Raw genomic sequence first — 72089 nt, forward strand, 5'->3', positions numbered from 1 at the left:
TATAAGTTCTGGAGCAAGAAAACAAGAATTTAAATATTTATGTCAAAATTATGGTTTAAAATATAAACATTTTATATTATATGTTAAACATAGATGGAATTCTACCTATGCTATGTTAGAGAGTTGTATTTCTCACAAACAAATTCTTACTGATTTTTATAATGCAAAAATGCCTACTGATACTATATTTGAGGAAGAATGGGAAATGACAATTTCTATAAGAGATTTTTTAAAACATTTTTATGATGCAACTAATGAATTATCGGGTATTTATTATCCAACTAATTGTAATTTAGCTTATCAATTAATGATGATTAGTGATTGTTTTGCAAAATATAGAAAGAACCCACAATTTAAAAGTATTGTTGAAATAATGGAAAATAAATTTAAAAAAATATTGGGAGAACATTTCTCATCTTTATTGCTTAGCTACAATATTAGATCCTAGGATTAGGAAAGATGGTTTAGATATTTTACTTGAAACATATTGTGGAAATATGAATATTGAAATTGATAATTAAAAAGAAATTAATAGTTTATTATTTAAAATGTATAGTTTATATGAATCTGAATTAACAATGAATAATAAAAATTCTACAACTTGTACAGCTGCATCTTCCACTTCTGAACTTGAGTCTAGTAGTGGAAGAGAAAAGTCATTTTTATTTAATAAGTAAGAGCCATAAATCCATTACCTCGAGAATAAGTTCATTTACTAAAATCAAATTTTATTTACAAGCATTTTTTTCCTACTTTAGGTGATTCTTCCTTCACCTCGGAGGGAACAAATAATTTTGATATTCTAACATGGTGGAGTGATCATGCAAAAAGTTATCTAGTTCTCTCCGCCATGGCACATGATCTACTAACCCCTCCAATGTGTATAGTTCCATTGGAGTTTTGTTTTAGTGCATGTATTACGGTGTTAGACGACAATAGAAATTATATAAATGATGAAAGTCTAGAGATGTGCATCTGCTTTAAAGATTGACTGGATGCTGAAGATAGATTACAAGACAAATGAGGGCATGACACTACACTTGATGTTTCACTTGAAACAGATGATCAAAGTTAAGAACAATAGAAGAAATTGATGAAGTCAATATTTTTTGCATATTCAATAGTTGTATAACATTTTTTCAAATTATTGTAAATTTTGTTTTAATTTTATTTAATTTATTTGATATTTAAGTGAATTTAATTTATTTAATTCTATTTTTTCAATTCTTGTATCATTCAAATTTAAGTGAAATAAAATTCCTATTTTTGTTTCAATTTGTTATTCAGTTTGAGCTTTTGTCTCTTTGACTTCTTATTTGGTTAAGTATTTTTTTCATTTCTTAGATTTTTTATTTTTTCAAATAATTCCCAAAGGAAAGTTAAAAATTTTAATTTTACTTGACAAAAAATAAAAAAAAATCAACAATGTCAAAAAAAAAATAAAAAAAGTCTGGCTCGACCTATGGCCCAGCACGACACGACCTACAACCCGCACAACCCCATACGGGCTTGGACCGTGGGCCATGCTGGGCTGACCCCCCAAATTATCCCTTGGGAGGGCAACATGACCCAAGATGGCCTGCGGGCCAACACGGTATGGCCCGTTTTATACCTCTAAGTTTTAAGCCCAATAAAACCTAACATTTTTTTCCAACTAGTTAATTATATAAAGAATACCATAATGGGTCTGCCATAGCTTTTTTTGGATAAAATACAAAAACCTCCCCTAAAATTTTTTACAATCATAAAAATCTCCCCTATAGTTTTATTATAACAAATGCCTCCCCTGAATTTTTGAGAAATTCAACAGAAACCTTCCTTCCATCACTGACCGAGATGGAAAAAAGTTAGAATGATACATCAATTTTTTTTCCAAATATCGATTTTACCCTTTTATGAATTATTTTTACATACAAATCGGTGTCTTCTTATTAGGATCCTCTGCAACTCCTCCAAGTAGCCGACGTCCATAAACAGCTCTCTCTCGATGGAAACACAAAAGCCTCTCCGTATGGAGGTTTTTGTATTTTACCCTTTTTCTTTTTACAAGAGGACCATTCAATTTATCTGGTCTCGATAAGTTACAATAATAATAATAATTGGAAGGCATGTTACCTTCAGTTTCAAATGAGACTACCCGATCATATTTGCTAAAATCTAAGCAATAAATTGAACATTAACTAAGCAGCAACCACAGTTTCAAGCAACAACTCCAGGTCGCTCAACCTGCAAAAACAGGACCCATAAACATGAATGTCAAATTAACGACAAAATTCCAGTATCAACCATGATGACATGGAATCTTTTTTTTTTTTTTTTGATAATTATGATGACATGGAATCATTACCTACCTCACATTACTTAAATCAGGATAAATTGCAATTGCATCCTTGAAATCCTACATTAGTCAAATATCAACTCATCTCAATACGATTCTCAGGTTCAATATTATGAGAAAAATTCAATTATCATTTATCCTTCTTTTATTTAAAACTACTGGTGAATGCAACAGATTTACCTGGTTAGCTGTGGACGATGTGTAAGTTATTAAACATGACATTCCTGCTTTTGTTGCGGCCTAAAAAAAGTAACAAACTTCCACTTAGCCTCGGTTCTCAACCAGGGGTTTCAACGTGCAATGACAAAAGCCAGAACTTATGACAATGACTCAAAAACTGGTACTGAATTGATGAAATTACTGTCAAGCCTAATTAAAATTTACTCAGTCGAGTTGCCCATCCAAGCAACTCTTAACAGTAGTGTATCATCAATCCTTCCAAAGTTTTAATCAGCAACGTTTCAAATGATCATTATGAAGTATGAGATCTACCTGAAGTCCAATGATGCTATCCTCCACCACCAAACAATTTTTTCCTAACACACCTAGCCTCTGCATGGTATAATATTTTACAGGTCTATCACTACAAGTAACCAAGTAAATAGCAAAAGATCATCTGTATGAGAACAAAAGATGGATGATAAATTGAAGATACATTACCTTAGAAGCTGTTAAATAAATTGATGGATCAGGCTTCTTTTCCTTCACGTCATCACCTGCAAATATAGAAAAATGTTGCTTGTTTATCCTTGTAACAGCTCGGAATATACCTCGCCGAACTGGCCAACCTTGTAACAGCTCGGAATATACCTCGCCAAACTGGCCAACCTTGTAACAGTTCGGGATACACCTCGCCGAACTGACCTGCCCTATAGATACCTCCGAACTCAAGACTTCGCCTCGCTCACCACTCCGCATCACCTTCTGGGCACCAAAACCGAACAAGTCGTACCATGCCTGACACTGAGGAAGTCCGTGCCCGAGGGCGCCGCACCTGACTGACTTGGGATCTGACGCTTGGCGGCCGCGCTCTAAACGGACACCTGCCACTGCCACTGACACCGCCATCTCCAGTTAGAGAGACGGTTAGGCAGTGACGGTTCTGTCCCAGCAGAAAGGACGACAACCGAATTGACAAGAGCAAGGGTAATCATACCCGAGCTGACAAGGGCCTCAGAGCGAGTGCGCGAAGTAATTATAAGAGCCCCCTGCCCCCAACAAACGAGGTATGCGAACTTTGCGCTATCTGGTGTTATCTTGCTTTTGAAGGATTCTAACTTGAGCTTCGGAGCCGCTACCCCGGGTTCCCCCCCGGAGCTTCCTCATCTCCTCCGTCTCAGGTTCCCTGCTACCCAGTTCAGAAGCAAGGTCGTTGACAGCTAAGACCGGCCGGATTGCGCTTCATCACAAACAGTGACAGCTATTTACAGTTGTCCATAGACCCAAAGTTGCTTGACCCATGGAGACTCAGGATAACCCTAAACCTTTCTAGTTTTCTTCTTCTGAAAGACAACTTCATATTTTAGGCCCTGTAAAACAGTCAATAAGGTTATTGATGAAATTAATCCCAAATCATTCTTTGACTATGTAATAATTACAGATAAGTTTTTGGTTGAGGTAATCTGTTAAAGGATCATGTATTATTCCTTGTTAAGACCAAAAACGGAAATCATGTACTATGTGGCAACACATGACAGGAGGATATAAATGATCCACAGACCTCTTGCCTGTATCCCTTGAAAGCCTGCTAATTGGTAGGTTGTGTTTTGGTCATTGTTTTTGTTGAATTTGCAACAGCGAGTAAATCGATGGAAAATGAAGTCAAACTACTCCGGAGGGACTTTGTAGCATGGTCTTTGGAACAGTCAAAGACCTATCCAACAATGAGGTTCTTTTTAACAATAAGGATCAAACTTCTCATGTTCTGGTTCAACATTACATGCTAAATTTTTTTCTTCCTGTTCATCTATTATTTGGTTAGATTCACTTGAGCATAAGCAGGTTTCTTCATACACTCATAAGCTCCGTTCATTTGAATAGGTTCATCACTTTTCTTAAGGGTGAAGCTCATTCTTTTCGCATATTTTGGTGTCAGTGAATAGGTTTTCCAGTTAAATATCCAATGAGTCCAAGGTCACACAAAACCAACGCAAGCTGTGCAAGTTAGAACTGTTTTATTCACAAGGTAGCAGTTAACGATTGGATTTGGCTTGTAGAAACTTGTGTTCATGAAGATCTCGTTCTCCTTATCCCTCTCTTTTGTGATGGATACCATTTTTTCTTGTTGAAATTGAAACAACCCTTTCATCCTGAGTACTCTCTTTTTTCATAACTCTTGAATGCTGAAATCTAAGTTTTCCCCAGATTTAAGCACCAAACCTTCCTCAAGTGAATCAATAGGTGCATTATCAGCTTACCATGTAGTTTTTATTTCAACACAGCAAATACACTTGGTTACCAGTAGACTCACTTTCACTTAAATCAATGACTAATAGTTTGCACAACTATTTAGTGAAACCTTCCACCCTTTGATCATTCTTCTACCATTAACTGATGAGAGTTTTAGCAGACACTTTGAGAGTATTCCAATGATAAGAACTTGTTGTCAAGCTTTGCCTTCATCTTTTCCCAAGTTCAGCTTTTTTTTCAAGGCATCATCTTTCTCTAGTTCTTTGAATTTTTGCCACAATAAAAGATGCTCCCAATAAAACATAGGTTTTTTTCAAGGCATCCTTTCACAAGTATAGATTGAAAGAATGCTTCCAACATATCACTTTAATAATAACAATCCATTAAATCAAGCTTCCGTCAAGATCTGAGACTAAAACTAAGCTTCAACCTGTAAATTTTATTGCATCTGCTAACAAATTTATATAGAAGTTCACTCTTTAGTGCTGTCATGCTGTTGGAATTTAAATCAGAATCATGTCAGTTAGTGTCATTTGAAAACCTAACCCTGTTTGAGAAGAGGAATGGATGCTGAAAACATTCTTTTCATAGTTTCTTCTATTGCAAAAGATCTAGAATAAATTCTCTTGTTTTCACCTTTGCTTCTTTTATCTGGCAAGCATCTTGTTCACAAAACAAGAGAACTTATTCTAGATTGTTAGAGTGAGCCGAATAGGGGTAGTTTAGTAATCTCATGTCAGTTAAGTACTTTGCTTATGTGGCTGTTTTTATTAGAGTACTCTGCCCCACACTTAAGTGAGGGCAGTTTAGTCTTTGTAAGTGTAATTAGAACCTAATAAACATTAGGGGGTCGACTGAATGGGAGACTAATCAGTTTCAACTAAACCCTCCTGTTCTCTCTTTCTCTTGTCTTCTTCCTCATCTTCTTCTTCCTTCTTCACTGGTTCGGGTTACTGTAGCTGCTCCAAAACATAGATGAAGGTAAATAAAGGACAACAAGGGAAACCCATGTTACCACCAATTGATGCAGGAGAAAGGCTTTTGAAATGAATATAAGAACTAGACTGGGTTCTGACTTCCAATAAGATTCTAAAGTACAGAAAGGTTTATATGAAATGAAGGGTCAGAAAGATTTATTGTACTGTTACAGAGCAACACATTTATTGTGCTGATCTTGTGACAACTAGAGGGGTGGACATAGTACAAGAGGGGGAGGTCATGCTCCCCGAGGAGGCCGTGGCAGTTCCATGATTAGTCGGGGTGGTCGTGACTCAGGGGGAGGTCGTGGTTGAGGGAAGAATAACTCTACAAGGAAATGTACTCATTGTGGTAGAGAGGGACACACAGTGAATTTCTGTTATGATCTACATGGCCCTCCCTCTAAATGGGCTAATCATGCTGTAGTAGGTGAGGTTGATATCAGTGACGCTAAACTGGCAGACCGAACTCCTCCCACATCTACATCTACCTCTGGGAGGGAGATGGTGAGCGTACCGCGTGATGAGTATGAATGGTTCCTTCAAACTACTTCACAGCATACCACTGCCACACTTGCCCAATCAGGTATTGCTTGCATGTCATCTAAAACCTCTCCCTGGATTATTGACTCTGGAGCCTCAGATCATATGATCGGGACTCCAGGTGTGTTCTCTTCTCTTTCTGAAACATCCACATCACAAACTGTTACACTTGCCAATGGGTCCTCATCCCCCATATGTGGTGTTGGTAATGTTGACATGGCTTTTGTGCCCTTATCATCTATTTTATATGTCCCTAAGTTTCCATTCAATCTTATGTTTGTTAGTAAAATAACCAAAGCTCTTAACTGTTCTGTTACCTTCTTTCCTTCCACTTGTGTTTTTCAAGATCTCAAGACGAGGAAGAAGATTGGTGGGGGGCATGAAGCTGGTGGATTGTATTATCTTGACGATGGTGGATCTTCAATTGCTCTTCAGACTTCACTTACTCCTCTACAATGGCATTGCCAACTGGGACATCCATCTCTCAAGGCTCTCAAGATTTTGGTCCCGTCATTGAGTCATTTGTCAGTTTTGCAATGCGAGTCATGTCAGTTTGGGAAACATCGCCGTGTGTCCTTCAGTCCAAGAGTTGAGAGTCATATGTTGAGTCATTTTTCTTTGGTTCATTCAGATGTTTGGGGTCCAATCAAAATAGTCTTATAATGGGTACAAGTATTTTGTCTCTTTTATTGATGATTGTTCAAGAATGACATGGATTTACTTAATAAAAGAAAGAAGTGAATTGTTTTCCATTTTTTTAAAATTCCATGCTAAAATAAGCACACAATTTGGTGTTCCAATCAAAATTCTCCGTTCAGATAATGGTCGTGAATACTTTCTTACTTCATTTCAACAATATTTAGAACAACATGGCATTATTCATCAGACATCATGTGCATTCACCCCTCAACAAAATGGGGTAGCTGAACGGAAGAACCGTCAGCTTCTTGAAACTGCTCGGTCTATTCTTCACCACATGAATGTTCCTAAACGGTTTTGGAGTGATGTTGTACTCACTGCATGTTTTTTCATTAATCGGATGCCCTCCTTCATCCTTCATGGTCGGTCCCCCTTCTCCATATTGTTTCCCACTTTATCTCCATTCCCATTAATTCCTCGTGTCTTTGGTTGTGTGTGCTTTGTCCACAATTTGAGCCCTGGAATAGACAAGCTAGATGCACGCTCAATTAAATGTGTCTTCATTGGCTACTCACGGACTCAAAAATGGTACAAGTGTTATAACCCCATTACCCGAAAGTGCTATGTCTGCCCTGATGTCACATTTTTTGAGTATGTCCCCTTCTTCTCAAGTCCTGAAGCGCCTTCGTCTCCACCTGTCCTTCCTCTTCCTCTTCCTGCCAGTGATCCAGTTCCAGATGTTGTTGTTGGAGTAGACTCATCACTTCATCACGTGCAGATCACCACCGAACGTCCACCAATCCGGCAAGTGTATACACGTCGAACGACAGCGGCCCCTCCTCCAGCTTCTACCTCATTTGCGGATCCTCTCATGACTCCTATTGTTGAACCTTCAAACCTTGACCTACCCATTGCCTTACAGAAAGGTAAATGCAGTTCTACCCTCCATCCCATTTCCAATTTTGTTTCATTATCTCATCTTTCTACCTCACATTGCCAGTTTGTTTCCCTTTTATCCTCTATTTCCATACCTAACAATGTTCAAGAAGCTCTCAGTTCACCTGATTGGCAATGGACATTGGAGGAGGAACTTTCTACTCTTCAACATACTCAAACGTGGGAACTTACTACTCTCCCACCTGGTAAGCATGTTGTGGGTTGTAAATGGGTGTATACTGTGAAATACTTGCCAAATGGTAGTATGGAGCGTCTGAAGGCCAGACTTGTTGCTAAAGGTTATTCACAGTTGTATGGAGTGGACTACATGGAGACATTCTCTCTGGTGGCTAAGATTGGTTCTATTCGTGTACTAATTTCCCTGGCAGTTATGTATGATTGGCCTTTGTTTCAGCTTGATATAAAGAATGCCTTTCTCCATGGTGATCTTGTGGAGGAGGTATATATGGAGCAACCACCTGGGTTTGTTGCTCAAGGGGAGGATGGTAAGGTATGCAGATTGAAGAAGGCAATTTATGGGTTGAAACAATCGCCGCGTGCTTGGTTTGGGAAGTTCAGTGAAGTGGTGAAGAGTTTTGGAATGAAGCAATGCCAGGTAGATCACTCAGTGTTCAGCTATGACTCAGAAGCTGGAAAGATTTTATTAGTGGTCCATGTGGATGATATTGTCATTACTGGCAGCGATAAATTGGAGATTGACAAATTAAAGGTATTTCTGCAAAATCATTTCCAAACAAAAGATCTTGGAACATTGAAGTATTTCTTGGGAATAGAGGTTGTCAGGTCAAAACAAGGTATAAATCTGTGCCAAAGAAAATATGTTCTTGATCTATTGGAAGAAACAGGACTGTTAGGTGCAAAACCGGCTGAGACCCCTATGGAACCAAATGTTAAGTTGAGCAGTGATACAGGAGAAGTATTTGAAGATCCTGGAAGGTATAGACGACTAGTGGGGAAGCTGAACTATCCGACTATCACGAGACCCGACATATCCTTTGCAGTCGGTGTGGTGAGCCAATTCATGCAGGACCCCCGTATACCTCACTGGGATGCAATTCTTAGAATTGTGAGGTATCTGAAAGGAGCTCCAGGCTGTGGACTATTGTATAAACCAGGAGGAAAACTTGAAGTAGTGGGGTATATAGATGCAGACTGGGCAGTCTCAGTGAATGATAGAGAATCTACTACGGGCTATTGCACATTTCTTGGAGGAAATCTTGTGACATGGAAGAGTAAAAAGCAGACGGTTGTGGCCAGAAGTAGTGTTGAAGCTAAGTATAGGGCCATGGCACATACTACCTATGAGTTAGTGTGGTTGAGGAATCTTCTACAAGAAATTGGGTTTCACATGGATAAACCTATGAGACTGTATTGTGACAACCAAGCTGCACTCCATATCTCATACAATCCTGTATTTCATGAGAGAACAAAGCACATAGAGGTTGATTGCCACTTTGTGAGGGAGAAAGTCCTTGCTGGAGAGATAAAACACAGAACATGTGGGCTCAAATGATCAATGGGCAGATTTGTTTACAAAAGCTCTAAACTCAAGGAAAGTGAGTTGGGATTATATGACATATATTCTCCAGCTTGAGGGGGAGTGTTAGAGTGAGCCGAATAGGGGTAGTTTAGTAATCTCATGTCAGTTAAGTACTTTGCTTATGTGGCTGTTTTTATTAGAGTACTCTGCCCCACACTTAAGTGAGGGCAGTTTAGTCTTTGTAAGTGTAATTAGAACCTAATAAACATTAGGGGGTCGATTGAATGGGAGACTAATCAGTTTCGACTAAACCCTCTTGTTCTCTCTTTCTCTTGTCTTCTTCCTCATCTTCTTCTTCCTTCTTCACTGGTTCGGGTTACTGTAGCTGTTCCAAAACATAGATGAAGGTAAATAACGGACAACAAGGGAAACCCACGTTACCACCAATTGATGCAGGAGAAAGGCTTTTGAAATGAATATAAGAACTGGACTGGATTCTGACTTCTGATAAGATTCTAAAGTACAGAAAGGTTTATGTGAAATGAAGGGTCAGAAAGATTTATTGTACTGTTACAGAGCAACACATTTTGGTTGACAACCAAGTAACAAAATCACCCCCAAAGAAAAGGCGCAGTTGCATCCAAGTCTCTAAGATGAAGGGCTCTGAAAACATCAACCAAGGAAAGGTGAAATTGCTTGACTTATCTAAATAAGAAATGCCCAACATAACCAAACCTTGTGCTTGATATATTTTTTTTTTTTCAGAAATCACTCAAAACAAAATCTTAGAAACTCCAAATGAAACAAAAATGACAAAATAGCAAAAAAACAAATTTTCCTAAACAAGGTTACATGTAAATGACTTTAATTCAACATAGGGACTCTACTATTCCAATTATCACAATACACAACAATAACCTCATTGATTTCCAGCATAAAGCCACATGAAATAGCATATAACTCCATTTAATTTTTCACAGAATTTTATTTCTCAATGCTATGATCTAACATGGTATGGTTGCTGGTCATTGAGAGAGAAATAAAACAGATATGAATTAATTAAAAAATCTAAATTTTCTATTTTTTTAGCAACTAGAAATAGTTTCATTTGTGCTCTCAGATGCAATGAAATACAACAAAGAAGTTATTTCAATTCGCACAGCAACCTAGTCTCAAAAATAAAAAGACTTGCCCTGGGGAACAGCATAGACCATGGGAGCTCCAACATGAAAAAGAAACATGCACAAACACTAGTTTCAAGGGCCCACTAACAGGAGAAATTAACTCCCAATTTGTCCACCTAGTTCTGTTGATCCAACATGGAATTGAAAACTGATAAATTGACAGGTATAAAAGAGCATGAGATAGCTATTATAATGACAAAGCTTGCTTAACTAACTTCTATATATCTCAATTGAGGAAAGCCTCATCTACCTAAACCAAGTCAAAGATCAAAGATCACTTCCAGGAAATAAACAGGTCGCTAATCAGTAAATGAGCAAATGCCATCAAAATTCAAACATGTTAAAAATATGTTATTTTTGCAATCATATGACAAAATTCATCAAAATGCACCCCCCCTCCCTATCATGAAAGCTGGGTTCCTTCCAACCATGTTATCAAAAGAAAAACATACATTGTGCTGCCTCAAAATCTTAGGCAATATGCTAGATTGTCAAATGGCATGAATTGGAATAAGCATTCTCTGATGGAGAAAACACTAGTACAAATATATAGGTTTAATAAACCATTTCCAATTCATGAATTCTATACTTTTTCCTAGACATAAAGTCACCAAGTAAGAGTAATATTAATTTACTAAGAAGCACCTATATTAGCAAGGCATTCATTACAGAATAAATTTACAAAACAATTTCCACATAAAAGCATTAGTCTCATTTTTTTGGCATACTTTTTCATCATATCTTGTTCAAAATCAGAGATCAAGAATCTCAACTTATTTAAGAAGCAGAATTCCTATAAAGAGTAGCCACAACGATGGCCAAAGATCAATCACATAATCTTAATTTTCCCTTTTTGTTTTAGAAAATGCTTCCATCATATCAGGCTCAAGTTTATATATTAAGATTAAAGAATCCCAACATATTGATAAAGCAGTGTAAGTATCAAAAGCATCCAGAATGATAGTCAAGTCTAGTATCAATTAATAAAAAAGAAAATGAGGCAAGAATAAACTGTGGTTCCCCTTTTTCTTTGACATAGTGTTTCCATCATCTTAGGATCATGCTTAGTGATAAAGGGTCCAAAATTACTTGGTTAACAATGTTCCCATCAACAGTAGCAACAACATTTTCCAAGCTATCAGATTTTAAATGTATAGTAGAAACTTTCACCTGCAAGAAAGCAATCGAGACCTTGAAAACGCTCCTACAACAAGCACACAATTATAAATAATAAATCCTACAAGTCAAAGTTGTACACAAGTAAAACCATATGATAGACTCATAAATGTTAAAGTATCATACTGTTAGAGTAAAAGGACTCACAATTCCAATAAGGTTTTCAAGACAGAGAATAACTGAACCTTTGGTTGCTGCAGAGCAAACAGCTAGTTTAATTCCCTACACAAGAGGGAAAATTAATTATTTAAAATTGTTGGGTAAGCTATTGTAAACTTCTTGTTTTAGGGGAAGTTGATCAAATCAGTACAATATGATGGGAAAGAGCCAATGAAACATATAATCTGTACACAGAGAAGACTGCATTTGTAAGGAATGCATGAAAAATCAAAATGTATTAGTAGGACTTAAGTAGCAGATTGATATATAAGAGAGAAATACAGAAAATAAAAGGGGTTAATGTTCCAAGGTGGAGTTATTGTAATTTAAGTTATCTAATTAATCTTACAGCAGCCTTGGCTTCATCCATCAGTCTTATGACTCCGGGTCTGGGTTTTACCTGCACATAAAAGTATCAACTGCATTCTTTACAATGACCAGTAAATTTACAGACACACTAACTGATCAACATAGAATAGAATAGGTAATTTTATCCTTACAGATCCAGATCTGATTATTTCCTTGTACCTTTCAGTTTTCCAGTCCTATGAAAGTGTAAAACATTGTCAGAATGCAAATAGAGTGTATACATTTCTATGACTGAATACATACATAAGGATATAGATATGTATGGGAATAAGCCACATGCTTATTATGCAGAACAGAGAAACTGGAAAAGCAAATTAAGAAGTAACTAAGAAACTAAAACACATACGACTGCTTATTAAGAAGCCACATGCTTATTATCCAGACTGAATATGATAAGTTTATTTCGTCATCAAAGAGAACTAATTTAGCAATGTTGTTATTGAAAAAAAAAAAAAAAAAACTATGGGTTGATAAGCTTGCATTCTGAAATGTTGCTTTCCTTCAAACAGATATAATATGCAATGTTAGTCTCCTGGGGTTCCAATTGCAAATAATGTTAACAGGTGACTTCATAAGATACAACTATTAAGTCTTACTAATAACAAGGAGATTTCAATAAGAACAAAAACGAATAACTCAAATTGATCAACAGGATATCAGCAGACATACCTGAAAGGTGTCAATTAGCTTCTCTCTGGCATTATCGTCTTCCGGAGGGGTTTCAGAGATTGATGAAGATGGCCATCCATTCTCCTTAAAATACCTGATAATCAACAAGACATCAATCAACAAAAACGGCACAAAAGAAATTAAAAACTTTGAAGGCCAAAACTACATTCAAGAAAAAAAAAAAAAAAAAGAAAGAAAGAAAGAAAAACGAATGAAAGAATAACAAACCATCTCATTTTAGGTTTTCCCCCACCAATCCGATTTTGGAGTTCGTCGTAAAATGCAGAGTCCCAGTAAAGAGGCTGTGGAGAGGAAGATGGACAACGAACATCGAAATGAGCAAAAGCATCGTTATAGGCTTGTCTATGCAAATGCTCGGACTCGAGGATCACGCCGTCACAGTCGAAGATGAGAGCTTGAAGGGCGGACGAAGCCGATATGGAGAGCGGTTTCTTCAAAGATCTTCTGCTGTGAAACGTAGAAGAGCGAAGCCTACGAGGAAGCAAGATAGAACTGGGGAATATTAAGATGGAGGTAGAGGTGGATGGAGTGAAATCGGCGAGGAAAGGGGATGTGAAACGGCGAGAACTGGAGGAACCGGGAGGGAGGAGTTGAGACAGCATCGAAGACGATGACGACGCCATCTCTCTAAGCTGTATTGGATTCACTGAACTCTCGCGAGACAGACACCGAGGGAGTGTGAGCTCCGAAGTTAGGATGAAAATCTGGCGGGTAGCTCGTGTGGCTAGCAATGTTTGGCAGTAATAACGGAAAAATACGGACAGATCTAATGTAGATTTCTGATTTTGACTGTAGAGTTATAAACATTCAAAGCGTCAAAAAAAACCTCACACTATACACCAATGTCCGAAAACCTCCCCTCCACACACCAATGCCCACCTTGGCATCAATTCCAAACTGACATCCATCTCAACTGTATTTTGAGCTTAGAAATTCAGACCGTGGGCTGAACCGTCTCCCTAATTTTAATGGCTATTCTATGGATTATAAACCTACCGTTATTAACCGTTAAAGCCGTTAAAAACAAGCGCGGAAAGACATATTTGTGCCCGTCTTAGGAGGGGGCTTGAGCTTTCAGGCAGCGGCTACTTGCTTTCTACATGGAAAGCCTATAAATTATGTTTGGTGAAAGCCCCGCAAAGCCAGCATACGCCCTAATTCGGGCTTCTGATGTTTCGAGCTGGGCCCCCACATAAAATTGTTAGAAGTTGTATTTATTTGGTAAAACTTTGAAAAGCCCAAATCATTTCCAATCTATCAAAAAAAAGCCCAATGGTTTGATGGCCCATTGAGCGAATAAAATATGGAGCTATTTCAAATTTCAACCTCTGGGTAGTCTATAGGCCTGATCATGGGCCGGGCTGGGCTTAGCATCAATGTTACAGGCCTCAGCCTAGGCCTTAGCCCGGCACTCAGGCCTAATTTTCAAGCCCAGGCCCGGGGCCTATTGGGCTAGGCCGGGGTTCTGGGCCTAATGGAATTGGAATTGAGACTTTTTTTCACTAATCTCAGATTCTCGAATGTGGTTATAATCTATTTTCTCTTTTTATTCAAGATAAATAAAAAAAAAAAAAAAGAATTTATGAACTGAATAGAATAAAGAGGAAACAACTGGATTGGGTGATAACTGATATGAAATCAATCAATCACCCAACACACAAGAAAGACATTCAAATTGATTGATATGAAATCAATCAATCACCCAAACTAACACCGTGATTTTCTAATTTTATCCCTATTAATAATACAAAAAGCCAAACTAAAATATACCCCATTATTTAAAAAAATTTTTAAATAGAATGATCAATGGCTCTTCGTTGAACAGCCAAATTAACATATACCCCATTATATCTATTAACCATTATTAAATATTTAAATAAAAAAATTAAAAATGAAAATGATCAATTCTAGAACACCCTGATTTTTATTTATATATCTATCCTATTAATAATACAACTTTGAATGGATTGACAGCCAATCTAACAAATTCACAGGTTTTTATTTTACCCTTATATACAAGAGAAATAATTACCCAAATTCTGAATATGTGAACATCCAAGTTCTCTACGTGATGGTTATCCTATTAAAATAGTCACGATGTTGATTAAATTTTTATCAACCCTGATTTTTATTTCCAATCAATGGCTCTTCATTGAACAGCCAAACTAACATGATGTTGTATAATTGGGGCTTGACCTAGAACTTGCACAAGGTTGAGACCGAATTATTAGGAATGAGCCTACATTGAACTTAAAACTGGACCAGCCTTCTCGACTTGCATCCCTAAGATGGAAAGAGAGAATGAGACATCAGACTTGACAAGTCCACACAAGACCAATATCTTCAAGAAATGACACCTCTGTCCTTGGTTAAATCAGATATGACGGAAATGACACGTCTGTCCGTGGTTAAAGCAGACGTCGTAGCTGACTAGACTCCAACATGACGTTCCAATTTTCGAATATCCTGTTCCTGTCGTTCCCACCGGAAAAAGTATTTCTATCATTCAGGACTAGTGTTTGGGTGTGACTCCAATCCGGCCCAATGTAAGGCTGGATCTATCTCTTTTTATATTTAAAATGCCTGATTTTAACAAGAAAAATGAGATGAGTCCTTTTAAAACAAGGAACGCCAAATGCAGTCTAGGTGGATTTTGTTTTCCACCGGAAAAAGTATTGTGGATTGGATTTTTTACAGACCGGCCGGAGGGTCTACGTATGTTATGGACCGACTAATGCGAGTTCCTGGCCACGCTGCATATATCTGATTCTCATGTCTTACAACTAAGAACTGGATCAACATGTCAAAGGATCCTGATAATTCCTGACCAAATAGGATTGAGCCACGGTGGTCCAACTGACCCAGCGGTTGAAGGAAAAGTCCGGGCCTCAGCGAGCTGGTTTAAGATGCATGTATTCAGATTTCAGTCGTTATGAGTTGTGACAATATAGTATATGTTTGGCTGCTGTATATGTCTGAGTTGGAAGCGTTGTAGGACGTTTCCTGAGACAATAACCACCACTTCTGTTTGTCTTGTTACAAGTGTTTTATGTCTGTTTTCAGTATTGGTATCCATTATAAAAAGTTTATATCATGTCCTCGTTGGCAGTAGTGAATTCTAAATTGAAAAAATGTTGAATTCGGCATTTCCTTAGGTCATGCCTTCTTGATTTTCAAGGTGTGGTTTGGAGTACCATTTTTTATGGAAAAATGGTTTCAAACATGTTACCATTTTTTAAAGCACTGATTTTTCCAACGTGGCGCTGATGTGTCACCGTTTTCTAGAACAACAACATTGATGGCAAAACACCATTTATGTCATGCGTGCCGTGGCTCATGATCCTGATCGGGATGCATGAGTGCCACCACATACATACATATATCTACCTATGTACTTTTTCATCCTCCACTCTGCTAGTTGCTACTTCCCTCTCACATAGGGGGTGTTCTTTTTCTGGATTTTGTGAGGGGGAAAGTTGGTATTGATTAAGAATCCTATTTTTTATTTTTGTAGATTTATGTGAAGACTAGGGAAAGTTTATTTTCCTGAGTATTACTTACCCACGTCTCCTAAGTGGGTAAATAACTTTCCGACCTAAGGGGAAATAGTCAACACTTGAATATGATAAAAATACCTCTTTTAATAATGAATTTTTATGACTGAAATAATCATTGAGTTATTGCCTTAATATGGATAAATGTATAACTTAATAAAAAGCAAACAGGGGCCAGAGTATTCACAACTCACAATCCTTTATAAACTATTGATTTTGAGATGGAAATAGCCTAACTATTTTGTAACAGAATCAAGTGAATCTCTAAGCATGCAAATGTTAAAGAATACTGGCCATTTCAAGTTCTCACTCTCCCTTCACATCAGATCATCATAGGATGTATATACTCTATAGCGTGTGGAGAGAGAGAAAGAGGGGAAGGGTGGCAGGGTGCTATCGTCAATCGCAAAACAAGTAAAAGCAGAGGAAGAAAACCCATCTTAATTAAGCAGCCATAATTAAATGAGACACAGTACGCCTGTTACAGCTTCTATACAGTATAAGAAGATACAGTAAATTCCCATCGAATTAATGTGCCGTGCCACTAAAAATAAATTCCTAAGGGAGGCAGGGGCCCTGTTCAACAAGTTAATAGTAAAGCAAAAGTAAGACACAACTGTCAACAATGATAAAAGAAACCCATTTTGAGGAACATTACATGACCATCACAAATTACAAGTTTATGCATGTCTCCTCTGCAAGTCTAAGATGAAACCCATCTCCATTTTCAGGCTCAGGCTCAATATGACCCTCGAATCCACTCTTCTAAGGGTTGAATAGTCGATTGCCGCATTGGCACTTCCAACATAACGGCTTGTAATTGGCGAACTTTCTGCCTCCCGCCGATGGCGACGACTCCAAGTAGTCCATAGGATTCGTTCTCCCAAAACTGGGTTGGTATCGGTTGCGTTCCGGGAGAGTTGGCACCTGAACCGCTATGCAAGGGTGGCACTCGTTGCACTTGTAATGGCAAGTTGGAGGGGTCGAACCCAGCCTCGTTTTCTCTTCCGTTATCAAACCCTACACAGTAAGTACACACAAGCAAGAAGCAACTCCATTAAATAAATATATCACTTATGATGGAAGGTTAGAAGCTGGAATTAATTCAGGAAGATGAGAACCGACCCACACCCAGAATAACAAATCAGAAGATACTCAAGTCGGTTCTATACTCTTACTTTTACCTCAAGAGAGACAGAAGGGGGCCGCTGGGGATCTACACAAGAAGCTGGAGAATTGAGAAGATAGAGAACTGTAAGGATTACTGTAGTTCTGTAGAGGAGGTTTGATGAGTTCACAGTAAAACTCATGGTCATGGAACCATCTCATCTCATCTCACCCTTGAAAATTAACCAAAGATCATTAACAGACAGCAGGAACCAAAATTAACCAAAGATCATAACAGAGAGCAGGAACCAAAGAACAATATTTTTTTTGTTGGTTATTTGAGAGAGAGAGAGAGAGAGAGAGAGAGAGAGAGAGAGAGAGAGAGAGAGAGATTTGGTGGAAGCTACATTTTATTGTGATGAATTGCGAAAGGCTGAGAAGGGTAGCATAAATTGATCATAAGTCTGAGCTGATGAGAAGAGAACCAGTGAAAAGAACAGGGCATGCAGAGGAAAACAAATGAGCAGAATCCACCTTAGATAATAGATAGCGGCAAAGAGCAGAACACGGGCTTGTCATTTTTAATATTTCTTCTCTTTCCCTCTTGAGGCAGGCTCAGGCTGGTTATCAGAAGCTGTATGGAAAACGAGAGGCTTATGGGAGGCTTTATACATAGCAAAAGTAAATGGATAACTAAAATTTAAACAAAAAAAACAAGGGAGAAGTAGTTGAAAATTGAAATCTCATTTAATATTAAAAAAATTTACCAAAAAATAATTATATTAAAAATTACTTTCCCCCCGAGTTGAAAAAGGCTACAGATTTATTTTCCTTAGCCTTTAGATCAAAACAAATTGAATAGGGATAAAAAAGCAGTCCATTTCCCTATAAATTAAAGTCGATTTGAAGGAAAATAATAATAATAATAATAATAGAATAAGGGGCGATGACGCTATGATGGATTGAATGAAGCAGAAAAGGTGAAGGAGTGAAGGAGTGAAGGAGATGGAGAGCAAAGAGAGGATGAGGAGGAAAGGAAGCAAAGCAAGACTATAGCTTTTTAGTGTATTGAATAGTACAAAAGGCTGTCTTGTATGAACAAATAAATCATGTAAATGGATACAGGTGGTGATACGGTCATCCACGGGTGGACCAACATTTTCAGCTTATTGCCACCCTACCCTACTCGCTAAAGTGTAACCTATTCACCCCTACAGGAGAGCTGCTGGAGCCTGGAGCTGGGGCGGTGAATGGTGATGGGTGGTCTAAATGGGAGGGAACAGAAACCAGAGTTGACTGATTCACGTGTTGTGTTGTCATTAACAACAACAGGACCAGGCTTTTCACCTCCAAGCTTCAAGCTTGAGCCACCCTGCTGGTATTTACGTTTTTAATTGCAATTTTTCTTTTTCCCTACGTTTCTTATTTGCAGCATTCAGTGTTGCATGTCGTAATTAGTGAGTCAACCAAACAGCACAGATGACAGAAAAAAAAAAAATGTTGCAGAGACCGCCCTGATCAGAATTCAGATACAAGAGAAGAGACAAACAGAGATAGCAGTGCCAGTGAGCTGCGTAGGTTAACGCCTTAAGAACAGAACATCAGTAGAAGTTTTTGTTGAGTTACTTGTTTCTTCTTATTCTTCTTCCACTATTCTGAATTCCTCAGATGAAAGCGATCCAGAGTGAGGTTGCTTTGACCGTTGATCGAAGAGGACACAATGAAAAATAAACTGCTATTTAACTCCGAAGTTGGCATATTTTGGCTGCTAACTCAAAAACTCTTCCTACAACCCTACCCACATGCCACGTACTACTCCATCCGCACATCTGAAAGTTTCCGAGAGATGTCCCAAATGTGTGGCTGTAGGGCCACGTGGGTAGGAGGTCGAGTTTGGTTGTGTACGTACCATTATCATTTTTACTTTGCAATGTTAACACTTCAAGTTTTTTTGGTGAAAAATACTTTGAGTTTATTTATACAATTTTTTTCTACCGTTGCTGCTCCTTGAGGAATTTGATCCTTTCCTCTATAAATGTCAACTCTCATCTTTATATTTTTTTAGTGGAAGTGGATATTTTATGTGATTTGATAAGACAATTTCTCTAAAACATTGTATTGATAAATCCAAATTGTTAAGTAGAAACGGAAATTGTACCAAGTACAATTAAGTTAAAATGCATTATATTCTTCTATTTTATATATACAGTATATTGGAAGTATGTTGGAAGTGCTTTGTTGGGAGTAGATTCGGATTTATATTTATAAATGTAAATCGATATAAAACTTTGTTGTCGATAACTCTATACCTAATTCACTTTTTCAGCTGTTTGTTTCAGATGTAAAGTTTACAATCAATGTAAACCACTTTTTATTTGACTTTTTCATCTTAAATGAATGTAAATGATACATCAGTATTATCAATATACATTTACGTGGTTTCTTATTTTAAAATTTTCCAATGGTCCAGAAAATTTTAAACCTATGAACTTTTACATAAATTTTTTTTTATTGATTAACTTTACACAATAGATTTTTTCATCAAATTCAAACACAACCTTAAGGTCAAACCCTTGCATGTGACTATCATGTATGTTCCACACATGACCTAGATCGGTTGGATGATGATTTATGGTTATCACTTTGAAAATCCAAATCATTGATTTAATTTCGTAATCATTAGGATATTAATTCATTGCTATGGGAAATCACTTCAACAGCCTTGATCTTTGTGTTAAGTTGATGCGTTATTTGCACGGTCTATATAATTAATTGACATCTTGCTATCATTTGGTTGGTTGAGATTAATTAATCAATCCTACATCCGTTGATTTGATTTCTTATTTGGAAGGGTTAATCTAGTTGAAATCTAAGTAAATAACTTGAACGGATGAAATCAATTGACAAATCATAAAAGACTACTTTGATGGTCTAGATCTTTGGTTTATTTTATACATAACTTTATTTGATATAGATTTTTTACAAATTTTGGTACTTGAATGGCCAAGATTAGTTAATTTTGGTAAATTGAATAGATAGTCAAGATTGACATTTTTCTGATTGGACATCACTTTGGCGGTCTGCTTTTTTTTTTTTTTTTTTGGGTGGGGTGAGGTGGGGCAGTCGAATTATTCACAATTTTAGTACATCACATAAATGGTTGAGATTAGTTCATTGACCAAAAGAGACTACTTTAATTGTAGGTATTCTTGACTAGAAATTTCTCTTTTAGTCATAATATATGGGTATAAAATGGAAAAAGAAAAAGAAAAAGGATCAAAATGGTTTTCTAAAAGAGACGAAGGCATTTTTAGATTTTAGGAATGTACAACAATGCACTTAATATTCACAATGTTAAATTCCTTTTAATGAAACTAATAAATGTATACGTGCTTTGTACGTGGCAATTTTACATGGTAATAATTATAATAATAATATAAAAATTTCTATAAATTTGATGTTTTTTATTTTTTTATATTGTTTTTTGTTTTTATTATTAATTAGATGCAAGGTGCAAAATTCAAATCTGATTATATAAACACCTCATCCAAATATATGATAATCAAATTGAATTGTGAAGCTTGAAGTACTACTTTTCACCTCATCCAACTTTTGATTCATTTATAAAAAAAATGTAAGATTTAAATAGAGAGAATTGAATAAAGTGAAAAGTAGTAGCTCAATTTACAACTAAAACCGTACAACTAAACAAGGACTAAATTCAAAAATGGGTATTTTAGTCACTGTTTTAAAAATCGGACCAAACCGGAATGTTGAACCATTTGTCCCAAGAATCGATCAGGCCATTGGTTCTATTTTGGCCCTAAATCACTATTTTACAAAAAAAAAAGAAAAACATTAAAATGGTTAAAGAACTGTTGACCCAGACTGTTTAACCGTTAAAATGTTCAACCCAATTAATAGTCAAAAATAGTTATGGTTTTAGTTTTTACATTTTTTTATTTTGAGTTTTCTCATTTCTGTGATTCTTTTTAAGTTATAATAGCAAAAAAAAAAATTGTAACTCCAATGAAAAAATCGAAAAATTGATGCAAGAGATGAGAGATTAAACACCAATCTCATATTAAAATATGAGATACACCAATGAAGCAAATAATCTAGGATTTGAGAGGGATTTAGAGAGATGTAAAAAAAGGCCAAATGGTGTTGTAGCAGCAATGATGATGAACATGGAGATAGCAATCGCTGGTTATGCAACAACGATTAGTGAACATGGTGACAACCACCTCCTGCAATGCGATCCACTCAAACTGGATAGTCAAGCCACTGACCCTAAAACTAGAGGCTGAAGTGGTTTCATTTCTATGTTAAATCTAGATTTTAGTCAAAAGAAAGCTCTACAATCTTATTCTTATTTTTAATTGTAGTGTAAATACAAAATTATTTTTTTTGTGTGTAAAAATAATTATGATATGCCACTCCTACTTTTTGTATAATATGATAAATACATGACATTATACATGTGCTTGAATGTTTTTTTTTTTCATTTTTGTATTTTTATATTTTATTAATTTTTATTATTTATTTATGACATTAAAGATTAACACATTTAACCCAAAAGTTGAACTATTTATTATTAATTTTTATATTTCATTTTTTATTAGTTCTAAATTATGTATTTCATTTTCATTATCAATAAAAATAATCATTATTTATTATACTTATTTTTTAATTTGATTAATAAAAATACCATAAATGTGTCTAATTTTTTCTACATTTTTTTTTGTAAATTTCTATATTTATATCCATTTTAAATTTTTTATTACCTAAGTATGACTTCATAGGTTGATCAATTTGATTCAAATGGTTGAATTGTTTAGCCACCACTTGGATAAAGAATGGTTTTGTTTTTTAGTCACTTTTAAAATATAGGGTTTATATTGTTAAAAATATTGTCATAGATCTAATTAATAGCATTTATTAGTGAAAATTAACTTAAACATATACGATTTAATAAGAGAAAATGGGATTTAATACCTTAAGTATAAGATTTAATGAAATGGTATTAAATAAGGTGGAAAGTAATAATTGAAGTTACATTTTCAACCCTTACAATTAGAGATGAATTAAATATAAAAATATGACCATTATAATAGCCATTAAAACTGACATTAAAATTATAATAAAATAATTTTTATGCTATTCTTCAAACAAAAAATAAAAGATAATTTTAGTCTAAAAAATCACAATGCATCCATACTTGTATATATAATATAAATATAAATGATAATAAAAACATCATGATAGAAAAGTACAAGAGGGTTAGTGCAGCGAAACAATACAGGAGGCTAAGTGTCACACAGCCTGAGGGAAAAGGGGCTTTATTCATCCAAGAGAGCACATATTCACTCCTACCGTGGTCAGACGATTATGCATTGTTTGATAATCTAAAAATCCCCTACCTTTTCAAATGAATAGAGAAATTACAAAGATATTTAAAAATAGATTGAAATTGACAACAAGACTTCCTATATTCACTTCTCTTTCAGGTGAACCCATAGAAAATTTAGGTTATTATCATAAATCCAGTTCACTAAGTTGCATATGAACCCTACTCAATAAAAAGAAAAGAATATTAATGATCAAATATCTATTTAATTGAATCCTATCTGTTTCAGCCCTAGGGCCCAGAATTTTACTGTTCCTATCTGACCAGTGACCACCATCAGGAGACCAGCCGTCCTGCTGAAACCCTTTTCCCTGCCAGAAAATTACAAACGAAAACTGTGACTCATATTGGGCCTCTTTATTTACAACAAAAGCACTAGAAAAAGGTTGATGGATTGTTTTGTTGTTATTGTCACGATACGACAGAATATCAGCTGGATCGCTTAACAAATGGATTAATGTTGATCGATTCTCAGGATTTTCGCCATTTGGACTAGATTTGAGATTCCCTGATAAAAATCATCCAACGGTTCAGAATTCAGAAAGGTGTGAAAGGGCATTTGCACGAGTCCGGATCTCCTGTCCACAAGAAGTCTGCCCATGTTTATCGCAGCTACATCTCATCATGAGATGTTCTCAATTCACCGGGTAATGTATTATGGGTTGGCGTGGGCAGAATTCTAATGGGCAAAGGATCGGAGTCCATTTGCACAGGTAGTCGGTTCTCATGTGGGACCACTACTGCCACTGACATACACGTGGCCCAATTAACTAGCGCGTAGATTATTTGCTAATCTTGACTCAGAAGATATTTATGTCGTACCTTACAACTTTACAAGTGGAAAGGTAAACAAGTTGGACATTGCGCTATACCATCTTGCAATCTCTTTCTGTATGTGTAAAATATCCAACTTTTGGGCTCGAATAGGCCCATGCACAAAACCCTTACTAGCTGAAAGCCTCTGAAACTGAGCTCAATTCAGGCTACCAATTCAAAAAGGATCACATTGACATCCATATATAAACTATAATTTCTATAAAGATGTCAAAAGGACCAGGTTGATCCAATGAAGGGTCTTGGGCTCGGATACATTACTATTTACTGCATTGTACAAACGATTAAACGTGGGCTTAGCTCTTTCTGTGCTACCTATTGGAGGGCCCATATAAGGCCTTGTCACAGGACACAGGCTGCATCCTCTTTCCGGACCACCGGTAAGCATTTACAACTGTTTCTAGAAAACACAACTTGGCCTAACCCAGCCATAAACATCCTCAACAATTGTTATCATGAACAGGACTTTCTAAGGTAGTGTTAGGTTTGGTGTTTATCTCGTGGCCAGGACCATTACGGTATAGTCTACGGGATGAACCTGTTCAGCTGGTTGTAGATGGGCCCAGTCCACGCTATATCATGGACTGGTCCTGTCGACACTGCAATTTAGCGGCAACGGAAAAATATCGTGATTAGGGCCCGTCTATAATCTATTCTTTGATCCCCTACTTCACACTCTCTTTGAAACCCTATTCTGCTTCACATTTTACCGTTGGAGATCTCCATCACCCGCTGAAGCTCTCCACTGCTGCAACTCTCCTCCACCGGTCGACCACATTTTATCAACTGCTTAAATATTATTTTTAATATTTTTGTCAATAAAATATTAATTATTTTACTTAATTTTTTAATATTTTTATCAATAAAATAATATTTAAAATTTTAATTATTTTACTATTATTTTTATAAAAATTAATATTAATTCATTGATGCCTTTTTCAATATATTTATCATATAAAATACAAAAATTAGATATTTATGATTAACCGCATAGATCATTCATAAAATGTATATGAGACACATGGAATCAAAAAGTATGGTGTGGATTGGTCCACACCCAATCCACACCACGCCTATAAAATGCCCGTGGACACAGTTTGTCCACAGTCCAAAATATCTGTGAATTGTGATGTGGTGTGGATTGATCCCTGCTACAAGGTGTGGTATGGACCAGTCCACACCCACCAATTTCTCATCTACACTAACACCCCCTAAATCAGCATAAACAAGTTCCTACATCAATGATGTTTAACAGAAAGTCTTGTTCTAAAGCCAATTTCTCTGTTTTGGGCCTTCAACTCCACTATAAGGAAGAAGATTAGCGGCATATTTCTGACACACAAGGCCATACCCCCCATACGTTTAAATTTAAGTAAGCATTAGTACCCAAAAAAAAAATCATTTGGGTCATTATTTATTTTATATTACATAAGGAGTAAAAACTTATTACCACTGAACAAGCCCTTCAGTGGAGTTCCGACCTCTAAATTCTTCATTTCAGTCATCAGTAATGATAATTTACCAAGCTTATGGTTCACAAATGATTCACCAAACTAACAAGAAGTTGGCTATTTCGCCCCATTAATTGGGTTTGGTCCACAAAATTGTTGTCCGATCAAGACCTGAGCTTCTTCAACTAACCTCTTTATCACTTCACCTGCTGGTAAAATCTCCTTGATGAGGCCCACACCTTGACCAGCATACATGACCATTCGTTCAATATCACCAATTGTTGTTACATTTGGAACAGTACCTGCAAGCAACCGGATCTCTTTTCCCTGAAGATAGAGACAAAACTCAGTCAAAAGCAGGAAACAAAGTGATCTTGTATACTTATTTTCTTCTTCCCCTTCTTATATTACTTGGATTTTACAAAGAATAACACTCAAACTTGGACTTTACAAAGAATTGTCATCATCCACGCCTTATCCCAACTATATGGGGGCTTGACTTTTGAAAGAATCTCACTCAAAAATTGCCTATATGCTATAGGCCAAGGACATTTTGATCCTGTGTCCTGCACAAAATCTTCCTGCTACACAAAATCTGCCTAATTCAACACCATGGTTTTTTTCTTTATTTGGACATATGATGGAAATTATTCTTATAAACATAAACTTATCATTCAGTAAGTATAACAGATTGTCATAGTTGATTGATATTATGGATTTTGAATTTATACTTCTGAATGTTAATAATGTATTTTTTGGGGGGTGATATCTTAATTTTGGCAAAGAATACAGATTTTATCAATATGGACCTTCTTACTTGATGAAAAAAAAAAAGAGTTTGACAAAGTCCAAACAAAATGTAGTTCATTAAGTTATAGACATGATTTAATATGAAAAACTAAACTATATGGCTATACCATTGTCGTCGACAATGCTCTACAAAAATTTTAATATTCATATAACACTGTAGACCAAGTAACATGGAGTTTGTAGTCTGTTCCAGGTCATGGTATGTAAAACAAAGCCATTGCCGCACCAAATGGGAAAGGAAAAGGTGATTATTGCATTAAAATTAAACTTCAATTGGATAAAAAGCGACAAGGATTTTCATTTCCATGAGTTATGACATTATTTGGTGATCCAAGTGGGTTAGTGGTTAGTTGTAATTCCTAAAAGACATAGCAGTGGATAGTTATCAACTTATGTCTGTTACAAACACAATGCTTTCAACTTTGTAATTGTATTGGCAGTAAATTAGTAATAAGCAAGAAAAAAATTGTTACAAGTTCAAAAGAGAGGAAGATTCTTACCATGTCATGTATTGTTGAATGACCAATAACTGGCTGGCTGACCTCATTCTCATCCTCAAGGAGGGGCCTCAAATTACTAAAGAAAGGTGTTTTCAGGACACGATGAGGCGCACCAGGCCATCTTGCACGGCCAAATACATTTGTATACTCAGTTTTGTCTAGTTCAACTAACATGCGTTTGTATGTTGGGTGAGCATAGCTTTCCTCTGTTGCCAGAAACCTGTATTTAAAGAGAAGTAGATATTTTTGGAGTGGCCATTTGAAGAGCAGATCAAGATTACATAATATGTTCTAAAGAACAGCCTACCAAAACCATCATATAATGGGTCCCAACTAGGACTCCTAGGGCATAACTGGACTAGATTGAGTACTACAATCATCCTTCCTATTCATCATTTCTCTCCAGAATGATCGCCATATTATAATGTTGCATATAATAAACATGCTATTCCTTACATTACCACTATTTAGGTTTCTTCTAAATAAAATGTAATCTCACTAACCTAGTTCCAAGGCAAACACCCTGAGCACCAAGGGCCAAAGCAGCAACATAACCCCGTCCATCCACAATACCTCCAGCAGCAATGACAGGTACACCTTGACTAGCTGCAATGTCAACTACTCTTGGCAATAGTGTTATTAATCCATCCTGAATAATGAGTAAAATAAACCCAAGGAATATAACAATCTCAGTAACTCAAACTAGAAGATAGAAGAAAACAAAAGGAAAATCTAGTGAAGGTATTAACATGCTGCAGGAGAGATGATCAAGGACAAAAGTAATTTCTTCATCAACAAATGATGTTATTGATGATCAGGAACTGTTGATGGGAAGTCTTTGGAAGACACTGATGAGGATATCTGATAATTGGCCTCATCACTGACCCCATAAGTTCTACAACAAATTCAATGGGACTAAACTCAAAGAAACTGCATTTCCTTGGTTAACTTCAATTAAAACAGCCGAGTATATTATAGTTTGATAACAAAGAAAAAGTAAATAGGAACAAAGCCTCAAAAACTTCATGCTGATTGCTGAGGACCACAAGGCTAATAGGCTATGACAGATATCATCAAAGAAGCGCACTGTCCATTAATAAGATTAATTCACTAGATAGTTTATGCTTGATTCTTTTATTCCTTTAGGTATTACTTGACCCACAACCAGAAAGCCTCGAAGGTTTTCCATATTGACACTGCAGAAGTGAGGAAACAGCCTTGCCTACTCAAGAGCTTAAATCATTTTTTTCTGATTTCAGAGTGAATACATTCAATTTATGATTAGGTATTACTTGACCCACAACCAGAAAGCCTCCAAGGTTTTCCATATTGACACTGCAGAAGTGAGGAAGCAGCCTTGCCTACTCAAGAGCTTAAATCATTTTTTTCTGATTTCAGAGTGAATACATTCAATTTATGATTCACAGATTTTACACAACTAATGGTAAAAGAAACAGATATAGAGACAAAAGTCACAATGACCCTTATAAAACCTGGTGGAGTGCTGATATACTTTAAAGTTCTTCCCTGCCTGGGTAAGCATAGGCATGGACTAAAGCTAAAGAAAAATAAGCTTTATGATGTCAATTCAGTTAGGCTCAGTTTGGAAGGAGTACAAATACAAATATGTATTGTGCGAATACATACAAAATAATACAAAATACAAGGTTTTGCACTCTACATATTTGTATTTGTACTCCTTCCAACTAAGCCTTAAGAAAACTTTCTTATGATTGTTTATTTGAATATGATCAGCAAGTGTCCTCAACCCAGAAGGATATGGTATAAACTTAAATGCATATGAAGTGGTACCTGACCAATGACATGTCCCCCTGCTTCATGTCCTTGGACAATAATTGCATCGACACCGGCACTAAGAGTTTTTTCAGCTTCTTCAAGGCTACCAACCTTTAATGCTAAGAGGAGCATAATTCAGATAGTGTATAAAATTATAGATCGATTAGTCTATAAGAAAAAATCTTATTAGTTTTCTCAAATTGCATCAGCCAGTAGAAACTGTAGAGCATCAACCACCCACTTGGTGAATAACCTTAACCCCAGCATGATGAGCTTCGAGTACAAGTTGCCTTGGAAATTCGCCCCAGTAAACCTGTAATACTGCAACCTTTTCATCTAGTATGGCCTTTATATTTTCCTCATGTGGAAATGCTAGAACAACACCAACCCCGAATGGTTTGTTCGTTAAGGACCTTGTCTTCCTTATAAGTTCCCTCAGGTAATCTGGTGACTCCTGGCACGAATAAATGAGAATATCAATATTCGTATGCTGAAATTGAATAGGAGTAGAAGTAAGCCAGATATATTCATCTCACAGTAGTTCTGGGTGTTAAGAAAAGTTCTGGGTGTAAACTGCATCTTAATGCTAAACAATGTTCAGAGGTATATTTTAAGACAGTAGAATAACCAGAGCTCTTTTTTTTTTCACATATGGCTCAACAATTCAATGTCGGGGCAATAGTATCTTCCCGTAGAGGAAAACCGGTTTCTTGATTGGAGCTGTAAATGATTAAATGGTGAATATTGAGAACTTGACGTCCCCCCGTCTTTGGGGGATGGGGGATGGAAAGGGCCGCTGGACGATTGATAAGATTGAACTCAAAGAATCATCTAAAAGCAACTACGCACTACCAATTTTACCTTTTATTGAGGAGAGCCAAAAAGAAGATGTGTTTACAAAACTGAGATGGTTAATTCACCTAAAGACGGAAACGATACAAAAAGATAGAGATTTTATAGGCTGTGTATCCATGTTTGAATCATCCGAGATCCTTAAAGAATTAAAAGTTCAATTTAACTCTATTTTCAAAGTGAATACAAATAGAAGAAAGAGTGAAGACAAACGAACCCAATCGGGAGCTCTGAGTAATCCGATCCCACCCGCATTAGCAACGGCAGCTACAAGCTCCGGACCTGAAATATCTGGCCCCAACGGGGCCTGAACAATTCCGTGTTCAAACCCCAGTATCCCTCTCCAACCCATCTCTCTCTGGATAGAACAAAGAGAAGCTTTATGCCTTTATCTTCAACGAAGGAAGTTCTTCTATCCTCAAAACTTGAAGGTATTAATGCAGACAGGGTTGCCTTTATCTTCAGTGTTGCATGTCGTAATTAGTGAGTCAACCAAACAGCACAGATGACAGAAAAAAAAAAAAAATGTTGCAGAGACCGCCCTGATCAGAATTCAGATACAAGAGAAGAGACAAACAGAGATAGCAGTGCCAGTGAGCTGCGTAGGTTAACGCCTTAAGAACAGAACATCAGTAGAAGTTTTTGTTGAGTTACTTGTTTCTTCTTATTCTTCTTCCACTATTCTGAATTCCTCAGATGAAAGCGATCCAGAGTGAGGTTGCTTTGACCGTTGATCGAAGAGGACACAATGAAAAATAAACTGCTATTTAACTCCGAAGTTGGCATATTTTGGCTGCTAACTCAAAAACTCTTCCTACAACCCTACCCACATGCCACGTACTACTCCATCCGCACATCTGAAAGTTTCCGAGAGATGTCCCAAATGTGTGGCTGTAGGGCCACGTGGGTAGGAGGTCGAGTTTGGTTGTGTACGTACCATTATCATTTTTACTTTGCAATGTTAACACTTCAAGTTTTTTTGGTGAAAAATACTTTGAGTTTATTTATACAATTTTTTTCTACCGTTGCTGGTCCTTGAGGAATTTGATCCTTTCCTCTATAAATGTCAACTCTCATCTTTATATTTTTTTAGTGGAAGTGGATATTTTATGTGATTTGATAAGACAATTTCTCTAAAACATTGTATTGATAAATCCAAATTGTTAAGTAGAAACGGAAATTGTACCAAGTACAATTAAGTTAAAATGCATTATATTCTTCTATTTTATATATACAGTATATTGGAAGCATGTTGGAAGTGCTTTGTTGGGAGTAGATTCGGATTTATATTTATAAATGTAAATCGATATAAAACTTTATTGTCGATAACTCTATACCTAATTCACTTTTTCAGCTGTTTGTTTCAGATGTAAAGTTTACAATCAATGTAAACCACTTTTTATTTGACTTTTTCATCTTAAATGAATGTAAATGATACATCAGTATTATCAATATACATTTACGTGGTTTCTAATTTTAAAATTTTCCAATGGTCCAGAAAATTTTAAACCTATGAACTTTTACATAAATTTTTTTTTATTGATTAACTTTTACACAATAGATTTTTTCATCAAATTCAAACACAACCTTAAGGTCAAACCCTTGCATGTGACTATCATGTATGTTCCACACATGACCTAGATCGGTTGGATGATGATTTATGGTTATCACTTTGAAAATCCAAATCATTGATTTAATTTCGTAATCATTAGGATATTAATTCATTGCTATGGGAAATCACTTCAACAGCCTTGATCTTTGTGTTAATTTGATGCGTTATTTGCACAGCCTATATAATTAATTGACATCTTGCTATCATTTGGTTGGTTGAGATTAATTAATCAATCCTACATCCGTTGATTTGATTTCTTATTTGGAAGGGTTAATCTAGTTGAAATCTAAGTAAATAACTTGAACGGATGAAATCAATTGACAAATCATAAAAGACTACTTTGATGGTCTAGATCTTTGGTTTATTTTATACATAACTTTATTTGATATAGATTTTTTAAAAATTTTGGTACTTGAATGGCCAAGATTAGTTAATTTTGGTAAATTGAATAGATAGTCAAGATTGACATTTTTCTGATTGGACATCACTTTGGCGGTCTGCTTTTTTTTTTTTTTTTTTTTGGGTGGGGTGAGGTGGGGCAGTCGAATTATTCACAATTTTAGTACATCACATAAATGGTTGAGATTAGTTCATTGACCAAAAGAGACTACTTTAATTGTAGGTATTCTTGACTAGAAATTTCTCTTTTAGTCATAATATATGGGTATAAAATGGAAAAAGAAAAAGGATCAAAATGGTTTTCTAAAAGAGACGAAGGCATTTTTAGATTTTAGGAATGTACAACAATGCACTTAATATTCACAATGTTAAATTCCTTTTAATGAAACTAATAAATGTATACGTGCTTTGTACGTGGCAATTTTACATGGTAATAATTATAATAATAATATAAAAATTTCTATAAATTTGATGTTTTTTATTTTTTTATATTGTTTTTTGTTTTTATTATTAATTAGATGCAAGGTGCAAAATTCAAATCTGATTATATAAACACCTCATCCAAATATATGATAATCAAATTGAATTGTGAAGCTTGAAGTACTACTTTTCACCTCATCCAACTTTTGATTCATTTATAAAAAAAAATGTAAGATTTAAATAGAGAGAATTGAATAAAGTGAAAAGTAGTAGCTCAATTTACAACTAAAACCGTACAACTAAACAAGGACTAAATTCAAAAATGGGTATTTTAGTCACTGTTTTAAAAATCGGACCAAACCGGAATGTTGAACCATTTGTCCCAAGAATCGATCAGGCCATTGGTTCTATTTTGGCCCTAAATCACTATTTTACAAAAAAAAAAGAAAAACATTAAAATGGTTAAAGAACTGTTGACCCAGACTGTTTAACCGTTAAAATGTTCAACCCAATTAATAGTCAAAAATAGTTATGGTTTTAGTTTTTACATTTTTTTATTTTGAGTTTTCTCATTTCTGTGATTCTTTTTAAGTTATGTTCGATGACATGAGTAACCTTTGATTAATAATCGAATTCGATGAAGACGAGTGTCATTGGCATGTTTCTCGTACTTCTTGAAGTGTTGATGTAAATTTCCTTAGTTTTGGTGCTTTGAGAGATTTAATGTAAATTTTTTCACTCCAGGTTTTGCGCTTGATCGACTGTGAATGATGCTTCTCTAAGAAGGGCCCTTTTATGGTGGCTTGATCTTCTTATGAGAGGTTGAATCCAAGTGTGTAATAAAGAATGAAGAAACTTTCCCTTTCTTTCTCTCTTAATCTTGCAATTGCTGGAGGTTGTAAGAGCTTGTGGTTGCTTGCAATTTTCAATGTTGGTGTGAGAGTTTCTTGCAATACGATTCTCCCAAAGGAAGCTCTTTCTTCCTAGGCAAGGCTATTTATAACCAAGGATTAAGACTCTCACCTTAGCCCACTTAACTAACCAATCCCATGTAAGTGTGGTGTTGGGTTAGGATTAACTCCCATGCATGCACCATTATGTAAGATTTAGTGGTCTTGCCAAGAGGACCACCCTATTACAATAAGAGATGGGTCAGATTAGACTTAATACACTTGGATCCTTAGCCCACAAAGACATATTTATGTGGACTTAGGCCCATGGGGGCCCATATTTATTTATCTTAAATATTCACATGTCTATAGGGTAAAATACAAAAACCTCCCCTGAAGTTTTTGATATCATAAAAACCTTCCATATAGTTTCACGTTAATAAAAACATCTCCTAAACTTTTAAAGAATTCGACAAAAACCTCCCTTTTGTAACTAATCGAGACAAAAAAAAAACTATTAAAATTACAAGAGTGCTCCTGATTAATCAAGAAATCCTTCCCCCAATCTCCCCTCACTAGTTTTTGTCCTTGTTTCTTCTTTCTCCATCTCTCTCCTCTGTCCCCATTGTCCCTCCTCTCTTCCATCAAGCCAAAGCAATCAAAAGGCACCGTCATCTCCATCAATCCAGAGCAACCAAAAGGCACTGTCATCTTCTTCACAACGACAACGAACAAAGTTTTGGAAACTAGCAATGTCGGAGTCCTCAAAGCTCTCTCTTTCTCTTTGCTCTTCTCTTCCCTCTCCTTTTTTTTGTATATTTCTCTCTCCCTCTCTTTATCTTTTTCCCCATCTTTTGCTTCTCCTTCTTCTTTGTGTTTTCCCTTCCTTTCACTACAAGAAAAACGGTCAAATCCGGCGGTTGAAGGACCGCCGCCTTTGACACTTAGACTGCGATCATGAGTCTGTCCCCTCAACCACTGCTAGCTTAGGTCAAGACCACCGACTTAGACAGAAAAGACTGCCGCCTTTAAGGATCGGTCTGACACGGTTCAACCATACCTAAGCCAACATTATGTCACAACCATCGACTTAGAGTTAATAAAGGTGGCCGTCAGGACCGCCTCCTTAGCCCACTTTGGACTACCGCCTTAGGTCTGTCAATATGTTTATTCTGTTTTTAGGTGGCAATCAGAACCACCGCCTTAGACCTCTCTCGACCGCCACCTTAGAGCTCTTTTATGTCTGTGGCAGATGCATGACCGCTGACTTTGATTTTTTTATATTTTTTTATTAATATCAATTTGATTTCAACAATTTTTGCACCTATTTAATACAAATCTCATCATAAATAATGCATAAAAAATCAAAATAAATAAAAAAAGCATTTAATTAAATTAATAATTATTATAATATCCAAAAGCAAATTGCTTAAATACAATATCCAATTAACATAAAAATAGTACAAAAAACAATATAAATGCAATTTAAAAGATGTATTTCCATTCGAATCACAAATTAATACATGTTACGTTCCGAAAGAAAAAAAATTAATACATAAAAAACATCATGGCATTATGCTTGTGTGGGCTCAAGAACAATAGTCAATGGAACACAAGAAACCAGAATGCCAAACGTCAGTGATAAAGCCTCTTGCATGCTTCCCAATTTCATGCATGCCTAGATTTCTGGAATTGAACCACTCCTTAAAGAATCAAGAACTCTTCCATGTTGCTGCATCCACATATGATATGATGATTAGACTAAGGAATGAAACTCTCTTTATGAGGCTCAGGTCATGGCCATCATTCTACAAGCACATATGATATGATGATTAGACTTTGAAGCAGAGAGAGAGAGAGAGAGAGAGAGAGAGAGAGAGAGATGCCAAAAGAACAATTTGGTTATTTTTTACAGTTATCTATAGGTATCATAGTCAAGAACAGCTTTACTAAGGAATGAAACTCTCTTTATGAGCATTTCTTAAGCTTATGATCCAGTTAATCATCATCTCTCAAATACAAGTTCCAACATATTAAATATCAGATCAAGCTCATGACCTTGTAAGACAGGAATTACTTTGTTGTCTATCAGATCTAAGCCCACAAGAATTGGGCCCTAAAATGGTGATCACCAATATTGATGGAACTTGGTTCTTGAACATATGCCCAACAAATCCAATCTGGACTATCTCTATAGAGATGGTTAACCTTCCTTATGTTTTGAGTAAAAAGACATGTTCCTGCTATGGACTTTGATGTGGAAATACATGGCTAGTGATTAAATTATACATAGTGTTTTACATGTTTTTGATACCAAAAGCAGAAAGGAATATACATATTAATTCCTTCCGCACACTTTATTTGTAGTGAACTAGTGATACCAAAAGCCTCTTCCATCTGGCTAAACTAAGATCTTCTTTGAGCATTTCTCAAAAGTAGAAAAAAATTAATATTTTAATCTCTACTATCACCATACCAGTGGAAAGCTGTAAATGATAGGGTGTAGGGATTATGTGAACTGGAAAAATGCATTCCAGTGCCAAGTATTATGTGAACTGGTAAAGCAGACCCTGCACAATGCATTGTATTCACTTGGCAATCTGTATTTACATGCTCTAAGGCTGCATTTGGCATTCCTGCATAAGGCCCGTTATTATTGAGAAGCCAGTTGGAAATCTGGATTTGGTTCTCGCACTCTCCATTATACTCCAACCTTTACAATTGTACATTGAGAAGATCCTTCCATTGATAAAAATATACAAGTACAGAGATGTTTTCTAATGCACGATTATGAAGTGTTGTGAAAATAGTGTAAATATAAATATCTATAGTACAGATATTATAAATACAAATATAAACTTGTATTTGAAAAGAGTACAAATACAAATATGTACAGTTCAAAGCGTTACATTTTGTATTTTTAAACCTATATTTTGCACCATACATATTTGCATTTGTACCCTGTCCAAACTAAGCCTAATAGATGCACATGCAATGGGCAGTCCTAATCTTTGATCATATATCACAAGGATTCCTAAACATGCAAAATATGGGACCTGTAAGCCAAAATTATAAATTATAGAGGGATATATAATCTATAATCTCTCTATATAAAAGAGGGAGTTGCACTCTTCTTTTTTGTCCTATGGTGTATGTTGTTTGAAGATGACATAGCTTTGGTTAATAAGACTAAAGATTGATTAGATTCAGTTCAGGATATATGCTTTAAAGTGTAAGGTTTAGAATAGTATTAAGTTAAGTAAACAGAAAATCTAGAAAGTAATTCTAATAGTGTTATCAATGTGGTTCATGATGACTAGTCATTTTGGCCTCACTAATTAAGTTCTTGAGTAAGCCTACTTAAACTAAAATATCATTCAGGTTGAAAGGATAAATAATTTTACAGGATGTTTCTATAACTCAAGAATCTGGTGATGGCAATAGATATCCCGATCTAAAACTAAAAACAATTTAGATTTTCCTTTTCCTCCAAATGTTAATGTGTTTATTGAACCATAATCAAATAACATGTTTAATTTGATGCATCTTTTCCTTCTAAACATGTATCCTCAACAAATTAAAGTACTTACGAAGTCATACATTTGACATTTGTTGATATAGATATAATTGTGATTCTCTCAAGTAGAAATGTAGAATAATATAATGGCAATGCATTCTTGAAGAAACCTTCAGGATGGAAGAGGGATGGCCTATGCAGTAATACTTACCGCTGTTCCTTTAACTTGGAAGGAAACATGTCCCTTAGAAATGTCTGATATCACCTTGGATAGTCCAAAATCTGCAACCTTTGCAACTAAGTTTTCATCCAATAGAATATTACTCGACTTAACATCTCTGTGAATTATGGGGGGATTAGCATGTTCATGAAGATATGATAATCCTCAGGCTGAGTGTAGATCAATTTGGAGTCTCCTCTTGCAATCTAGGTGAATTCCCAATCTCCCTGCAGTTGATGATTGCAGAATAATTTCTTATTATGTATTAAGATATACAAAATAGGAGAACGTTTATGGAACAGCAAAACATACCAGATAAACTCTCCCAAAGCGTCCCATTAGGAATGAATTCATAGACCAACATCTGCTCTCTTTGCTCTAAACAAAAACCTACCAGGTTCACCAGATTTTTGTGATGAACCCATAAAAGCAACTCAATTTCATTTCTAAATTCATGCCCACCCTGCATTGAATCTTGTGTTGCTCTTTTAATTGCTACCACTTGCCCACTAGAGAGAATTCCTTTATAAACCTGGAAAGGGAACAAAGTTCACTATGTTGCCATGCATTGCTAGACATCAAGAGCTTTATGAGTTATAACAAATGGATTAGTACCTTGCCATAGCCTCCAGATCCGATTCCATTGCTTTCTGAGAAATTGCTGGTGCATGCTCTGGGTTCATCATAAGAAAACAATCAAGCTCCTTTTAATTTTGGTGCACCACCATTATCACTATTCATTTGAAACGACGATGCTGCAATATGGTGGATAATAGTTCAGATAAGCAATTTATATTGGAAATTGCAACTTTTCAAATTTCAACATATTATCATATGCACTTGTAAATTTGGTATAGAAAACATTATATTCATAATTGCATGGAGCACATTACCAAATGGTTTACTCGATTTAGTAGCTTTGTCTGCACATTTCTTTTGCCAAATGGCATAGATTCTCACACCCATCATGAGTAAGAAGACCAAAGAAGCACAAGAAATTGCTATTCCAGCAATGGCACCTTAGCTTAGTGAAGTTCCTTGACTTTCACCTGAAACAATTGTTTTGTTCATTTTTTATCAAATTCATTATTTCAAGGGGTTGACTCAAATTTTGTTTCTAAGCAAGAATAGAATAAGTTACCTGGGAAAGGATAAACAAATGAATTAAATAAGTATGGCCCAAATATTTCTGAAGGTTTATAAACTTGGTTGCTCAAATAAAACCCAATCCTTTGAACCTATGTCCTATTAAAATACTTTCCATTTGATGGGAAGAGTTCCAATTGCATCTGTAGATAGTCATCCTTGTCAAAGAAGATGTTTTGGAGGGAAACTGAACCAAGCACAAGGCTAAGGTTTACCCAAAGGCTCATTTCTAGTGAATGAAACATAGCGGCATTGGATAGTTCTCGGAGGGTAGGTGCTTTGAAAATTAACATCCCTGTGTATGGATAGGCACAACCACAACTCTGAGGGTTCACACTTTGTTGTGGGGGACATGACTTGGAGCCACAGTAAGTCAGGTCAGTGGAATAAGCCTATCCTATTCCTTGAGGCTGGCAGTAGTTATCACCCGTGGTAATTGTACATACTGGATTTCCAACAAGTCTGAAACCCATGGTAAATGAAAATGAAAATTAGTAGTCACAATAGATGAAGGTTCATATGGAGGATGTTGCAAAAGAAAAGACTAGTTGAGCATGCATGATCTCACATTAGGGTGTTCGAGTATCCAGAGCGATTTACTGATTGAATGTTGTTGTTTTACAGATCAACGAATTGCAGTTGTTGGCCAATGTTGTTTCCCAATGATTAACTCTGCTAAAACATTGAGAAAAGGAACTAGGAGGAATCATTATCAAGTATTTACCTAAAGAGCTTGACTGACCATTGCTGGGGCAGAAGACCTCGCAAGTAGTGGGCATCTCTCTCTTTCTCAGTGAAGACAAGTCCTTTATTATGGTGTGGATCCCTCAACAAAGTATACCCACTAGACAAGAGAAAAAAAGTTTAGATAATTAAAATGCATTAACATTATAAATAAACACTTTATTATGAAACTATAGCTTTGACATGCAATAAATTAGAAGTTGGAGGTGTGAACATTTTGTTCCCTTTAGTGGCTTCTGTTACACAAAAGAAGTAGATAATCTTTTAACACATTAAAATTCTACATAGGTTTGTTTTGAATAATCTGTCCATCCAGCAGCCTTGCAAAGCAAGAAAATGGCTTTAGAAATCATACTCTTTCTGTCAGATGTTGTTCAAATGCTGTGCAAGTTTGGAAGAAAATTCATAGGACCTCCAATTATGGGCTTCACTTGTAACTCACATACTGATATTACTTAAACTAAATCAAGAACCACTCACTCATTTCTCACATCTTCTCATCAAGGACTCTAAGGTTATACTGCAACAATTTTTTATAATAATAAATACACATGTTGGTGGTCCTGTTTAACATGTCCAACCCATTGATAACCAAAAAAAGAAGGAAGGGAAGCAAACAGAAACTTAACATTCTTGGACCGCTGAAACAATTTAGAAAGGTGAAACTCCAGAAAGGGTTTAAAAGGAAGAAAAGAACCAGTGCTCTTCTAGATGAAAATGGAAAAATATTTGATTTGACGAAATCCATAACCTTTTCCGAATTCCATGGAAGCTTTGATGGTGTCATCATAATAAGCCCAAATCTTGTGAGACCAGAGAAAGAAAACCAGAAGTTCTAAGGTTAAAGTTATACATTTCTCTTATGCAGACGAATGTTTAAATTGGGTTTTCTTTTCAGCATTAATTCAAACTAGCTCATAAGAGACTTACCAAAATATCCGTTAGTATACGATAATCATTAATCTCACCAATAGATGGGTCAACCTCAATAACAAGACCCACTGAAAAACCTGCAAATATAGATAACCACACTTGCCACAAGAGCCTAAAATAAAGAAAGAAAAATCAAGTAACCATGTTTCAGATAAGCTGTATCCAAAATAGGTTCAACAGACACATTGGATGTTCAGAATTATTTAGCAGAAAGAAGACTAGTTTCAAGGTTGTTGTCAAGAAACTCTAAGCAGTGCATTCTCTCAGTAGTCTACTACTTTTTCCTCTGTAATGTGGCCCAACTTTCTTATCAACCTGTAACCCAATTCTTGGGTTCTAGATGGTGGATTTTAGAAAAAAGCACCAGAATCTCAATAATCTAGATTTAAAGAATTCTAGGATCTAGAAGTCTAAAATCCAACCAGATTTTTTTTGCTTGGTAGTTTTCAATGGTTGTATGCATTCCAACCAAATTTTGGAATTGTAAATATTCTAATTACTTGTGATCTTATCGACTTTAAGAAAACCATTCAATACTTCCCCCAACTTTATTGACCATGTCAAGGGTAGTTTTAGATAATCTCCCATCAACTTGTAAGTAGATCTGGATATCTACACACTAAAATTTCAGTCTATTGGTTGTCATAAATGCACAACTGCACATATTTATTCTGACGAAGGCAAAACAATTCCAGCTCTGTTCCTCAGAAATACAAGAGGAAACAAAAGTGTGATGATGTGGTAGATTGGTGATGATGCTCAATAATACAAAGTGGATAGAAAATTTTGTATTAGCTTGGATAGAGAAATTACAAATACCATATAAATAAAGAATACCTCAAAAAGAGCCTTTAATTTTGTATCCTCAACATGGCTATTTATATTTCTCAGAAGAATGTCCTGGATGGGTGTTCACCATAAGGGTGTTCCCTTGTAACAGAGCCAAAAGAAATTTGGTGTAAAATAACATTGGATTGATCCGCAATTGAACAAATTAAGTTAATGTTTAACAAACATAAAATTCATTACAACTCTATGTAAGAAATATTCTTAATTGTACCTAAAACCCGGGATGTATACAGACTGAAGAACCTGTAGAGTAAGCTTAGATAGTTCATTTTGGAGTCGGAATATCTTTTGCCCTTCTTCATACTATAGAGGTTGTAAGAAATATCCTTTTGCCCTTCTACGCATTTCAGCATGTGTTCTTTGGAAGCTAAGTAGCACTCTTTCTCTGCCATGTATGAAGAATCTTTAGAACTCTTTATTGATCAAAAAGATCACCAAAACTCTTTTTCTATAGGTGCCAATTGCTACTATAGATGCTTCCAAAAGTTCACATTAGGCTTTTACAAGATTGTTTACAGGTTGCTCCCACTGAACAGTAAAATAAGATCACTTAACATCAAAGGCAGTTCTTAAATGTCACATGCCAAAGATATTACTTTTTTTTTTTGAAGAGTAAAGTGAAAATTCATTAATTGAAATAAAGAAATACAATCCGAGAGGTGACAAGATGGCACCTCACCATACAAAACACAACAACTCTAAACCAAAAAACAAAAACTGATCCAAAGCTACTACCTAATACTTTGTGTGCTTATTTTATATATAATAAAGAGTCATAGTTGAAATTTAAAGCATCACCAACATTTGATGTTAGATACCTCATTAAAGATATAGCATCCTTTTGACCAATGCTAGAAAGCTGCCTCGGAATGGTATTTATAACCTTGACAGGAGAAAACTAGGGTCTGGTCAGGGTATGGTAATATTCTTTAAATTTGACTTTATCTCGAGGTAACCAAGGTCATCAACTACAAATCCAATTGATTTCCAATCCTTCAGCAACCAGGCATGTGGTCAGTGCTAGTACTCTCTAGGCCTTCAAAACTGTGATGTTTTGAAAGAAAAAAAATTCAATTGAGCATATCCTGATGTCCATAAGGAATGTGAAGCACCAAAAAATGCCCTAACAAGAATATGGTAAGTTACTGAATAATCCAGCCCTATCCCAGACAATCAAGATCAGTTCCGAAACTAAAAGATTTAAACTAAAAACAAAAATTTCTAGAATGAACACTTTTTGACGAAGAAATTATTGTCTGTTGATGATTGTAATGGATGCTTAAAAGATGAGAAAGAAACTAGCGATAGAATAAGGGAAAATAGTAGTAAACCCACCTTGAGAATGGCAGAGGAGGAAGACGGTCGGCCGGTTCTCACTTCTCACTGTTCACTGTTGCCGAAATTTCTCCTCTCTTGCTCGAACGAACAGAGGTCGCCCAAAGAATGGCCCATAAATTTCTCCCTTCTCAAGCATGGATCTTTCTCCTTCTCAAACTTCAGTATAAATAATTTTTTTGTGAATGAATCTTTCCCCGTCTCAAATGACAGAAGTCTGTTATCTTTCTTTCTCGTGAAGAAGATTGTCTTCTTTGAAAAATTTCTGCAAGGTTCTTCTGAAAAGAGAACCCTCCTATCTTGTCGAACAGGAAAGACTTCGCGCGGGAGAGAATTTTTTTTGCTCTCCCACATTAGACTGATTTGATGTAAAATCTGTCGGTTCAATAAACGATTAGACCGGTTCATTGCAAAATTTGTCGAGTCTATTAATATAAACCGCTGCGGCAGCATTGAAAGACCGTCAAGTCAGATATCCTTATAGCGGCAGTCATAAAGACCGCCGGCTCTAAACCATCGGCTTTGACCGTTTTTCTTGTAGTGTTTGCAAGCATTCTTCTTCCCATTAGCTATTCCAATCCTCATCAGCTCTCATCAGCTCTACCAAGGAAAAGATTGCCTTTGGCATCTCTCTAATTAGTTTCCTGTAATCCTGAACCGAAGATAAAAAAATGTAGCAGCTGCTAGAATGTTTTATAATTCCTCCTCTTAGAACGTCCAAAATCATTCCCAATCTATTGTTCTTAACAATTAACATTAAAAAAAAAAAAATGTAGCAGCTGTTAGCATATTTTGAAATTCCTCCCCTTAGAACGTCCAAAATCAATCCCAATCCATTATTCTTGACAATTAACATTTTTCTCTAGGAATGTTTTGAAAGGTTCAACAGAGCTGCCATGACATTCTCTTGCATTGATAGATCAGTGGTGGATAGAAGCTTTAATAAATTGAGGATTGTGCTGCACCTGCCAAGCAAGACCTGTTGAATATGATTGATTTTACAACTGGATCTTGTAAGCGACCTTCTTCCTCTCTTTGCAAGCCATCGGCTAAAAACTTGGCAAGCATTTTCATGACTTCTATACCTGTCAGACTGCGGACAAAACTCGTTCTGGTAATGCCACGACTCCTACCACCTGTTTCAGTTACTGGTATTCGGTTGTCGGAACAAAACGATTAATTAAAGGCACTTTCGTAATTTAATAGTTTTTTTTATTAGTGACATAATGGCGGTTTTTGTCGAATTCTTTAAAAATAAATAAAATTATAGGAGAGATTTTTATGATTGTCAGAAACTTTCGGAAAGGTTTTTATATTTTAAATTAGGACAAGCTCAAGAGCGTTTTATTTTGAAGAATAAATATAATATTCTCATTAGTACACAATCAAAGAGAAATATGAACTATTGATGCTCAAACTGTCAAACACAAAGATGAAATACGATTAATCATTTTGCTTACATATGTACAACAGATTGCACTTGGAGAGGACACGCGTCCTACCCCTTGCTAGTAAAAATCACACGATGGTCCAACATGAAGAAGTAGAAGGGTCGAATATCGCCGGTAACAGATACTTCCTCCCGTTGACACCCTGCGCATTGTAGCTAGCACCCGTGCTCGGGTCCAGCAATAAGTCTCCGGCGTAACCCGGATAAGCGCCCTTACCGTATACTCCCGGACAAGCCGAGGCCGCTTCCATGGGCGCATCGCCGGAACCTTGGTAATATCCATTCCCGAAAGGATTAGTTACAGTTCCGGCCAAAAGACTGGCTACATTTATGACCATCCCATCCAAGCCCACGTCCTCATTGGGCGCACCCAACGGTGGGGTTTGTGGTCCGTAGATGGGCTGGTGGAATGGCCACGCGCATTGACCCGGGCACTGAATCTCGGAGTTGCCAACCCAGATGTAGGCCGACTTCTTCTTCGAGTCCGAGCCATGAAAACCGCAGCTGCTCATACAGAACCCCTCCACCGCAACGTCCTTCGCCGTCAGAACGATTACGAGACTTCCGAGTTTGGGATCGACTTTCTGGACCAACTCGGAAATCTGGGATCTTTTCAAGGTTTTTCCCATAGAGTACTTCTCATCGATGATTTGGTCAGATAAAATGATCCGAGTCCCCTTCTTCCCGGCATTCTTCATGTAGGTGTCGATGGTTTTCCACCACTGAGAAACCGAAGGTGTTTCTGTAGACGAGGAAGCCTTTTGTTGTTGTGGGGTAAGAGAGACCAAAAAGTCTGCAACAATGGATTTCTGAGATGGGGTGAATTTACCGTACCATAGAATAGAGACAGGGAGTTCTCCTTCGAGTAAAGCTCCATTATGATGTGTCAGAAGCATAGGTGGTGGCTGGTAAAGACCTGTGAGCTTTCTAGCTCCAGAGCACAGATTGGTGAAATTGGGATGAATTAGTATGATAAGAAAAAAGGTTGTTTTAAAGGATTCAGAGAAACCCATTTCCAGCAAAGAAAGAAAAAGGGTTTGACAATCAAACGGAACGAGAGAGAGAGAGGCGTTTGGTCTTTGTTGCTGAGAATCAGATGGGATGGGTTGTGAGCTTGTGGGGTGAGAGCATGCGAGTATAAATAGGTGAGTGAACTAGCTAGGCAAATTGGATTCCTTTTGGTAGCTGACTTTGATCTTACTTCCTCTGTAGATGTAGCTTCGCTAATTGAAGAAATAATAAAAGAAAAAGAGAAAGAAGGGGGTCACGAGGATTCAGAGAGATGACAAGTGAGGGAGGAATCTGAGTAGCCGACCCTGTTTTTTAATTGTTTTTTGTGCAGAGATTTTGGATTTTGGTTGGAGAGGCTGGTTTCGCAGCCGCTGATTTGCATGGAAAGGGACGGAAGTGGGATTGGGCTACATGTGCTTGTGGGAGAGGCAGCCTCCTGTGCACTTTCGTTGGTATCATCTTTTATCATTACCATTGTATAAATAAGCTTAGTAACCCAGAGTAGATGTCATTGGGCTTATTTCGTTCAATTTTTTATCTTTGCGGATCTTTCTTTAAAGCTTAAATCTAAGATTATCTACTTTCTTTAAGCCTATAATTGTAATTATTTTAATTATTTCTCATTACGAGGGAGATAGAAGGCCGGCCCGGCCCATGGGTGATGGGTCCAGGGTCCACCTAAGTTGGATCAATATCCCACATGCTTTGCTGAGTGCTACGAACTATAGTAGACGAAAACTGACACACGCACAAGTGTCTCAAACGAAATGTGGATAAGTGTGTGGTAAGTCTACGGTCTACCGTACCGAAGTGGAGCTTTTGGCAGCAGAAAAGTGAGGTCTGTAAGGTCTTGTGAGTTGTGACTCGTGTACCTTGTGCGTGAATCGTGATTTTTTGTTTTTTAATAAAAAAAGAATGAAAATTATATTAGTGAATAGTGAGGAAACAGGAGATACAATCATACAAAGTCCTTATTTGGGCCTAGCTCAAAGGATCCAGCCCGGCCAAGCCTGAAAAAAGACACCATCGTCCATCAAGGCATCAACATGTAAGCTTCTTTGCGGCGTGGTGTCTAAATCAAACTCGCTTTCAAGGAAGAGACAAGACTCAAGAGAGTTCAGAGTTCAGTTAATCAGTTGGCACCCAAATGCCCATGGGCCTGTTTTGAAGTCAAAGAAAGAGCATGTGCACAGTGCACTTGGTCATGACCCGACCCTTGGTTAATCAATTGGTAGGGTATCCGTAAAGGCGTAAAATGTAAGCAAGCGTAGAGTGGGCCTATACGTTAAGGCCCAAACTTCATAGACTAAAAGCAAAGGTCTAAGAAGAACTAAGAACATCGCAGCTTTGGCTCTTGCATGTACACAGAAAAGTCCAATGAATGATACATTATAGAAATGGCCTGACTGTAGGAATCCAAATTAACCACCCTTTTCTATGTATTATTGTTGTAGTAACTGTATATACTGTGCAATCCGGGCATTCGTACCTGGTAGCTGACTGTCTCCTATCTGGCGACGGACGATACCTGAGAAGAAGACGATTCCCAAGAGATTTGTCCGGTGGGAATACTCCGGTGCTTAAGTTAGAACACTGGAGAAAGCAGTAAAGAGTGCAAAGAAGGCTAAGAGTGCAGGTCGCACTAGATCACTGAATATTCAAGATTAACTCGAGATAAAGTTCAAATATGTTCAAGATGTTCAAGATATATATTTTCCCCTTCGACCATGGGGCTCTTAAATATGGGCATTCTTGTCAAATCGGGCGTAACCACCACTGGACCTCTCTCGCAGTCATTATCTGTCATGGCTGCGCAGGTGACCGTTGCAGAGTTTACCCAATCGGATGAATGACACATCCCGGAAGGACAGACACGCCACCATCTATCGAGAGACGTGGGTGCAGTCTTGTCGGGCTGTCAGGGACTGTGCCGTCAGTAAGGAGACGTGGTGCAGTTTGACAGGTACGGTCCTGTTAGATAGAAGCTTCCTGAAAACGTTGTGTCACTTAGTAGTGAGTTGCCTTGCAGTGAACTAACCTTGTAGCGAGCTGTCCTATTGCGAGCTACCTTGTAGCAGGCTATTCTGTAGCGAGCTCTTAGGGGTACTTTGAGGTGATTCCTCTTGAGGTGGTCATTGAGGCAGTTTTTCTACCTAAGCATTGGAGCGAGATGGTTATCCTATCTCGCGAACTGGGATAGACTTGTCTTGGAGTATTCCCTTTCAGCACATCAGGGGTCCTTGAGCTCACGCTATAGCGAGCTATCCTACGGGTTCATTACTTAGTCGCGGTGAGGCTGTTGTGTTGAGCTGTTACTTGTGCTGAGTCATGTCCACGTGTCACCGTCCCAAGGGGTCGGGTCAAATCACTATCCATCAATTGCCAGCAAATGCAAAGAAAGCATTATGGGGAAAATCACAATATATAATAAATTAAACTTGTTTTCGATTCTGGAGATTCTAATTCAAAACGACTCCGTTGCCAATACTCGGTGAGTGCATCACGTCTGGAGATCGGCTTCAGTACGTGCAAGCTTCGTTTGAACACAGTTCAAATAGCCTTTATAGCCTTGCATTCTTGCATTCTATACAGATTGTTTTTATGGAGCTTGCACTAATTGAATCTGGTTTTACACATCTCATGTTTGTTGGATATCCAAATCTCCATGGCAAGCAACTAGGAAATTTGTAATCCAACAATAATCCAGTGGCGTTATTCAGGTGTACACATAGGGGTGCCCACGGTTCGAGTTTTTCATAAATTATTTGAGCTCGGTTCATGAAAAGTTTGATTTGGCTCGGTTTAAATCAAGATTCAAGTCGAGCTTGAGCCTAATATATAGGCTCGTTTGCTAATCAAGCCAAGCTCAAATCAAATAAAGCTCAGTTCATGAGGCTCACAAGTCTAGTATAACAAATATATATATATAACATATGCATATATATAATAATATTTTTATTTTTATGTATAATAGTAAACAATTTTTATAATTATTACTTTTTAAGTAAAATAAAAAATATATATTTTTATATGTATAGCCGAGCCAAGCTCGGACTTATAAACTTTGAACCAAGCCAATCTTGAGCTCGAGCCTAACGCAGTTTCAATGAGTTGAGCTCGAATAGTCAAGTATTTGGTTTGGCTTGGCTCGAATCCACCCTAGGTACACATATGTACATTGGACTGCAATTTAGTTAGGTTATAGTCACATGATTTGATCTCATGTTTCTACTATAACGAGTTAGAGATCTCACCAATTGAACCATGTATTGGCAATTTGGCATCATTTGTGCTATATACATGCGGCCAAAGTCTCATCTATTGGTAGTACTATGGCATCAAGGATGAACTCAAAAGCCCACTGCCACCTGAAAAAATCGTTGTGTATTAACACAATAAGGCTATATTCGTTTGATAGAACATAAAAGAGAAACAAAAAAAGTAGAGGGGGGAAATTCTCAACAAATTTTGTGAAGAAAAATGCTAGTATGTAGATTAATCATCATGTGATAAGTGATAAGGGAATGAAATGTTGTCACACAACCCTCCCTTTATATTGGCTTATTTTCCACTTTATAACATGGGGTCCCACTAAGGTGTCGTTTAATAACATTGAAATCTGGAATCTGAAAAGTGTAAAAGCTATTATTTAGCTGAAGTTTGAAAAGAGGTATATATGCTTTTTTGTTTATTAAAAGCTCTAAACAAGTAAGGTTGTTTGAGATAGTTCAATCTTTCAACATCTTTGATGAGGGCAGATTTGGACCTCCAATGGAATTATGACACCTGGCACCTCATGGCAGCTCTCCAAGGAGCTCACCAAGGAGCTCACTAAGGAGCTCGACAGCTCTCCAAGGAGCTCGGCAAGGAGCTCGGCAGCCCACCAAGGAGCTCACCAAGGAGCTAGGCAAGCTCTCCAAGGAGCTCGTCAAGGAGCTCGGCAGCCCACCAAGGAGCTCACCAAGGAGCTAGGCAGCTCTCCAAGGAGCTCGCCAAGGATTTCGGCAGCCCACCAAGGAGCTCGCCAAGGAGCTCACCAAGGAGCTAGGCAGCTCTCCAAGGAGCTCGCCAAGGAGCTCGGCAGCTCACCAAGGAGCTCGTCACCAAGGAGCTCAAAAACTCTCCAAGGAGCCCACCAAGGAGCTAGGCAGCTCTCCAAGGAGCTCGGCAGCTCTCCAAGGAGCTAGGCAGCTCTCCAAGGAGCTAGGCAGCTCTCCAAGGAGCTCACCAAGGAGATCGGCAGCTCGCCAAAGAGCTCGCCACTAAGGAGCTAGGCAACTCTCCAAGGAGCTCGCCACCAAGGAGCTCGAAAACTCTCCAAGGAGCTAGGCAGCTCTCCAAGGAGCTCGCCACCAAGGAGCTCGGCAGCCCACCAAGGAGCTCACCAAGGAGCTAGGCAGCTCTCCAAGGAGCTCGCCAAGGAGCTCGGTAGCTCACCAAGGAGCTCGTCACCAAGGAGCTCGAAAACTCTCCAAGGAGCTCTCCAAGGAGCCCACCAAGGAGCTAGGCAGCTCTCCAAGGAGCTCGCCAAAGAGCTCGCCACTAAGGAGCTAGGCAACTCTCCAAGGAGCTCGCCACCAGGGAGCTCGGAAACTCTCCAAGGAGCCCACCAAGGAGCTAGGCAGCTCTCCAAGGAGCTCGCCACCAAGGAGCTCGGCCACTCTCCAAGGAGCTCACCACTAAGGAGCTAGGAAGCTCTCCAAGGAGCTCGGCAGCTCACCAAGGAGCTCGTCACCAAGTAGCCACCAGGGAGCTCGTCGCCATAGGCAGCTCGCCACTTGCAGGGTAGCTCGGTACAGAAGAGCAGTTCGGCATATCGCAGGAAGATCTCCTGCCTAACAATCGTACCTGACAGATCTGGTAGCAGCGCCCACATCTCTTGCCAGGCGGCATCGTGCCTGCCATCTCTAATAAGCATGTCACGCCTGACGAGTTCATACCCTGAATCAACAGCCTGCACCTGCCACCTTAGTCCTGGCAGTAATGGCTGAGGCACCACTATATAAGGACTCCGACCCCCAAAGCCAAGGGGAAGAGAATGAAAAATGGAGGTAATCCTTGCTCTCTAGCTCTCTCATTCCTGTAATATCATCTTCAAGCCCTCTACAATCAGAGTGCTAACTTAGGCATCGGAGAGTCCCTGCCGGGTAAATACCACCGGGCCCCTTGGTTTAGTTCTCGCAGGTTCCTCAAACTCCCGCCGCTTACAAAAAGGAGGAAAAATGGAGTTCTCGCAGGTTCCTCAGCTCACGCCACCTACAAAGAGGAGGAAAGATGGAGTTCTCGCGGGTTCCTCAGCTCTCGCTGCCTACAAAGAGGAGGAAAGATGGAATTCTCACAGGTTCCTCAAGCACCCGTTGCCTACAAAGAGGAGGAAAGATGGAGTTCTCGCAGGTTCCTCAGCTCCCGCCGCCTACAAAGAGGAGGAAAGATGGAGTTCTCGCAGGTTCCTCAGCTCCCGCCGCCTACAAAGAGGAGGAAAAGATGGAGTTCTCGCAAGTCCCTCAGCTCCCGCCACCTACAAAGGAGAGGAGATCACCTCATGTAGAGGGCAGTTGGGTCGCACTACACTAGGGAGCTCCACCATCCTCTGAATTACAGGCCACCTAGGAGTAAGTCAAATGACGAGTCCACCAAGGTAGCTCACCACCAGGGAGCTCAGCATAGCTCTCCCCTAGGCAGTTAGCCATCAGGGAGCTCGACATAGCTCTCCCCCAGGCAGTTCACCACCAGGGAGCTCAACCATCATTTCCTGGGAGCAGATCAAATGACGAGGTACTTAGCCAAAAAATAAAAAATTGGTACGTGACCAGAAACAGTTACATCAATCTTAAAATGGTGGATTCTACCATTTTAATCCAAAGGGAAGAGTTTATCCAACCATCTAATGTATTGAGGTTGAATAAGTCAAAATAGCAAATGGTTGGTGGATGCACCTTCTGCAAGGAACCACCGTCGATGTCATTAGTAGATGCCATTGGTTCTATGAAAATGAGGTGAGAGTTCCCAAAGGTGTTAATAGTAGATGTCACCAACTCGTTGATTCTATAAAAATGAGGTGACAGTTCCCAAAGGTGTCAACATAGAGATGCATACTTTGCCCGTGCTTCTTCAGCCCTAGGAAGTTTGTGCCTTGGAAAAGCAATTGCCTGGAGGCAGAGGGTCTGAATGATTGCACTCTAATGTTTACAACTAGCAAGGGTCTTGGCAGGAGAAGGTGTTCCTTGTGGTCCACCATTAACGGAGAGCTTTACGTAAGTGAGAAATTGAAGACATCATTGGTAGAGTTGCCGGCATGGAGAAGGAAGGCTTGAAACTTTAACTTGGAAAGTGAATTAGGGATTGGATTTGAGTTTAAGAAAAAGTAATTTTTGTCATTTGAGAAATGATAAGAAGGCATTTAGGACATTTTATCAGCTCTGAATTGCCTCTAACTACATTAAGTAGCTGGGTGAACTCTTACCATTTCAGGTCTGTAAATGGCATTCATATACACCTTTAAGACGTGACCCCAAATGTTTATTATCTCTGGAAAGCAAGTTTTTTGAGCGCTATCAAATACTACCTAAGTCCCACAAAATTAAAGGCTCAGATTTCTCCCACCACGTAAGCCTCCCCCTCCCAGTATAAGTAGTTTGTTAAAGTTTTAAAAACTTTCCTTTCGAGTCAGTTCCAAACATTGCTTAAAGGGCTATTTGATATCAGCTAAAAATATTGAGTTTGAAAGCTTATTGCTTTATATGTTAAGAGGTTGTGCATAGCTGAAAGCCTAAAACTGAAAAGTTTGTAAATTATTATACCCTCTAAATTTTCATTGTTTAATTCATTTGAACAACTAGAAGACAAAACAATAGGGGTCCATTTGGTTCACAGTCAGAATTGGAATGATCCATTCCCATAATCTGTTTGATATAGAGGGGAATAAAAATGGGAATTGGAATCAGTAGAAATAGGATTTTATTCTCAAGAAAATGACCATTTCCTCAAATGGAAGAATATCATTCTAACAATAATAAGAAATAAAATTCTAATTCTACTCAATCAAACACCATTGAAGAAAACGAGGCCTAAATCTTTCGCTTCAATAACCTCAGCCGTCATTAAACGGCCATTAAACTAGAACTCTTAAAAGAAGAAAAAGCTTTGGATTTCTAAGGCACCAATAGCGGGCGAGTATGGTAAGAAAGATATCAGTATAAAAAATATATTGACCAATAGAATTGAAATTAGCGTAATTAGTGCAGTATGTGGGCGGGTATGATAAACGATTTTCTTTGGAAATATAATTATAAATAGGGAAACATAAGAGGAAGGGCGTATCAATGGTCTTAGCTTAATTTAGTGGAGCAGTTATTTGGGATAGATGTAAATAATAAGTAATTAAAGAAAATATGCAAATAATTAAGAATATTTGAGAGTTAAGAGTTAGTATGTTTGCCACATTACCACCAACACACAGAAAAGCTCTTTTTTTTTTTTTCCATATTCCAAATTAATAGGCTCTAACCAGTAACTAAGGTACATGACCATTGACCACAAACAATAATAGCAATTACAATATGCAATTAAGCGTCGATGAACAGGAAACCCGGCCGGCAGGAAGTAGCATGTGGCAAGGCCTTGTTCTGTTGTTGGGGGTTGTGGTGGAAAGGCCAAGACCAAAGCCCACAGGCCTACAACGTTTTTCAGGTCAAATTTTCTTTTGATTATAAACCATTAACAGACCTAAATGAAAAAGTAATAATTAATGACTTAATGTACATGACTCTATCACTGTGGTGTGTGGGGTGTACGTACGTACATACGTAGTATGGATTAATGATGCCCATGCTCATGGTGTAATTTTGAAAGAGAGACGCTGTTTTTGTTGGTCATCACTCATCAGAGCCAATCTCATCCACCTACAAGCACCGAAGCTGGCACATATACATTAATAATTAATATTTACAGCAGGATGATCAGGATGAAGCCTGCACTGCACTGATTTAACAATATGCAATAGTAGCTTACCAGACCAGGCCTGCTATTTGCTGTTTGCTGCTGAATTTGTAACGACAAACAACGAAAGCCATGGTTTTCCTTTTTGCCGTGTAGACCAACGCAAATTAATTAGAAGATATGGACAACAAAGATTTCCACGCAAAAGCAAAGTTAATAGATAAAAATTTTCAGTTGGACAAACAATTATGTGCATTTCATAAAAAAAAAAAAAATGCGGAACAAGGTTCTTAATTAGAAAGCCAGAATAGACCATACCAACAGGCAACGGGGGGGTGGGGGGTGGCATAACTAGCAAATCGAGCTAATAACCATTACAAAATTAGATCTGCCTACCACAATGCCGCATTTTTTTTTCTCCAATCTCAGAATTCTTAATGAGTACAGTGGGCTTTGATTAAGCCATTATAAAATTTGGAACCAATGCCGTTCCTCGTACCACACCTTTAATATTATTTCCAAGACTTGGTCTGATAAAATGTTTTTCAGAAAAACATTTATTTCCACAACAGCTGAATAAAATCTGCTAATATTTATGTTTATATTTATATCTACATAAAATTAATATGTATTTGCTAGTAAAGTTGGTGCAATGCTGTATGTTTACTAAAACATTAATGTAGGTTCAAGCCTAGCATTGTTTCTATGTTTTATTAATAACATATAAGATAATGGTCATTTTTCTGTTTAATTTATTAATGACATTTCATATCTAAATCCAGTGGGTATGATTTGATTTGAATTTATATATTAATGGGTTGAATATTTTTTTTTATACATGAAAAGATATTAATGGATTGAATATTAGATCCGTTTAAAACTCAAAATCAGGTGCTTAGGAAATTTTGTTAGAAATCTTTTTTTCCACCTTAATTCGTTAATTATTTATTTTTTTAATTGAAATTTCAAAGAAAAGAAGTTTTCAACTAAGATTAGACTGTCAAGAAAGCAATGAAATTGCAGTACCTAAGTTTATTTGTTTCTAAAAATTTAATGATTTAGGTCGTAAATTATCTGATAATCTCATTGTGTGTCTATACTCTATAGTCTAAAGAAGATATGGGTTTGCAGTCCAATGATCATATGGATCCAAAACAAGATGGGCTTGCAGTCTGAAGTTTGGCAACTGTTCGGGCTCGGGCCCATTCAAAATTTGGAGGTCTAAATACTATTGAGTCCATATCAGGATTCGTACATAATTATTGGTGAGAGGTGGAATCTGCAGCCGGAACATATCCCTTAGTCATTGAATAGTAGATGTTCTCGATGTACGGCTATAATGACTGATTAGAATGTTATCGGCACCGTATGTTGGTAGCTGATCGAACTCGATTGGTGATGTCAATGATCAACTGCCAAATCTGCAAGATTAAATTGAAGAAAAACGAAACGAAAGGCGACAAAAGAATTTTAATTTCACCATATGATAAAATTATTGAAAGAAAATGGCTAAAGATACAAATTAAAAAGGGCGTTAGCGAGTGAAATTTGGAGAAAGAAAGAAAGAGAAACGACTCGACTCTATTGCTCGCTCCGAAAAGCCAAGTTTTCTATTCTCCAATCACACGCAAAAGCTGATGAAGCCCGTCTCTCTTGTACTTTGGAGCGCTTCCAGTTGGCATCTATTAGCTTCGTCCAGCTGGATTCTGCTATTTCTGGTTACTCCCATCCCTGTCACCAACCACTGATTCGCTTTCACGAGTTGCGTGTGCATGCGCCGATGCGCGGGCGCGTTTTCAAGGATTAACCCCAACGGCCAACTCCAAACCCAACCGCGTTGTCCTCTCTCTGTCTCTCTCTCTCTCCTTTTTAATTGTTTTTTCCTTGGGGTTGGGGTTGGGGTTGGATTTTCACCTCGGATGCTCCCACCAAAGTAAAAAGTTTTCTATATTTCGAGAAAACACCCCACGCAAAACGACGACGCCAGTTGGCTTCTCCGCGCATCCCTATGAAAACACCCCCTTCCCCCGACCGCAGTGGCCAGTAGTATATCCCTTCCACACACACTCTCTATGGACTGCAACGTCTCTTCTCTTTTCAGGTTTTTTATTCCTCTTTATTTTTGTTATTTCCCTTCAATGCCCCAACTTCTTTGTTCAGAAACAGCAATGTATAAGGTCATTCCCGTCATTTTCGTACCCACCCTTTACTTTACCTTAGCTGTAGTAATGTGCTTTTATGGCACTTACTGCAAGGGGGATAGATGCCTTAGCTGTATCGAGACTGACACCCCCCAGTCCCCACCCAATGTTATTATTTTTATAATTTTTTAACTCGTTAACCATCTCTGTCCAACTCTCCTCTTCTTTATTTCATTCATCAAAATAATAATAAAATAACACGTCTCTTGGAACTATATATTACCCCTGTAGTCCCTGCTGCCTATACAACAAACACCTCCCAACTCCCCATTCTCTCTTCTTCTTCTTCTTTTCTCTCCAGTGGTCTTTCTGCCAAAATAAAAAACCCAGTGAATAATGGGTTCAACCAAGCTATTCTTGTTCCAAATCTTCTTCATGGTCTCCCTAATTCATTTATCCTCCGCTGCTAGGAGACTCGCCGATCAGGTACAGGAGCAGGCCCAGCTCTTGCAGTACCACAACGGTCCTCTCCTCTATGGAAAAATCTCAGTAAACCTCATTTGGTATGGCAACTTCAAGCCTTCCCAACGTGCCATCATCTCCGATTTTATCTCGTCCATCACCACACCATCAGCTTCAAAGTCCACCCAGACCCAGCAGGCCCAACCTTCTGTTGCTACCTGGTGGAAAACCACCGAGAAATACTACCACCTCGGCGCCAAGAAGCACCCCTCCCTCACCCTCCAGATGGGCAAGCAGATCCTTGACAACTACTCGGTTGGGAAATCTCTCACCAGCAAGCAACTGGTGCAGTTGGCTGCGAAAGGAGACCAAAAGAACGCCATCAACATTGTGTTGACGGCTTCGGACGTGGCCGTCGAAGGCTTCTGCTCGAGCAGGTGCGGAACACACGGCTCTTCCTCCTCCGGTGCCCTGGTGAAGAAGAATAGCAAGTACAAGTTCGCATACATCTGGGTGGGAAACTCGGAGATTCAGTGCCCAGGTCAATGTGCTTGGCCGTTCCACCAGCCCATCTACGGACCCCAAAGCCCACCGTTGGTGGCACCAAACAACGACGTGGGCGTGGATGGTATCGTGATCAACCTTGGGAGTCTGTTGGCAGGAACGGCGACGAATCCCTTCGGCAACGGCTACTTCCAGGGATCTGCAGGAGCGCCTCTAGAGGTAGCTTCGGCTTGCCCAGGCGTATATGGCAAGGGGTCTTACCCGGGTTACGCAGGGGAGTTACGGGTAGATCCCACCACTGGAGCTAGCTACAATGCATACGGCGCAAACGGAAGGAAATACCTTCTCCCAGCCTTGTTTGATCCTTCCACTTCTTCCTGCCTCACATTGGTTTGACCGTTTGAGGAGAGAGAGAGAGAGAGAGGGTATACTAGTATTAACCATACGGTATAGTAAATAGCAATAGCTCGTACGGCAATCTCCGATTCGGTGGAGAAAGAAAAGATTGTGGTCTGTAGGTGTATACTTCAGACGTACTTTTGATCATGTAGGAAAGGTCCATAGTCCCATAGGGCCTACGGAGGATACTGTAATTCATTTATTGATTTAATTAATTTTTTATCATGAAGAGCAAAATTAGAGTGCTTTGCTTTTGAAACAAAGTCTTCAAAATGGGCACTTTCTGCCTTTTAGAATTGAAACAAGATGCGAGATCGACGAGTCTTTAATCATTATTAATTCAAGATCACCATCCCCCCCCCCCCCCCAACCCATTCAGTAGAAACGGGTCATTCCAATTAAAAACTGTTCCGCTTGGACGGAATAGAATCCTATTCTCATTCTTGATGAATGCTTATTTCCTCCTGTACTTCGAAAATGAAATATTATTTTAGTTAATTTCAATTTTTGATAACAAACTATGAGAATAGACCATTAGTTCTCGTTCAGAGAGTCATTCTCTAAGATCATCAGGGTTTTCTTGCAATGACCATGCATGTAGGCTAAAGAAAATTAGGAAAATGTATAATAAATGTTTTCAAATTTTAAATATAATATGTACATATGAGATGTACTTATACCAGAAAAAAATATATAATAAATAATATTTGGATAACAAATTTAAAAATGGTACTGTAATTTTAATATTAAAAAACGCATTTCAAAATAAAGCATCCCATATTTTTGCATCGCGTTTTTTCGCAGGGAATTACTTATTCCAACAACACAATGTTTTTCGGCTATTTGGACTTTAAAAAAAAAAAAGCCTGAAAAGGCGGGCTATTTATTTGGACTTTCTATCTCACATGGTCAAAGGTACTCCTCTTGTCCAATTTCCGTCTTCATATACACCTCATCATGTTCCTTCCCAGAATTCCATTGGGTGTTTCTCAACTTTGGTCTCAGTGTCTCACTCACTCATGGATCCAGCCTAATCGACAAGTTAAAAATTAAATTAGAATGAAAACAAATAGACTGCAAGTTGACTTAATAGAATAGAAGTATAGAACCCTTGATCATCAAGCCCCATGGCCCCTCAAAATATTTATTTCTGCACTATTGACTTGTTCTCTCTAGTTGAATTCAGGAAAACGAAAATGAATTCATTTGTGTCGATGACCCATTAGCTAAGATACATAGCTACTCGGTGTTCCTGCCTGGTTCTCTGTGATAAAGGTGAATGCACCTCACTACACCCTTCTCTATCCTTATCTCTTAGGCTTTTAGTTTGGAAGTAGTATAATTGCAAATATGTATAATACAAATTTAGGTATGAAAATACAAATACAAGGGCTATGCGTTATATATATATATATATATATATATATATATTTATACTGCAGTATAAATGAAAATACTTACAACACCCATCCATATCCCGATTCCAGCTCATATATAATTTAATTCTAGGACCCAGCTAACACCAGGAGCCTAGGCATAAGCTGCAGTTCAGACAGACCCAACGCCAAGAAAGTAGATACAAGCAGTCGGTCGGAGCATCAGTAGCTGGATTTTTTTAAGGAAACAAACAGTAGTTGGATTCGATCACGGTATTTCTAGTCGTAGATCACCTTACTCCTATTGTTTGCATTAGTAGTCTGGCCCATTTCTAGTAGAGGCGCTAGAGGGTACCACATGCTCACGGTAGGGTTCAATTTCAATGTAACCCGACAGAGACAGCTGATTCTAGACTTGGGGATGTTTGGAATCATGGCCGTTTTTTAAAAAAATGGTGTCACGTTGGAATCATATAGGCGTTTCAACATACATCCATGTATCTTATTGTTTGGTTCAGCCGATATTTTAAAAATCAGACGTCTCGAAAATCGAGACCTTGATGTTTTATGCATCGGTGAACCATATCCCCCAATAGTTGACTGATGTGCATCCTATGTGATGTTTACCTGTCAGCATATAGAAGAAAAATGGTGGTGAAAATCACCTTACCAAACAGCAGAGTATTGCTCACTATCTACATGATAGAAGTGTTTTTTTGCGAGAAAAACGGGTCTTGGAAGCATGAGTGTTTTTTTTGAAAATTGGTCCCCCTAGATTATTTTAATGGATGTTAAAAGATGGTACATGATGACCACCACTATGGATGGTGAATGATGAATTGCTGAAACTTCGAGAGGCCCACATCTTCTTCTTCCATTGCTATTAAGACTGTGTTTGGTTTAAAATTTAAATGAAAAAAATAGTGAAAGGAAAGGAAAGGAAAGGTAGAAAAACGTTTATAAACCTTGTATAGAATTCCATACCTTTTCTTCCCTTCTCTACCTTTTCTTTCAAACCAAACATTAACCTAAATGTTACTATCCAAAGGGGAAGGGGAAACGAAGGTGATATTTGGCACTGAAGATGATTTTTCAAAAATGGGAGCTATGTAGGATTTACATTAGAATTTGAATAATCAGTGATTTTTTTTTTATTTGGTTGGCCGATTATGCTGATTTTTGGGAAATCAGTCAAAAATTGATTAATCACTTTTTATTTATGATTTTCTGACTTTTAACTAATTCCGGTTTTTTGAGTATGACATGGCATATTCCAACACGACATTAGAATACAGCTTTTATAACATAAATGATACCAAACAACAATTTTTTATACCAAACAAACTCCAAATCGATTTCTCAAAAATCAACTTATATAACATAAATAATACCGGATAACATTTTTTTTATGATTATTAAAAAATCACTGATGATGATTTGTGGATGGATAAGGAGAAATCATCATCGATGCCTTCCAGCTTGACATTCATCTTAAATACAGGTGCAGAAGAAAGGCTACCTTCCAGCTTGCAGTGTGCAGTCAGTTTGCACCAGTAGACACTAGTTTTTCAACAAATTTACATCATCACAATTCACAAGCCACAAGTAGCGCTTAGCTTAGCTGTATACAGAAAGACGGGATATGCGGTGCCACATCACAACAGGTAAAAGTAAACTACTTCAATTAATTGAAAAACGCGTTCTTTGGCCCTCTCATGATCTCATCCTCATAATTCATATGCACCCAACTCCTTCGTCGCTGTTTCTTCCCCCAACTTTTTTTAAATATCACGCAATAAAATTACTCGTCTCTTCAAGTTTATGTAAATCCCGCGGCGCATCTACATCAAACACAAACCATCCTAGCTTCCCCTTGCTACTGCTTTCTTTCTTTCCCCTCCTACTTATCAACCATACGAATCCGATACAGATTGAGATTGATAATGGCTTCTTCGGTTCCAATCAATCTATTCTTCCAACTCTTTTTGCTAACCTCTGTTATTCATTTCTCTTCCGCTGCGCGGATACTCTCTACTCTGGTACAGGATCAGTCTCAGCTCTTACAATACCACAATGGTTCCCTTCTCTCCGGCAAAATTTCCATCAATCTCATCTGGTATGGCAATTTCAAGCCTTCCCAGCGAGCTATCGTCTCTGATTTCATCTCTTCTCTTTCCACTTCTTCGGCATTAAAGACTACCCAGACTCAACCTTCGGTTGCCACCTGGTGGAAAACCATTGACAAGTACTACCACCTCTCCTCATCCTCCTCCTCCTCCCCCTCGAAGAAGCACCCTTCCCTCGTCCTTGAGATGGGTAAACAGATCCTGGATGACAAATACTCTTTGGGGAAATCTCTTACAAATAAGCAAATCCTAGAATTGGCAGCGAGAGGAGACCAAAAGAACGCCATTAACGTCGTACTGACGGCATCCGATGTGGCCGTCCAAGGCTTCTGCTCCAGCAGATGTGGCACCCATGGTTCTTCTATGGCTTCTAAGAGCTCTGGGTCTGTGGTGAAGGTGAACAAGAAGTTTGCATACATCTGGGTTGGCAACTCGGAGACTCAGTGTCCGGGTCGATGTGCCTGGCCGTTCCACCAGCCCATCTACGGACCACAGAGTCCACCCTTAGTGGCACCAAACAACGACGTCGGCGTGGACGGTATGGTGATCAACCTGGCCGGTCTATTGGCCGGAACTGTGACGAACCCCTTTGGGAACGGTTACTTTCAAGGTCCCGGTGGAGCACCTCTGGAGGCAGCCTCAGCTTGCCCTGGTGTGTACGGCAAAGGGGCATACCCGGGTTACGCAGGGGAGCTATTGGTGGATCCCACAACTGGTGCAAGCTACAATGCGCACGGTGCAAACGGGAGGAAGTACTTGCTCCCGGCTCTGTTTGATCCTTCCACTTCTTCCTGCTCCACACCGGTCTAAGTGAGATTAATTCAACCTCAAACTCAAACTACAGGAGACATAACAAACTGAGTTGAGACTTGTTACATATATATAAATATTTAGTGGTATTAGGGACGAAGGATAATGTAATTCATTCAATTTATTCATTTGATTTTTACTATTGATGGAAGAGTATAGCATATTGGTTTATTTTTTACACGATCGAGTACGTAATCCAATTATTTTCATTTTTTTTGTTTTAATTCCTTCTCTTCTTTTTCCCCTTTTTGTGTGTTGGGCTGGATCATGCATTCATTCATGATCCATATATATATAAATGAAGGCTCAGCCAAGATTCATGCTTCATGGATTTTAAGTTTTGATACAGAAAATTAATTATATGGTTTCATTGTGCCCTGATAATGGAAAACTATAGGCTTTGTTTTCCATAATTAATAGTTAAAGAAGCAAAAGCATCTGATATATTCAATTTGCATATCCTTGATTTTGAACATTAAACCTATTGAGTATATATACTATGCATTTGGCCTGATTTTGGGGTTCCACAACAAATTAATTCACCACATCAAAATCAAATGCACCTTACCAAATTAATATACAGAGTATATGTCCTTTAATAAAGTTGCTGTTGGAGTTTCTGAATATTGAAATTAAACTTGAGTTCATCATGATCGATCTCAAGAGTAAGATTTAGATGATGTTTCTTTTGCCGTTGCAATTGGATTCGGATCATGTTCCAGTCGACTTTGTTGCAACCTATAGGTTGTGATGTCGTCAGTTTAGGTCCAGTTTTGCTTCAAAAGCATAGCTATGGTTTTGCTTAAAAACGTTATGTCTATGTTTGGTTTGATAGAAAATGGGAGAAACGGAAAGTTAAAGGGAAGTTACTTTGCTATATTTTGTCAAAGTATTTTAAAACTTTTCCTTTATTTTATGTTTCTCTCTTAATTTCTAGTCAAATCAAACACAGGGTAAAGTATTGTCATCTATTAAACTAAACAGTCCAATTACAGATTTAGACCAAAGGCCCAGAGTAACTAAGCTATAATTCTTTAAATAACTTCAATTAATTAAGAAGAAAAGAAACAACATAGGAGAGAGATGGTAGATTTCCCATGTGCACTGCACATGGCTGATTAAGAAATTAAAAGACCAAAAATAACCACTACTTATAATCAGAAAAATCAAATCAGCGCAAGGAGAGCACTGCTTTTTGTTTTATAGGGTTAATGGTATGCGTGCACCTTGGTCAAAAATTAATTAGACATGTACATGCCGGAATCACTTCCCAGAAAAGGAAAGCTTAACGTTGCATTGTGTAATTGTGTTGGGGCACTTAGAATTAGGAAGGGTATCAGTATCACCATTTACCAAGCCAAGAGTCGCAGAGCCTGAGCTGTTTCCAGGTTTAGCTAGAAGCCTAGAAAGAAAATATTATGCAAGCAAATTAATGCCTTGTTACGCCGATTGAAGACATGCAATTTCCCTGTATATTGCCTCTTCTTCCAGTTCACTTTCACTGATTCAGTCTGATCAGCTCACTTCACCGATTTTCATAGTTCAAAACACAACCCATCTGTATATTCTCAGAATTTATCTCTCTTATTTATACCCCATTGCAAAATGCAGACCCACAAAATGGGCCCTCTTCAATTTCTGTTAAACACTTCTTCCAACTCTTCTATTTGTGGTTTCTCTGTTCCATTTCTAATTCGCCAAAAACAAAATATAATAATAACTGGTACAGGATTGGCCCTTGCTCTCACAGTACAACAATCGGAAAAATTTCCTTTGAGCTCCGTTCGGAACTAACCATTGATCTCACCTTGTCTGGCAAGTTCAAGACTTTCCATCACGCCATCATGTCTGATTTTACATCTTCCCTTTTACCACCCAAGATCACACACAATAAACATGGCCCAAGGCAATGCACAATCAAAGGGCAATGCATGGTATTTCAAGTATGCACCATAGATTTTTCTTGTGAAGAGAGGTTTTTTCTGTAATCAAAACTCAGGGCAGATAACCCAGGTCCCAGGGAAGTAATTTTCCAATGAATAGAAGAATTACTTAGAATCATTTTGAGTTTTATAAATAAATTCATCTTCGTATTGAATTTTTAAGAAGATTTAAAGTTTTTAACATGCAAATCCATGTATGAAGCAAACGAAAATTTGTAAATACCACCAAAAGCTTAGAACAACACGGCAAATATTGTACAAAATTTTTATCATCCTTTATAGGCTGTATTTGGTTTGAAGGAAGAGATAGGAAAAGGAAAGAAAACTTATACTGTACAAGTTATACACACCTTCACCTTCACCTTCACCTTCACCTTGTATAGGTTTTCCTATCTTTTCTTTCATTTTCCTACATTTTCCCTTAAACCAAACACAGCCCCAAATGCCGCCCGATCCATTGACATTACAGTACTTTCATTTGTGAGTTTAGTTAGTTTGAGACTTTGAGTGAAGGTGTAGTAGTATACATGTGTTTGATTTCATGGTGAGTTTGGCTTTAAATTTGATTTAGAATGAACTGAATCAATTAAATTCCCTTTTTTTAACCGGCCACATTTCATTGAAAATGAGGGGGTTACAAGGCAGAAGCTTCCTCCAATATGGAATTGTTACCAGAAGATGAATCACAGTAGACTAGAAGCCAGGGGAAAAACAAATGAAAAGACTTGACTCCGCATGATTTCCAATTGCAAAAGCCCGAATTCAAAAACAGCAATATCTTCCTTTGCATCCTTATTTTAATTTAAAGTATGTAACGTCCTATCTGCCAAGAAGTAGGTCTCTGGATTATATATCAAAATAACGCTTGCTCGCAATTAGTTACACCAGTATTTTACAAGAAAAAAAAAATTATATAGACCAGTATTAAGCTACCAGGGTTAGAAAACAGTGAAACACAAAAAAAAAAAAAAAAAAAAAAAAAAAATCGAACCAGCCCACCGTTGAGATACTAAACTGGCCAAGGACAACCTTGAATACGTGTGGATTGTGATTGGGTTTGTTAAATACAAGAAGTGAGGTGCAATAGTCAGCCCAGGCCCAATTTTACCTAGCCAGAAGCTTAAAAATAAATGTCATAGCCCAGCTCAAAGTGTGGATTTTTCTAGACTACTGGTTTAGGCCGAAAACACAGTTGTCATGGCGACATCAATGTGTACCACATACTTAATTATCAAAAATAAAACGTGTACCATGTAATTTGGGTATTTTTTATATATTATTCTAAATTAAAAGCTAGAAATATTGTAAAAATTTTGTTAAAATACAGCATTTATGTTTGGTACATTTTTATTTAAAGTTTGAAGTGAAAATTTTGGAATATTTTATCATAATTATGTATATATTATATTAAATATTAGCAGGACCCAGTGTGTTGCATGGGCTTTGTTATGCAAGAGTATTAAAGCAACAGAAATATTCAATATTTGTAACATAATCTATTTGTAAAATAACAATTTTTTTTTTCTGTTCAATTTAATTGATAAGGAATTCACTGTTAAATTTACAAAAAGTGTTAATAGTATAAAATACACATGTTTTCAAATATTTAAACATATATAACTAAAAATTCCTTAACATTTTGATATATTTATTGAAATGTAAATTATTTGTGCATCATATATTTTTTATCCAAATTATTTGTGTATTTTTTTTATAAATTTTGTACGATAGTTATTTGAGACATAAAATACCTCAATTCACAAATAATAGGGCATATTACATACAAATTTGCAAACTATGGATTCAATTAACACAAAATTAGTTAACTCTGAAGACCTGAAATCATTCACCATGAATTTTCAAAACGTCGAGAGAGCTCTTTGCATTGAGTTTTATTGTTTAAAACTCACCTTTCATTAGTGGTTATGAACAGAACTTGTCTACATAAACATTTGAGTATTTTTACATAACCAAGCTACCCTTGAATGGCCAGTCAAGCTTATTAAATATTTTTATACCAAAATTGCCCCTGATCTGAGCCAAGACCCAAACTAGGCCTGCAGTAATTAATGATAATTTTGTGATAAAAATAATCATTCAGGGGTAGCTTGGTCATATAAGATGACTAAATGCTTGTATGGATAATTTCTATTAAATAATAAGTAATGGTGATCCAAGACTGTATTTCCGCTTGAAGGAAAAAAGTGACTTTTGGAAGAACCAATACAAGGTTTTCTGAGATCAAATCAGCCACCCACAACATTCCACAGTACATCCCCGCCATGTATTGAGAACATTTTTCGATGATGACATCATCATTTTTGGTATATCATCAGAAGATATTTCTAATACATGGCAGAGATGTGCTGTAGGGTGTTGTGGGGGCTGATTTGAACTCAGGTTTCAAACTAAACAGTAAATACAGCCGAATGGAAATCTTTTATGGGAAGGTAAGTATTGGACAATAAACTCAATAAGAGAGGGCTATCTCGATTGAGGTTTTGAAAAGTCATAATAAACTTGAAGAAATACCAGAAAAATCATAGTAAGTATTAGATAATATTACAAAAAATAAAGAATTCATCATCTAAGCACTAAGAAAGAAACTGAAAACTCTAACCCTAACATATCAATCAAATAGCATGTTTGCATGTGTTTCTCAAGCCGGATCGGATGTAAGCTTGAAATAATTTTTATTCCTCTGACGAGATGTCACTTGTGCGTTTGGGTAGAATTTCAAAGCGAGATGTCACTTATGCGTATTTGTGTAGTTTTTCTAAATTTGTAATATCAATAACTGCCAAATTTAGAGAAGGGACGCCGTTTCCTGAATCTCGTTAACTGCGTATTTGCTCTAAAAATAAAGCTTACAAATCCATAAAAATTGAGGTTTCTCCTCTCCGGAGTCCGGAGAATGGAATCGGCGGCCCATGGTGATAACATCAAGCAATTTTGTTTTTGTTGTAGTGCCTCCATACCACCATACTCAAATACAATCCGGTCTCTGAAATTCGGGATTTTCCTTTTCCCAATTAAACAACATTAGAGTTGATTATTAAGAAAAGAAAATTTAACCCATTCCAAACAGAACCGGTGTTATTAAAATAGTTTGAGCTGAACCCCACTATACCCAAAACCTGTGTTTATTTGGTATGCATCGAAGACAGAAGCCAATGTCGTCCTGTCTCTACCAACACATGCATATAGAGAATGCTTAACACCCTTATTTCCAAGTGAATTTCTATGCACACTGCCTAATGGGTTAAAAGGATATATATATTTCTATATTGTTTTATTTTCTTCGAGCCGAGGCTAGTGATTGGTGATGAGTCAAAACTCCAAACCACTTGTTGGTCGTTAGATTATTAGAACCACAGCTTTAATTCCACCCCCAAAGACAAAATGAATCCAATTGTGCGATATGTACCCAAATTTCTTTAATTAGTAGTAGATGCATCACCAACAAACAGCAGCAATATATTCCGGTGTATCAATTCCTACTCTTTTTCAAGATATGCATCCGGTGAGGGGAGACAAATTATGGGGAACTGAGATTATTTCAGAGATTCTTGTTTGACGAGACCCAAAAGTCTAAAGATGATGCCAATACAACACAACTTTTCCATGAACCAAGTGCTACTTTCTTGCCCTGAGATCAAAACTGTAAGGGCTTTTTATCCTAGCCTTTATTTCACTAGTAGTGAAAATAAAAAGAGAAATGTATGCAATTGCAAACCTTATTCAATTGAATAATATAAGAATGGTGACATGCTGAAATTTGTGGTCAATTTTATGGGGCTCTAGTCATACCTTTTGAGATTGATAAATGTATGATACATTCAAATGTGGGCCTGGCCAATCTACCACCCTCCAATTGGTCCACATATATGAGACTGACATGAATCGACCCGGAATCTGTCCATATCATCCTTTCCTGAAATCCATTCATTCCATCCTTATCTCCAATTTTGAGTAAATATATTAGTCCTTCTACTTCCTTTGGAATTTCTCACCGACCTTGTGTTTGCATCAGGCCGAAATTGGCATTAGAATTCATCAAATCCAAATAATGTTGGTTGAAATCTAAGTTCCTTTCCTCTGGTCCAAATAATGTTTCTAGGATTAAGTTGGCCGTTGGCGGACCATTCAATTCATCAGTCATGGGTTTGTATTGGCCATTGGGGGCGGTTATGGATAGAATTAGTCGACACGGCTATTTTGCCTAGCTATATAGCTGAAATCAAACAGGAATTTGAAATCAGATCACCTGAAGGAAAATCTCCATTGCTGTTGCAGGTTGCTCTTTTAGTGAAAACAGAGATAAAGGATGCGATTTCCGATCACAGCAGAGTACAGAGGATGAGAGGGATTTGAACTCAAAAGACAGAAGTGAAGAAAAAGAAGCAGAAGCAGAACTGGCCATTCCAGACAAGGACCCTCGACCGAACTCATAAATGGGAGATGCAGAAAAAACGAGACAAGCTCAATTCGCAATTGGTATTGGTTCCTCGATCCTGTTTCTGTAGCAAATTAAGTCGCCTTAATGCAATCTATCTTTTACAGAGGACGTAGCCTTTTCGATTAAAACAATTCATTTGATGGCCGGGAGTTGTAGTTTATTGATATTTGTCAATCATCCCAACGTCATAGCTAGCTCTAATTAAGAAATTCAAGAGAGCAAAGACGGCTCAGCATCAGCTCGTCGTGGAGCCTTGACTGGTTCAATTGCAGGCCCACTGCAAGATAAAGCCAAAACCAGAGGACCACTTTGTTATGTCAGTTATTGAATCTCTCACATAATTCTTATTCATCTCACCAAACTTTAAGTACTTATCCAGAAGGGATCGCTTACCGGAAAGCAGCATATATCTGTACGTGTTTCCAAAGAATTTGCAACCTGCTTTTTTAATGAAACTGGAGGGGTGCGTTTGAATCCAGTGAGTTCAACCAGGTTGTGCCTACTAGTCCATATGTAGCACGAGTAGTGGAATTGATGGGATTGATTTGGAAACTTTGGGACCATATTGATATTGATATTGTTTTACTCAAACCGACCTAAGCTATTGAACACAAGGACTGAAGTACGTACTGAGCCGAACAAACCCAGCATGGTCCCGTTTCTCAGTTCAACATCCATGTCTATTCTCGTATTAATTGATTATCCGCTCGCCCAACTTAAATAGTTATCTGTGGTTATGAAACAGCTCCATTAAAAGAGCAATGGGGATTTAAGTCGTACATATATACCCCTCTCTAGTCCCTAGCTTACATGAAGCAACCTTTCTCCATTCTGGATGTTACAGATTATCAAGATTTCAATCGAAATCTACCGTTTAGTGAGTAATTACCATTAAAGTATATGGCGGGAGTCCTAATTAAGTAGTCCTAAGCTAAGTCATCATCAAATCAAATCAAACTGTTGCAGATGTGGTTTCTGGGCCATACCATATATGAAAAGTTAAAACGGACTTTTGATTCGGAAAAATCCAATGGAGCAGTCATGAGACGTGCACTGGCCAACCATATTCCATATATAATTCGAGAATGGCAGGCAGGGCTTGTTTTGTTGGGAGTGATGACTCCAAATTGCAATTAACACGAGTCAATTTGAAATGGACAAATCAAAGTTGAGACAGTACGAGGGCCCCTACTGCCCTACACCCTTGCATTGCATTATTGGATTCCTTGTTGCTTCCCATAAACTTTCTTAAAATTCCTCATATTCCAATCCCAACAGGCAACATCCATCCTGCCATTGCTGAAAGGGTCTGACTCAATCCCGGCCTATTAATTCCACCACATCTTTGAAATCCATCACTAATTATTAGGTACCGCCCACATGAACCACCGATTTCGTGCAAAATGCCAACGATTTGAGTTGAGAATACGAAAAAGAGTGATGATGATTCATGCCCTCTCCTTGTCTTTCCGTCCATGCCCACGCACATCAAATTGATGTATATATCTGCATATATATTCTGAGCAGCACTCACTTTCACTGTTTCACTTTTTAACTCCATCCGTTTGATCACACTCCGGATTCAGTGCGTTTCGACGCCAAGGGATTTTCTCTTCGAGCCCATTAAAGTTTTGACACATCATTCAGCGCTCTACTAATCATTATTTACAACCGACTGAAATTTTATGAGTAATAAAAATTGATAATTTTTTAAAATTAATACGACAGAAATTTCCAAAGCCCTCACGTTCTCGAACTCCAATTTTTTTTCTCCCAATCGCACCATTAACATCAACACGCCTTTGTTAAAGGTGTTCAACCTACAACAGAATGGCAACGGGTAACATGGCGATTGTGGATTTTAACAGTAGCAGCAACGTTGTTAGCGAAAAATTTCAAACATCAAGAATATTCAGAGGAAAGTTGATATCTATGTCTAGGGTGTTTAATCTTTCCTTCTTGAATGCCAATGATAGAACCATTTTTTTATTTTCTTTTCAATTCCAATAAATAGTAATGTTGTATAAATGTTTGGAAATTCTTTTCCTCTGTATCTATTGACTATTTCCTTTTAGTTTTTTTGTGCTGTTTTACATTTGTTGTTTGAACTAACCTGTATTCGTTGTTCAAAAAACTTCAACCATTAATGGTAAGATAAAGTCTTCTTGTAATTGTGACTTTGGATCTGCAAGACCAACCCAAGACATGAGGCTGTGTTCTTCCTCTTCCATGCAAATGTTTTCATTATACGACAAAAAAATCTAAAGCCTGTTCTGAACCATCTTATAACAGTTCGGGATACACTTCGTTAAACTGACCCACCTTGTAATAGATCGGGATACACTTTGTCGAACTGACCCACTTTGTAACAGCTCGGGATACACTTCGCCGAACTGACCCACCTTGTAACAGCTCGGGATACACTTCGCCGAACTGACCCACCTTGTAACAGCTCGGGATACACGTCGCCGAACTGACCTGCCCTATAGATACCTCCGAGCTCAAGACCGCCTCGCTCAGCACTTCGCATCACTTGGCACCGAAACCAAACAAGTCGTACCACGCCTGACACTAAGGAAGTTCGTGCCCAAGGGCGTCGCGCCTGACTGACTTGGGATCTGACGTTTGGCGGTAGCACCCTAAACGGCCACCTGCCACCGCCACTGACACTGCCATCTCCAGTTAGATGACGGTTAGGCAGTGACGGTTCTGTCTCAGTAGAAAGGACGATGGCCGAATTGACAAGCACAAGGGTAATCATACTTGACCTGACAAGGGCCCCGGGACGAGTGCACGAAGTGACTATAAGAGCCCTCTGCCCCCCAACAACGGAGGTATGCAAACTTTGCGCTATCTGGTATTACCTTGCTTTTGAAAGATTCTAACTTGAGCTTCAGAGCGTCTACACCGGGTTCCCCCCGGAACTTTCCCATCTCCTCCGTTTCAGGTTCCCTGCTACCCCGTTCGGAAGCAAGGCAGCGGACAACTAAGACCAGCCGGATCGCACTCCATCAATTGGCGCCGTCTGTGGGAAACGCTCCAAAAAGCTTCCCTCCAAACTTCGATAACCCCTTTTCTTCAAAAAACCAAACACTCAAGGCCTCCTCCAGTAACACCAGACGTGGCACGGAGACAAACGCCACCGGGGAGCAACTTCAAGTCCCCGTAGTGTGCGTTGGACAGTTCACCATCCCCTTTTCGGCGGATGGGATCCCCAGCCTGAACGCGCCACAAGCAGTGGCACCCGTAAACCTTCCTACCACAAGCATCCCCTTTCCTCCCCCCATTGAGACAACCTTCACTGAACCAATTGCCGTCCCCCTGGCAGCTAGCCAAAACCGGTTGGAGGACCTGATGCAGTGCATGCTGGCAATGCAAGCCCAAATGCAACAGTTCCAGCAACACCAGCTTCACCAGCACCAGGTGCTGCACAACATCTCCCAGTATCACTATCAACAGCAGTTCCCCCAACTGCCACTAAACCAACCACTACTTCCACCTTGCCACCCCGCTCCGAGGCCGATCAAGGCCTCCCCGCAGGATGGACGCCCCCACCAGGCGAAGGCCTCCCGGCCCCAGAACCACCCCAACAGCCAGGCCTCGTCCCCAGGCCAAAGAGAGAAAAATATCATCCCCGCCTCGCAACCCGCGGGCGGGTCGGGAAACTCGCCCGCGAGGTCGGCACCCTGGCGCTCCGAGCCCGAGCTCCCACTCACCGAAAACCGATTCAGCGCCCTGGCGGCAAACTACCAGCATTCCGGGCCCATCGATCTCGGTAACACGGAGGCCAGCAGCGCCAGCACAAGGCCCGCTCAACGGCGAAGGCGCCGGCGAAGTCGCCGAACCGCCACCCGTGCCTTGTCGGAATTCAGAGGCAAAGACACGAGCTCGGACGAGGTAGGGGCTGCCCCGGCTCTCTCCGTTCCTTCCCCCCTCGCATCGGAACTCCTGGCGGTCCCCTTACCCAGAGACTTCAAGCTCCCACCTCTGGACAAGTACGATGGGTCTTTCGACCCTAACGACCACATTGACGCCTTTCAGTCCCAAATGTACCTCGCCAGGGCCAGCGAATCGTGCATGTGCGTGGCCTTTACCACCACCCTCAGGGGGGTAGCCCGCACTTGGTACAGGAACCTGGCCCCCGGGTCGATAAAGTGCTGGGCCCAGTTCGTGCAAGTCTTCACCACGCACTTCGTCACCACCCGTCGGTGCCCCAGAACAGAGGAAAGCATCTTCGAAGTGGTCCAAAGAGAAGGAGAATCTATTCGGGGCTACATCAAGTGGATCAACGAAGCATGCTTGCAGATACCAGGGTTGGACCCCGCAGTGCAGCTCGTGGCGGCCAAAAGAGGGATGATGCACAAAGAATTCAAATGGCACATGGTGGCCAACCAGCCCGCAACCGTGGCCGAATTCCTCAAACTCGCGGATAAGTTCATGAGGATAGAGGAAGAAATCAACCAACAAACCGAAGGCGGGAACGAGAAAAGAAAGAGAGAAGGCGAGCTCTCCAACCCGGTGAATAGAAAAAACCCAACCCGGGAGTCGAAGCCGAACCAGTCCTTCCGGGCCCCCCTAGTAGTTCGGACGGACTACACGCCGTTAAACACGAGGCGGACAGAGATCTTAATGACGATCAAAGATGCTCCGTACGTTAAGTGGCCACCTCGCCTAAAGGGAAATCCGAACGAGAGAAACAATAATTTGTATTGTAGTTTCCATAGAGACCATGGTCATAGCACCGAACAGTGTAATAACCTCCGGGACGAGATAGAGGGACTCATCCGTCGCGGATACTTGAGAAACTTTGTACAACACAACAATAACAATAAAGCAGGTCGGCAAGGGGAGCACGAAAAGGATGCCCCTGAGTCTAGCAACAGACCTGCCGAACCGTTGCAGAAGCAGCCTCCGGACGAGAGGCCAGTTCGGGGAACCATCCATGTAATAGTGGGAGGTTCGGTGGTAGCGGGATGTACCTCGGCAGTAGCCCGGACTTCAGTTCGCGAAGCGGCCCTCGAAGAACGGAACCCCCCAAAGTGACCAAAGACCGAAGAACCAATCTTTTTCACGGAGGACGACGCACGAGGAGTCCACTACCCCCATGATGACGCGCTTGTCATTAAGCTAAGGATCAGCGACTTCGAGGTCAGACGCGTACTCGTAGATTCGGGCAGCTCAGCGGACATCCTCTTCAAATCAGCATTTGACCTGCTGCAGATACAGAGGAGCGAGCTGAAGCCTGCGAACACTCCCCTGGTAGGTTTCAGCGGAGAGGAAGTCAGGCCCCTCGGAAAATAACTGTCCCTGTGGAAGTCGGCACATGGCCTTGTGCGGTCAGACTCAACCATGATTTCCTGGTAGTCACGACCCCCTCCCCATACAATGCCATAATAGGGCGGCCGATCACGCATATCCTACGGGCGGCGGTCTCCACCTACTATTTGGCCATGAAGTTCCCTACGGACTTCGGTATAGGGGTAGCACGGGGCGACCAGCTCGAGTCCCGCAAGTGCTACGTTGCCGCCCTGAAGGGAAAAACCAAGGCAGCCGACGACCTCGAATTGGAGCGGCCTGCGGAGCAAGGTGAGGAGCGAGCATCGCCCACGGAGGAAACAGTCGCAATCCCGACTTCAGCTACAGACCCAGCTCGCACACTAAGCATCGGAGCTTCCATCGAAGACCCCCTACGAGCCGAACTGGTGAGTTTTTTACTTCAAAATTTAGATATTTTTGCCTGGTCCGTGGCCGACATGCCCGGCATTAGCCCCGGACTGATAACTCACAAACTTAATACTGACCCTGTAGTCAGACCCGTTAGACAGAAGAAACGCAACTTAGCCCCAACACGCTGGAGAGCGATCGACGAGGAGGTCGAGAAGCTCCTCGCAGCAAACTTCATAAGGGAAGTCCATTACCCGAGCTGGGTGGCCAACCCGGTGATGGTAAAAAAGGCAAGCGGCAAGTGGCGCATGTGCGTCGACTATACCGACCTGAACCGAGCTTGCCCGAAAGATTGCTTCCCCCTCCCCAGAATTGACCGCCTAGTGGACGCGACCTCGGGAAACGAGTTGCTAAGCTTCCTGGACGCCTACTCGGGCTATAACCAAGTTAGGATGGACCCATCCGATGAGGAAAAAACCTGCTTCATAACCGAGTTCGGCCTGTA

At 38.5% G+C, this 72089-nt stretch overlaps 5 protein-coding genes, 1 long non-coding RNA gene and 1 pseudogene across 7 annotated transcripts; 2 read left to right on the forward strand and 5 right to left on the reverse strand.

Annotated features, from left to right (window-relative positions):
* Positions 1-1990: 1990 nt before the first annotated feature.
* On the reverse strand, positions 1991-13809 carry LOC148850533 (Haloacid dehalogenase-like hydrolase (HAD) superfamily protein). Its single transcript, XM_088945112.1, has 11 exons — positions 13129-13809; positions 12901-12994; positions 12363-12407; positions 12212-12262; positions 11851-11925; positions 11698-11731; positions 2999-3054; positions 2831-2890; positions 2519-2578; positions 2352-2398; positions 1991-2226 (listed from the first exon to the last, which is right to left on the reverse strand). Exons 1-11 carry the CDS (start codon positions 13542-13544, stop codon positions 2181-2183), a joined length of 984 nt encoding a protein of 327 aa, XP_088801238.1. The 5' UTR covers positions 13545-13809; the 3' UTR covers positions 1991-2180.
* Positions 13810-16915: 3106 nt separating this feature from the next.
* LOC148850534 (uncharacterized) lies at positions 16916-18659 on the reverse strand. The gene is made up of 2 exons (XR_016098800.1): positions 17660-18659; positions 16916-17495 (listed from the first exon to the last, which is right to left on the reverse strand). It is a non-coding gene; the product is annotated as an uncharacterized LOC148850534 (long non-coding RNA).
* Positions 18660-25183: 6524 nt separating this feature from the next.
* On the reverse strand, positions 25184-29990 carry LOC148850535 (Aldolase-type TIM barrel family protein). Of its 2 annotated transcripts, XM_088943259.1 has the most exons (7): positions 29891-29990; positions 29454-29778; positions 28626-28838; positions 28400-28495; positions 27091-27236; positions 26588-26807; positions 25184-25604 (listed from the first exon to the last, which is right to left on the reverse strand). In XM_088943259.1, exons 2-7 carry the CDS (start codon positions 29586-29588, stop codon positions 25395-25397), a joined length of 1020 nt encoding a protein of 339 aa, XP_088799385.1. In that variant the 5' UTR covers positions 29589-29778; positions 29891-29990; the 3' UTR covers positions 25184-25394. The 2 variants fall into 2 exon arrangements, with proteins under 2 accessions (XP_088799385.1, XP_088799384.1); XM_088943258.1 differs by having other exon boundaries at positions 29454-29972.
* Positions 29991-36267: 6277 nt separating this feature from the next.
* Positions 36268-40358, reverse strand: LOC148850536 (leucine-rich repeat receptor protein kinase HPCA1-like; annotated as a pseudogene).
* A 2250-nt stretch (positions 40359-42608) lies between these two features.
* Positions 42609-44208, reverse strand: LOC148850537 (protein PHOSPHATE-INDUCED 1-like). Its single transcript, XM_088943033.1, has one exon. The coding sequence runs from the start codon at positions 43762-43764 to the stop codon at positions 42820-42822; it is 945 nt and encodes a 314-aa protein (XP_088799159.1). The 5' UTR covers positions 43765-44208; the 3' UTR covers positions 42609-42819.
* A 9060-nt stretch (positions 44209-53268) lies between these two features.
* Positions 53269-55443, forward strand: LOC148850538 (protein PHOSPHATE-INDUCED 1-like). Its single transcript, XM_088945477.1, has one exon. The coding sequence runs from the start codon at positions 54238-54240 to the stop codon at positions 55201-55203; it is 966 nt and encodes a 321-aa protein (XP_088801603.1). The 5' UTR covers positions 53269-54237; the 3' UTR covers positions 55204-55443.
* A 2669-nt stretch (positions 55444-58112) lies between these two features.
* Positions 58113-59742, forward strand: LOC148850539 (protein PHOSPHATE-INDUCED 1-like). The gene has a single exon (XM_088945478.1). It carries the CDS (start codon positions 58526-58528, stop codon positions 59516-59518), a length of 993 nt encoding a protein of 330 aa, XP_088801604.1. The 5' UTR covers positions 58113-58525; the 3' UTR covers positions 59519-59742.
* The last annotated feature ends 12347 nt before the right edge of the window (positions 59743-72089 follow it).

This window comes from Nelumbo lutea, chromosome 5 (assembly GCF_056320005.1).
Source record: "Nelumbo lutea isolate HS-2025 chromosome 5, American lotus-T2T, whole genome shotgun sequence".
NCBI classification, from domain to species: Eukaryota; Viridiplantae; Streptophyta; class Magnoliopsida; order Proteales; family Nelumbonaceae; genus Nelumbo; species Nelumbo lutea.

What these genes read in the sequence shown, in the direction of transcription:
- LOC148850533 (XM_088945112.1), bottom strand. Translation starts at nt 13,544, where the DNA reads ATGGCGTCGTCATCGTCTTCGATGCTGTCTCAACTCCTCCCTCCCGGT. An exon ending in TTTATTTAACAGCTTCTAAG is followed by an intron (nt 2,891 to 2,998) that starts GTAATGTATCTT and finishes TATACCATGCAG; the next exon opens with AGGCTAGGTGTGTTAGGAAA. An exon ending in CATCGTCCACAGCTAACCAG is followed by an intron (nt 2,399 to 2,518) that starts GTAAATCTGTTG and finishes TGACTAATGTAG; the next exon opens with GATTTCAAGGATGCAATTGC.
- LOC148850535 (XM_088943259.1), bottom strand. Translation starts at nt 29,588, where the DNA reads ATGGGTTGGAGAGGGATACTGGGGTTTGAACACGGAATTGTTCAGGCC. An exon ending in GGGTTAAGGTTATTCACCAA is followed by an intron (nt 28,496 to 28,625) that starts GTGGGTGGTTGA and finishes TTAGCATTAAAG; the next exon opens with GTTGGTAGCCTTGAAGAAGC. An exon ending in ATTCAACAATACATGACATG is followed by an intron (nt 25,605 to 26,587) that starts GTAAGAATCTTC and finishes CTCTATCTTCAG; the next exon opens with GGAAAAGAGATCCGGTTGCT.
- LOC148850537 (XM_088943033.1), bottom strand. Translation starts at nt 43,764, where the DNA reads ATGGGTTTCTCTGAATCCTTTAAAACAACCTTTTTTCTTATCATACTA.
- LOC148850538 (XM_088945477.1), top strand. Translation starts at nt 54,238, where the DNA reads ATGGGTTCAACCAAGCTATTCTTGTTCCAAATCTTCTTCATGGTCTCC.
- LOC148850539 (XM_088945478.1), top strand. Translation starts at nt 58,526, where the DNA reads ATGGCTTCTTCGGTTCCAATCAATCTATTCTTCCAACTCTTTTTGCTA.